This window comes from Rana temporaria, chromosome 3, assembly GCF_905171775.1.
Source record: "Rana temporaria chromosome 3, aRanTem1.1, whole genome shotgun sequence".
NCBI classification, from domain to species: domain Eukaryota; kingdom Metazoa; phylum Chordata; class Amphibia; order Anura; family Ranidae; genus Rana; species Rana temporaria.
The window spans coordinates 113,930,665-114,002,753 of NC_053491.1; the positions used below are offsets into that span (position 1 = coordinate 113,930,665).

General features: G+C 45.6%; 1 protein-coding gene across 1 annotated transcript; it reads left to right on the plus strand.

Annotated features, from left to right (window-relative positions):
• The first annotated feature begins 11,596 nt into the window (after positions 1 to 11,596).
• Positions 11,597 to 54,962, plus strand: ASB13 (ankyrin repeat and SOCS box containing 13). The gene is made up of 6 exons (XM_040343290.1): positions 11,597 to 11,761; positions 26,724 to 26,911; positions 33,793 to 33,943; positions 38,265 to 38,399; positions 50,340 to 50,531; positions 54,457 to 54,962. Exons 1-6 carry the CDS (start codon positions 11,695 to 11,697, stop codon positions 54,582 to 54,584), a joined length of 861 nt encoding a protein of 286 aa, XP_040199224.1. The 5' UTR covers positions 11,597 to 11,694; the 3' UTR covers positions 54,585 to 54,962.
• Positions 54,963 to 72,089: the final 17,127 nt, after the last annotated feature.

Below are 72,089 nucleotides of genomic sequence, written 5' to 3' on the forward strand. Positions count from 1 at the left end.
TCATTTTCCCGACGTGCATAGCGCAAAATTACGTTACGCCGAGCTTTGTGGATCGCGCCGGGTCAATAAAGTTGCGTCGGAAAAAAAAAAAGATATGGCGAAAAAAAAAAAATTTAAAACAAAAAAAAAAACGCGGCGCTGGACAGAAGGGTCTGCTTTTACAAGGTGTAAACAGTTTACACTTTGTAAAAGCAGCCCTAATTTTACGATTGCAAACTAAAACTTACGGAGAAAAAACAAAGCTGAAAAGCTTCGTGGATCTCCGTAAGTGCTAATTTGCATACCCGAGGCGGCATTTCGACGCAAAATGCCCCCAGCGGCAGATGCGGTACTGCATCCTAAGATCCGGCAGTGTAAGTCCCTTACACATGTCGGATCTTCTGTCTATCTCTTGGAAACTGATTCTGTGGATCAGTTCCAAAGATAGAAACAGGGATACGACGGCGTATCAGTAGATACGCCGGCGTATCCCTTTTGAGGATCTGGCCCAATGTTCACATCTATGGATATGCAAAGGGAAGCATATACATGCATCTTTTTTAGCGTCTTCATCTGGCTCCTTGGGCCAGATCCACGTACATTTAGATAGGCGCAGCGTATCAGAGATACGCTACGCCGCTGTAACTTACTTTTGAATTCTTTGAATCCACAAAGAATTTGCGCCGTAAGTTACGGCGGCGTAGTGTATCTCTCGGCGCGTAATTCAAATCGGCGGGTAGGGGGCGTGATTCATGAAATGAAGCGCGTCCCCGCGCCGAATGAACTGCGCATGCTCCGTTTTAAAATTTCCCGCCGTGCTTTGCGCGAAATGACGTCGCAACGACGTAACTTTTTAAACTTAGACGTGACTTACGTCCATCCCGATTCACGGACGACTTACGCAAAAAAAAAAAAATTCAAATTTCTACGCGGGAACGACGGCCATACTTAACATGGCAAATCTAACTATACGCCGCAAAATACCAGCTTTAACTATATGCCGGAAAAAGCCGGATAGAGACTCCGTAAAAAAATGCGCCGGCCGCTCGTACGTTCGTGGATCGTCGGAAAAAGCTAATTTGCATACCCAACACGGAAAACGACGCGAACTCCACCTAGCGGACGCCCAAGTATTGCATCTACGATCCAAAGGCGTACGAAGCTGTACGCCTGTCAGATCTAACCCAGATGCCATCGTATCTTGGTTTGAGGATTCAAACTAAAGATACGAAGCAGGAAATTTGAAAGTACGCCGGCGTATCATTAGATACGCCGGCGTACTCTCTCTCTGGATCTGGCCCCCTGTGTACACATTTGGAGACCACTAGGCCATATTCAGTAAATGCCAGTGTTTTTTTTTTTAAACTGCACAGAACTGGCACGTCTGTTTATTATAGGTTGTTATTACTTGGGTTTTTTCTTGTCATTGACCTGTTCATTTTTATATAGTAAGAGAGCATGGGGTGCCATGTATAGCCCTTTGGTATGCTCTCTTTAAGCTTCTTTTACTATATGCTCTTTCGTAGAGCCAGGCCTGTGAGGCCTCCTACACACGACCGGTTTCCTCGGCAGAATCCATCAAGAAACTTGGTAGGAGAGCTTTTTTGCCGAGGAAACTGTCGAGGATTTCGACGAGCAAAAAAGAGAGCAAGTTCTCTTTTTCCTCGACAGGAGTCTGAATTTGCTTGTCGTGTTCCTCGTCGGGCTGGTGTTCGACGAGAAACTCGAGCGTGTGTATGCTAAGAAACCAACGCTTGCTCAGAATAAAGTATGAGACGGGAGTAAAAGTAGCATTTGTAATGGAGATAACACATTTTTCAAGCTGTAACAGACTGAAAAGTGCAAATAGTCTCTTAACAAACTTTTACTTAACACGCAAACACATGAGATTAGCAAAGCCAGCCCCAAGAGTTGTGCCAGTGGAATCAAACTTCCCCTGCCGTTGTGTGTGTTGTATGTCACCACGTTTGAGAACGAGGAGATTTTGTCTTGGCAGTGTGTACGCAAAGCAAGCTTGTCGAGTTCCTCGACAAGCCTAACAAGGAACTCGACGAGGAAAACGATGTGTTTCGCCCGACGAGTTCCTCGGTCATGTGTACGAGGCCTAACTTCCTTATCTCTAGTTCAAACTAAGCCTCCTTAAGCCTAGGTTCACACTGCTGCGAATTCAAAATCACGGTAAAATGTGCGATTTTACCGAGATTTCGCGGCTGCGATTTTGCCGCGATTTCGGCCGCAATTTAATGTAAATCGCGGCCCGAAATCGCAAAAAGTAGTACAGGAACTACTTTTTGAAATCGCAGATGCGGCGTCGCACTGATTAGGACAGTGCCATAGCCGACAATTGCCGCTGATTTGAGATGCGATTTGACATGTCAAATCGCATCTCAAATCGTTCCAAATCGTACCCAGTGTGAACCAGGGCTAATACAGTTTTGTTTAATGTGCAAATACTGGTCTACCAGAATTTTATTATTTAGGTGTTTTGGGTGGGATCAGCATGAAGTAGAGTTTTCTGCTGTCTCTTTTCTAAAAAGTATCTACTGGTTGTAACATTCCTATCCTTCCTGATTAAAACATCAAGGAAGTATTGCTCGATATTACTATAATTTACTGCAAAGGACATTTATATCGATTCATACTAATGAAATCCCAGAACTCCATGAGAAGTGGACTACTACCGAACCTAAAAAATCGAAATGTCATCGATTTGCCTGTACCACCCCAGTATGTGGCACAGGTACATTGACACTTTTATAGCATATATGAGTAAGTTCTGCTGTTTCTGTTGTGAATATCTCTATGCAAATTTTTTATTCATTTTTTAAATATTAGAGTAAATTACAAAATTGCTCTCCACAGATTGCATTTTTTTTTGGGGGGGGGGGGGGGGGGCACATTGGGGGTGGACATCTGGTTCCTAACTTCAGGGCCCATTTTGGGGAGAAAAGATTGTGTGTTCCTTCCCCCCTTTATTTCTTACTCTTGCCTCACACAGTGGGTCTCTGTAATGTGCTAGACATTGTGGGATCTATTATCCCACTAGCATTTTTTCTGTAGCCACCTGGTTCCCCCTTTTTCAGTATGAGAGGAGATCCAGATATGCTGCAGGCACGGCAATTTCCCATGGATTTGATGCCACCCGGAAAAATCATCCCGCAACAACATGGACACCCCCGCCCATTCTGGGAAAAACTATCACCCCTAGCGCCAAAGTCAAAAGTCTCTGAGTCATTTTTGACACCAACATGACAATGGATGCACAAATAGGGTCAGTAGTCAGTGGATCGCACCATCTGCTGCGCCTACTACGCAGATTCACCCCCTTTATTCCGAAAGAAGACGTTGCAGTCGTGGTGGGAACAATTATCAATTCCAGACTGGACTATGCAAATGCCCTCTATCTCGGACTCCCCAAATACCAAATCGCTCGTCTGCAAGTCATTCAAAATACGGCCGCTCAACTAGTGACTGGCAAAAAAACATGGGAATCAATCTCACCTTCACTGAGATCCCTTCATTGGCTGCCAGTAAAAGATAGGATCACTTTCAAGGCACTCTGTCTAATGCATAAGTGCATTCATGGAAATGCCCCCCAATATCTATGCGAAAAAATAAAAGCTCATAACCCCAATCGTATTCTACGATCCACCAATCAAAACCTTGTCCAGATACCCAAAGCCAGATACAAGTCCAAAGGGGATGGAAGGTTTGCAATCCAGGGACCTCGACTGTGGAATGCTCTGCCTACCACCACTCGATTGGAGTCAGACCACTTGGCCTTCAGGAGAAAGATTAAAACCCATTTCTTCTAAGGTCAAGGGGTTGCACTCACAGAATGGATTCAGCGCCCAGAGGCGATTCAGTTCGCATGTGTTGCGCTACATACGTTTTTCACTCACTCACCCGGTCCTAGATCCGGCAGTGGGAAGATGGTGCTGGCGGCGTGCACTCCAGACTGGAGTGTGCTATGCGATGGCACAGGACTCCCACAGCTGGAGACAAGATGATGCGCCAGCGTGCGCTCCAGAAGGGAGCATACTGCAAGTAGGCCAAAGCCCACAATGTAGAAGGCCCCCCAAAAGGGCATCACAGTAGATAAACGGCACCAGTCATTTGAAATTTGACAAAATCCTGGGGTTGGTAATGTTGGTCATTAGGTCAAATAAACTCCTTGTCCACACATATGTATTGACAGCAACTGCAGTATGCTGATTTTACCATCCCTATCCTTCCTGATTAAAAAATCAATAAAGGGTAGTTCAATATTACTATGATTTACTATAAAACTATAAATTATATTTAATCCTATTAATGAAATCACAGAACTCCATGAGAAGTTGACTACTACTAGACCACAAAAATCTAAATGTCGTCAATGTACCTGTGACCCTTGTAGCATGTGGCAGAGATACATCGAGATTTATATGGCATATATGAAGAATAAGTTCTATTGTTTTTGCTATATACTGTATATCATATATTTATGTGATTTTGTAACATAATTTATCACTGCTGTTATGTTTTACTTTTGTGAATTTTTTTTTGTATGTTATTATTGCTTATTTCAAAGTTTCACATGTACATGTCCTCAGTGGGTTGTTTTGGCTTTTTTAGGGGCACATTTGGGTGGATCTCTGGTTCTCAACTCCGGGGCCTATTTATGAGGGCAGAGGGGAAGGAAGATTTTGTGTGGGGGGTTAGGGGAGGTTTTTCCGTTTCTTCCCCTTTTATCCCTTCTTCTTTGCCTCCCACGGTGGGTTCCTGTGATATACTTGGCACTGTGGGATCTATTGTCACCTGCATGGCATTTTCTCTGTCCCTTTTCTAGCGGATTAGGAGGTCCAGATATGCTGCAGGCTGGGAAATTCCCCACAGATGTGTCACCACCTGGTCCTGTCATACAGGTGTGTCATCGGTATGCCCCTCAAGCTGGAGCACACTATGTGATGGCGCAGGACTCTCACAGCCAGGAGGCAAGATTGTGCCTTAATGAGAGCTCCAGGGTGGAGGAGAGGGGAATGATGATTGTAAGTAGGGGGTGGCAGAGTTTTTTCTTTTCCTCTCCCCCCTTTCATTTCTTCCTATGTTGCCTCACACAGTGGGTCTCTATTATGTGCTAGGCACCGAGAGACCTATTATCGCCTGTCTGGAGTTTCTTCTGTGGCCATCTGGTCCCCCATTTTTCAGCAGGGTAGGAGCTCTAGATATGTTGAAGGCTAGGCAATTTCCCACAGATGTGATGCTACCCAGTCCCCAGATCCGGCAGTGAGATATGGCACCATATTGAAGCGCTCTATACCACAGTCAGAGGCAAGATGATGCCCAAGGGTGGAGTGCACTGCAAGTAGGCATTAGTGCACAATGTAGAAGGCCCCATAAGGGCATCACAGTAAATAAACAACACAGTTTGACAGCTGACGAAATCTAGAGGTTGGAATCTTGGTCATAAGGTAAAATAAAGTCGTTGTCCACAAATATGTATTGACAGTAAGCACAATAAAGTGGTTCAAATGCCCAAACTACTTTTACCTTAAAGTGACACTAAAGGTTCATGTTTTTTTTTTAAATAACAAACATGTCATACTTACCTAAACTGTGCAGTTAGTTTTGCACAGAGTGCCCCGATCCACCTGTTCTGGGGTCCCACAGTGACTCTCATGGCTCCTCCCCGCATTAGATAACCCCCTCTGGGAAGCTCTCTCCTGAGGGGGTTACCCTGGGGCGCGCTCCTGTGTCATACACTCGGCATCCATAGACGTTAATGCATAGGATGCATTAAGGTGAAAAAACAAGTTTTACATCTTGCTGTCTTCCCCCTCCTTCCTAAATATTTACCTGAGTCCTTAATAGATCCAGTGCTGTGAACAGCTGTATGTCTTCACTCCTCTTCACACAGGAGCTTGAACAGCAGCAGGAGCCATTGAATAAAATTGCACAATTCCATGAGAAATTGACTACTACCAGACCAATTTTTTTTTTTTTTATAAATGTCATCGATGTACCTGAGCCACCCCGGAATGTGGCACAGATACATAAAAGCTTGTATGGCATATATGAGGAGAAAGTTGTATTGCTTCTGCTGTAAATTTTATATCCCTATGCAATTTTATAAGCTATTTATTGCTGATGTTATATTTTATTTTGTAAATTGATCTTTTTGGATGTTATTATCGTTTATTTAAAAATTGCACATGCACAGGTTCTCTTCAAGTTGCTTTGGTTGTTTTTGGGGGGCACATGGTCCGCAACTCCAGTGACCATTTATGGGGTAAGAGGGGAGGGAAGATTGCGAATGGGGGCTTGAGGGAGGTTTTTTCTTTTCCTCCCCCCCTTAAATTTTTTCCTCTTTTGCCTCACAAAGGGCAAATATCTTTCTTTATGTATCACATTTACATGTACAGGGATATGATAGAGAATAGATGAAATGCATCAGCAGTGATGTCAGGCGCCGGAACCAGACGTTTTAAGTGTTGAATGTCGGTATACCTTCTTACATGTAAGCATATTGGTGGTGAATAGAGCTGTTTTATGGAATTTACTGCATTCTTTCTCCATGTCCTTTAACTATTGATCTGTGGGGTGGCTGAGTACTGAGAAGACTCAGAGAGAGGCTTAGATTACCATACCCTGTGCTTTAAAGGATCTATTTTGGTAAGGTGTTTAGCACATATGTGGCAGGAAGTGTAGGAATCATGGATTTGCACGTTATGACTGGTATTAATGTTGAACGCTGAGAAGATTGTAAGAGAGATCTAAGATTACCAGATTGTGTGCCCTAAATGACCTAACTCTGGTAAGGGGCTTAGTACACCATTAGCTGGCATGTGGTATGGGAATCACAGGTCTGCACTTTATTACTGATAAAAATGTGAGCATAATTAATTTATTCATATGGTTTGTAGTGTTAACCTTAATAGAATTACACTATTTTCTTTGCAGTTATACCTAGAGGAGGAGCACTAAGGGATGTTGAGCTGCTGACCTACCTTGAATGGAATGATATGCGGTTTTAATTTGATTATTTTGTAAGAGTGGCTTGCGGGCCACTTTATCACTGGGGGTTCACTAATGATGGTATATTCACAATCTAGATATGGAAAATTATAGGTTGCGCTAACTACATAAAGGTAGCACAAAAAGTGCATGAACCCAAAAGTGACAAATAATCAATTGTGAGTGAATGACCCATTAAATACATGAGATAAAAATAAATAAAATAAATTGAAAAATTGTTTTAAATAAAAGTGAAAAATGAATTCCACCTATTACCACATGAACCAAAAAATTCCAGTAGCAATAACAGATACAACTTCATTAAGATGCGTAATGGTGAAATAACTTTTAAAACACCCGTGCAAAAAAGTCCTCTAATTAGTTCTTCCAAATGGTAAGTATTCTTGTCATGAAGCAATCTTGTGAGATCTACCACCGAAAATGTAAGAAATGCCTGCTTACCAGATCTCCGTGACCCCCCACTACAGAGGATCAGGAGAAGCTTTGAACTGAATTGCCCGATCTGGTCCAGTCAAAACCGAGTATCGTTATCCAGGACAGCGCACATTAAGACACACTCAGTGCATCCCAGTTCCAGATGTCATGCCAAGAAAACATAATGGGCAAAATCCACAGACATGCAGCCTAACTTAACTTTTCAGAGTTAAGTTACACTGCCGCAATTTTCCGAAGTTAAGTACCGATCCTCAAAGCACTTACCCGGAAAATTGCGGCAGCGCAACTTAACTCCGTCCATCGTAAGGCGTTCCTAGTTTAAATGGGCGATTCCCATTTAAATTAGGTGCGCTCCCGCGCCGGACGTACTGCGCATGCGTGTGACGTAATTTTTCCCGACGTGCAGCGCGCGAACATAATTTACGCCGGGCTTTGTGGATTGCGACGGGACAATAAAGTTGCGATGGGTGAAAAAAAATTTACGCGCCGGGAAAAAAAATTCAAATTTAAAAATAAATCACGGCCATCGAAAAAAAGGTCTGGTTTTACATGGTGTACTAACTTTACACATTGTAAAACCAGCCCTAATTTTACGCGTGCAAATCGTAACTTACACAGAAAACACAAAGCTTAAAAGCTTTGTGGATCTTCTTAAGTACTCATTTGCATACGCTAGGCGGCATTTCGACTCGAAATGCCCCCAGCGGCGGATGCGGTACTGCATCTTAAGATCTGACAGTGTAAGTGTCTTACAGATGTCAGATCTTCTGCCTAACTTTGGAAAAATCCTTTTGAGGATCGTTTCCAAAGTTAGGCACAGAGATACGCAGGCTGAACAGCAGTTCCGCCTGCGTATCTCTTTTGTGGATTTGGCCCAATGCTCCCATAGTGTAAAACGGTAACAAATTTATTGGGAAGAAAGTAAAAAACACACTTACAATTGAAGCGGTATAAACAGCCTTAAAAATGTGGTGCAGGCCGGACACACACAAATAAACCCGTTCCTGTGCCCCTGGAAGATACAATTTTGTTGGGAAACTACCTAGGGCGGAACGGAACGGCGTCTGACGTCACCACGCACTATACTACCAGCAGGACTGGGTTTATTTGTGTGTGTCCGGCCGGCACCACATTTTTAAGGAAGACTACTACCAGACCAAGAATATCTAAATGTTGTTGATGTGCCTGTGCCAACCCAGCAGATAAATCAAAGCTTATATGGCATATACAGTATGAGGAGGAAGTTTTATTATTTATTTTGTAAATATTATATCCCTATGCAATTTTGTAAGTTATGTAATGCTGATGTTATGTTTTATATTAGTGAATTTATTTTTGTTGTATGTTATTATAATTTATTTAAAAATTACATATGCACAGGACCCCTTCAGGTTGCTTTGGTTGTTTTTGGGGCACATGGGGGGGGGGGGTGTACCTCTGGTCCCCAACTCCAGTGCTTATTTATGGGGGGAGAGGGGAGGGAAGACTGTGTGGGGGGAGTTGGGGGAGGGTTTTTTTTCCTTCCCTTTTTAAATCTTCCACTTTAACCTCCCACAATGGGTCCCTGTGATGACTGGGAACTGTGGGATCTATTGTTGCCTGCATGGAATTTTGTCTGTAGCACCCTAGTCTTCCCTCCCCATCAAAGCCACCAGCAGAGGACCTGTGCATGTACAGTTGTTAAATAAACAATAGTAACATAAAAATAAGTAATAATAACATCAGCAACAAATAGCTTACAAAATTCCACAAGGATATAATATTTACAACAGAAAGAATAAAATCAACAAGTATGCCAACATTGCCAACCCCAAGGCCAACCTGGAAGCCAGGTCATCACCATTTCCAAAGAATGGTTACATATCAAATAATTAAATAAAATATAAAAAAAATGAGTTAATCATTCAGACCCAGAGGGAAATGACCCCTGAGCAACATTGTCAGTCTTTTTTTGTTTATGGCGCAAAAAAATAAAAACCGCAGAGGTGATCAAATACCACCACAAAAAAAGCTCTATTAGTGGGAAAAAAAGGACGTTAATTTTGTTTGGGTACAGCATTGCACGACTGCGCAATTGTCAATTAAATAACGCAGTGCCGTATCGCAAAAATGGTCTGGTCATGAAGGGGGTAAAACCTTCAGGTCCTTAAGTGGTTAAAGCATGACATGTTAGGTATCTATTTACTTGGTGTGACATCATCTTTCACTTTATACACAAAAAGATTAGGCTAACTTTACTGATTTGTTTTTAATTCATGAAAGTGTATTTCGGCTAAAAAAAATTGCATCTGAAAAACTGCTGTGCAAATACAGTGTGACATAAAATATTGCAACAACCGCTATTTTATTCCCTAGGGTCTCTGCTTAATATATATATAAATATACTGTACTGTATATAAATATATATATATATATATATATATATATATATATATATACACACATATATAAATATAAATATATATATATATATATATATATATTTATATATGTGTATATATATATATATATATATATACAGTACAGACCAAAAGTTTGGACACACCTTCTCAATCAAAGAGTTTTCTATATTTTCATGACTATGAAAATTGTAGATTCACACTGAAGGCATCAAAACTATGAATTAACACATGTGGAATTATACATAACAAAAAAGTGTGAAACAACTGAAAATGTATTTCATATTCTAGGTTCTTCAAAGTAGCCACCTTTTGCAGCAGACACATCTCTAGAACTGGTAAGAGGAGACTGTGTGAATCAGGCCTTCATGGTAGAATATCTGCTAGGAAACCACTGCTAAAGAAAGGCAACAAGCAGAAGAGACTTGTTTGGGCTAAAGAACACAAGGAATGGACATTAGACCAGTGGAAATCTGTGTTTTGGTCTGATGAGTCCAAACTTGAGATCTTTGGTTCCAACCCCCGTGTCTTTGTGCGACGCAGAAAAGGTGAACGGATGGACTCTACATGCCTGGTTCCCACTGTGAAGCATGGAGGAGGAGGTGTGATGGTGTGGGGGTGCTTTGCTGGTGACACTGTTGGGGATTTATTAAAAATTGAAGGCATACTGAACCAGCATGGCTACCACAGCATCTTGCAGCCGCATGCTATTCCATCCGGTTTGCGTTTAGTTGGACCATCATTTATTTTTCAACAGGACAATACAATGACCCCCAAACACACCTCCAGGCTGTGTAAGGGCTATTTGACCAAGAAGGAGAGTGATGGGGTGCTGCGCCAGGTGACTACCTCTTGAAGCTCATCAAGAGAATGCCAAGAGTGTGCCAAGCAGTAATCAAAGCAAAAGGTGGCTACTTTGAAGAACCTAGAATATGAAATATATTTTCAGTTGTTTCACACTTTTTTGTTATGTATAATTCCACATGTGTTAATTCATAGTTTTCATGCCTTCAGTGTGAATCTACAATTTTCATAGTCATGAAAATAAAGAAAACTCTTTGAATGAGAAGGTGTGTCCAAACTTTTGGTCTGTACTGTATATATAAAATGTATGGGGGTTCTAAGTAATTGCCTAAACCATTTTCTAACACTTGTTGCTTAAAAGTTAAAATCAGTACTTTTTGCTACAAGATTACTTAGAACCCCCATAAATTTTATATGCAAGTGTTAGAAAATGGCTTAGGCATGAAGGGGTTAAAAACATATAGGTTTTCTTCAGCATGTAAAGCCCTGTGTTAAATACAGTATATATATATATATATATATATATATATATATATATATATATATATATATATATATATATATGTATGTGTGTATATATATATATATATATATATATATATATATATATGTATGTGTGTATATATATATATATATATATATATATATATATATACATATATATATATATATATATATATATATATATATATATATATATATATATATATATATATATATATGTTCCAAGTAATTTTCTAGCAAAAGGTACTGATTTTATTTTTTAAGCAACAAGTGTTAGTAAATGGCTTAGGCATGAAGGGTTAAAAAAACATATGGGTTTTCTTCAGCATGTAAAGCTCTGTGTTCTGTCATAACAACTGACTGTCCCTCTGTAGTGTTGATAGTCACGGATGCAGCACAGCCTCTTCCCGTGTGCCACGCGCACCACGTGGGAGAGACGTCACGTGACGCTGCAGGGACGACTAAACTACATTGTCCAGCAGCCTTTGCGCATTGATTTACGTCAGATGCAGATCAGGGGGCCGCGGGAGACAGATCCGTGTAAATCGATGTTGTCATGGAAACCGGCGCAGCGCCCTTCACCGCCCCGGCGTCTCTCAGAAGCCCTCTGATCGGAGACATCGGTAGGAGTTGTTTCCTTGTACGGTGACTGGATATGTGTGATCTGGAGGCCATCATGTTCCTAGTAGAGCATGCTGGATGTTTACCAGACCATCTGACACATGTCATCACCGGTGTTCTGGGGGCACTTCTCGATAGAACACCAGGATCATGTATAGGGGGGATCTACAGAATGCGACATTCATCTCCATGTTGTGCATTCTGTGTTGTCACATCTGAACATAATACTCATTTATTTGTGATGTTTTATTTACAGCGACACTGGTAGTCTTTATGGGAAAGCTAACAGCAAAACCTTTTTTTTTGGATGAGTAATGGTGGGCACACACACTTTGATTTTATTATCTGATCGATGTGTGACAAAACGATCGACTCTGCAAACATTTGAAGAACCACAACTTCCCTTCCGATCGACTTAGATCAGATTTGATCAAATTAAGTAGTTCAGCCAGGGTATAAAATAAGGCTGCTTTCACATTGGGCGGTGGAGCCGCGGTGACGGTATAGCCGCGCTATTTGTAGCGCCGCTATACCGTCGTATTTACCGCGATATTCGGGCGCTAGCGGTGAGGTTTTAACCCCCGCTAGCGGCCGAAAAAGGGTTAATACCGCGGTATTACCACGGTTTCCCATTGATTTCAATGGGAAGGCGCGGTATAGGAGCGGTAAACACCCCGCTCTTATACCGCTCCAAAGATGCGGCTAGCAGGACTTTTGGAGCGGTCCTGCTACCGCACCGCTTCAGTGTGAAAGCCTTCGGGCTTTCACATTGAAGCCTGCAGGGCATGATTTTTTCATGCGGTATAGCAGCGCTATTTTTAGCGCTGTACCGCATGAAAAACGCCTCAATGTGAAAGGGGTCTTATTGATTGATTTGCATTGATTGTCAGCACTGATTTATGAATTTGGTGGAAACACAGCTACCATCATACATTGCAACTGTACAACCATTGAAATCCTCTTCCCTGCGTGTGGCCAGTGATGGGCTCAGGTCTCATAAGTCAGTACCTGTATGAGCCATTTGGCCGGGAAGCTGTCATCGTTGACAGAGACCACTACTTTCTGATTCCGGACCGCTCACTGAAGAAGAGGATACCGGGGGTTATGGTAGCTAGCTGCTGCCTTAAAAATATCAAAGTGCCGACGTATATCGGTGTGATTTGGTCCGGAAGTGGTTAAAATCACTTTAAAGTGGTAGTAAACCTCTGACCACCCCCCCCAAAAAAAACCTGCAAGACAATGACATAATGTGCTAGTATGCATAACATACTAGCACATTATGAAATACTTACCTTAGAACTAAACCCCCACATTGGCGCGGGGTCACCACTGAGGGGGCTGACATGTTCCCACTGCATTTTTTTTAGGGTTCACAGGTTTCGGCACTGAGTGGCCAGAGCAGCGATGGCGTCACTCCTGCGCATTTGTGCACAAGAGCCCTCTGTGCCAGCAAGAAGCTCTGAAGTTCCAGCACGATACGCGTCAGCGACTGCATTCAGGGTGACTATCTCCTAAACCGTGTAGATTTAGGAGATATTAATTTTACCTACAGATAAGCCTTAATATAGACCTGTAGGTAAAATACCCAAGCAGGGTATACAAGCGCTTTAAGACATACAGTGCCTTGAAAAAGTATTCATACCCCTTGAAATGTTCCACGTTTTGTCATGTTACAACAAAAAACTTACGGTAAATGTATTTTATTGGGATTTTATGTGATAGACGAACACAAAGTGGCATGATTGTGAAGTGGATGGGAAAATTATAAATGGTTTTAAATTTTTTTTTTTTTTAAATATCTGAAAAGGGTGGTGTGCATTTGTATTCAGCCCACTTTACTCTGATACCCCTAACTGAAATCTAGTGGAACCAATTGCCATCAGCCATCAGAAGTCACCTAATTAGTAAATAGAGTCCACTTGTGTGTAATTTAATGTCAGTATAAATACAGCTGTTCTGTGAAGCTCCCAGGGGTTTGTTACAGAACCTTAGTAAACAAACAGCATCATGAATGCCAAGGAACACACCAGACAGGTCAGGGATAAGTTGTGGAGAAGTTTAAAGCGGGTTAGGTTATAAAAAATATCCCAAGCTTTGAACATCTCACAGAGCACTGTTCAATCCATCATCTGAAAATGGAAAGAGTGTGCCACAACTGCAAACCTACCAAGACATGCCCGTCCAATTAAACTGACAGGCCGGGCAAGGGGAGCATTAATCAGAGAAGCAGCCAAGAGGCCCATGGTAACTCTGGAGGAGCTGCAGAGATCCACAGCTCAGGTGAGAGAATCTGTCCACAGGACAACTATTAGACGTGCACTCCACAAATCTGGCCTTTATGGAAGAGTGGCAAGAAGAAAGCCATTGTTGAAAGAAAGCCATTGTTGAAAGAAAGCCATAAGGAGTCCCATTTGCAGTTTGCGAGAAGCCATGTGGGGGACACAGCAAACATGTGGAAGAAGGTGCTCTGGTCAGATGAGACCAAAATTGAACTTTTTGGCCTAAAAGCAAAACGCTATGTGTGGCGGAAAGCTAACACTGCACATCACCCTGAACATACCATTCCCCACTGTGAAGCATGGCGGGGGCAGAATCATGTTGTGGAGATGCTTTTCTTCAGCAGGGACAGGGAAGCTGGTCAGAGTTTATGGAAAGATGGATGGAGCCAAATACAGGGCAATCTTAGAAGAAAACCTGTTATGCCCTGTACACACGATCGGTTCATCCGATGAAAACGGACTGATGGATTTTTTCATCAGATATCCGATGAAGCTGACTTTCATCAGTCGTGCCTACACACCATCGGTTAAAAAAACGATCGTGTTAGAACGCGGTCATGTACACCATGTACGACGGCACTATAAAGGGGAAGTTCAAATCCAATGGCGCCACCCTTGGGGCTGCTTTTGCTGATTTCGTGTTACCGCGTGTTAGTAAAAGTTTGGTTAGAGCTGATTCAAGCTTTTCTGTCGCCGTGCTTTTCAGAACGTTTTCTGGTGTTCAGTTCGTGCTTGTGGGTTCGTATCTGTCTTTCAGTGCTTGCAGTCAGGTCGTATCTGTTTTGCAGTGCGTTCCTGTTCGCTAGTTTTCTGTTTTTCAGGTCGTTCTTTATAGGCCTTGCTGTTCCTAGGTGCGTTCTGTTTTAAGTGCGTTCTGACCAGTCGACCGGTTTGAAGCCATGTTGGAAGTGCGTTCTCATTCTCGAGTTCGTGCTGCGTATGGGCTGTCTTCTGCAGTTCGAAATGTTACTGGATCTGTGGCCATGAACAGGGCAAGGAGGAGTTCATGGGCCAAGAACTGGTTGCGCCAGCGTAACCAATAATCTCATATGCCTCTGCTTAGGGAAATCCAGGAGAATAACCCTGATGATTTGAGGAACTTTCTCTGTATGACGGACCCCGTTTTTCACCGTCTGTTGGATATTTTGTCCCCCTATATCACGAGGCAGGACACTGTGATGCGCCAAGCCATCACGGCCGAGCAGAGGCTCATTGCCACGTTGAGGTACCTGGCGACTGGGAGAAGCCTGCAGGACCTCAAGTTCTCAACAGGCATTGCCCCCAGGTGCTTGGGATCATCATCCCCGAGACATGTTCTGCCATCATTCAAGTAATGCAGAAGGACTATATTAAGGTACGTTTTCTCCTTTAACATCGCAATCTATGTCTTTATTGTATGCTAATGTCTTGTATTTCTTTCATCATTCCCAAATTACCATGATTGTAATATGCTGTGAATGTCCCCTTTGTCCCCATGCATGCTGTAAGCTTTTAATGCTCCTTTTTTGGCCTACATGCATATTTCCCTTCACTAACCTCTCCAGCATGCTATCCTAGGCCCAAACACACCTAGCCTAGTCTGTTTCAAACTTGTTTTCCTGGTGCCTCCATGGCAGCATACCTGTGACAAGCTCCGCCTTGGCTCCTCCCTCAGGATTAGTGAATATTATAAAAGAGTCGGTGAACACCGCCCCCACATTCTCCTTTTTTTCCTCAAACCTCATGGCAGTGAATTTACTGGAACAAATTGTCCTTACCTTCTGCATTCGGCAGCGTCCATCCGGGTTCAAGCCTCTCCCGGATGCGGTCCCTTCTCTTGGGCAGCTAAACGCGCTGATAAGGTTGGGAGTCCCTTCTGTAGGTTCTTTTGGGACAAGCAGACTTAGCCCTTAGATATGAATGCTATCTGCAACTTTGTGTTTGTTGCCTGTGTTTGTCAGGCATCTATCAGGCATTAGCTCTTCAGGGCTCAGAGGCAGCAGCTATCCTTACATCTCTTTCATCTCTCCTTTTTTTTTTTTTCTTTCCTTTCCCCCTCTCTTACTGTACACCCAGCATACTGGAGCCTTTTTTTATTTTTCCTCTCTCTCCCCCTCTTCCTCCTCGGGCCCCCCTCTACACTGATGGATGTCTGATCCATCTCCACACGATGTGCACCCCTTCCCCTGTAGTCTTCCCCCCTAGGGAGCGCGCGCGCCATCCCTATTTACTTATTACTTATTATTACTTATTTATTTACTTGCGGCGTCCTCCGCCGCGTTCTGCGCAGGCGCCGACGGCCGGGATCTCCGGGTCCTAGGGCCGCCGGTTCGCGCATGCGCGATAGGTCCGGAGGCCGCGGCGGCCATCTTGGTTAAGGGAAAGGTAACGTTTTCCTGCCAGTAACTCAATGAGTTCAGGGCGGAGGCATTCCCTGGACAGGTGGATCCTATTTTAACTCCCCGACGGCCTCAGAAGGGCTCTGAGGCTGTCGGAAGAGGGTCATCCACCAGGAGCTCCAGAACCTAATAACTTTTTTATTCCAGGTAACAAAAAGAAAAAAGGGGGACGAATTTTTCCCTTTTCTTCTCGGAACAATTCTTTGGGGTCGGGGGTCCAAAAAAAAAAAAAAAACCTGGCCTTAATATTTATATAAATAAGGAACCAATAGCACCCCCTGAGCCAGGATATGACTTAAAGTGTTAACCCTTTGCTTTCTCCCGGATCTTTTCCTTAGCTGCTGCCTCCGTTAAGCCGCCAAATATGAGCCATTCGCCGCCCATAAAAGAACCTACTCCACACCTAAGGTAAGGACCTACAGCCAGGTAGGTCTATGCTTTAAAAAAAAAAAAAAAAAAAAGAGTGCACTGAGGCTGGTACCTTTTATGTATTACAGCCCTGTACGCCAGAAGACGTCTAAGAAGACCTCCAGGCGACATGAAGATTCCGATTCTAGTCTCAGCAGAGGCAAGTCTCCAAAGCGTAATGACCATGGGAATGGCAAGAAGGCATCAGCCAAGAAGCGCCATCACTCACGCTCCCCGAGACAGAGGTCTCCAAAATGCCAGGCCTGTGGGGCTTCCCCACTTCCACATAAGCGGCTTTGCCGAACCTGCCTGAAGGACTATGCGACGGACAGAGAGTCCGAAAGCAGACAAGTGGCGGACCTCCTTAAAAAGGCAATAAAAGATTCTTTTGCGGAGTTGGTAGCCACAATGCCGCCACAGCAGCCGGCGTCTCCTCCTCAGGACCATCCGGCTGAGGAGGCCTTCCCAGGGCCCTCCACAAGTGGAATGCCGCGCCCAGCGCCTGCTTCCTCCTCTAAACCTCAAGAAGAGAATGACGTCTCAGGTGACTCCTGACGACATGGAAGCATCTGGCTTTGCCTTTGCCATGGTCCAACCCTATGTACAAGCCGTAAAACAAGCAATCGGCTGGGATGAGCCCGAGACAGAGATCAAAAAGTCTAAAGCCTTTTTTTCCCCATCTCAAGCGTCAGATTTCCGTTTTTCCTCTCATGGATGAAATTAAAGGCGTGATTGAGGAAGAGTGGAAGAGAACGGAGAAAAGATTTTCCCTCAATCGCCTGGGGAAACTATACCCCCTCTCAGAGGCAGACTCCGCAATGCTTGAAGGCCCTCCAACAGTTGATGCAGCAGTGGTAAGATTAGCAAAGAACGTTACACTACCGATGGAGGACTCGACATCATTCAAAGATCCTCTCGATAGGAGAATGGACCTAGACTTAAGGAAAGCTTACCAGATGGCGGGCAATGCCTGTAAACCCGCAATAGCCCTGACATCAGTATCCAATGCGCTACGTGTGTGGACGGATAACATAGAGGCGGCCATCCAGCAGGAGGTGCCGAAGGAGGACATTATTAAAGCCTTAGATGAACTTAAACTTTCTGCAGACTTTATTGGAGAAGCTGCCATCGATTCAATTCGATGCTCCGCAAGATCCATGCTCCACACAGTATTGGCCAAGCGGGCCCTGTGGCTGAAGCCTTGGTCGGCAGATGTTGCGTCGAAACAGAATTGGTGCAAGATACCATTTGATGGCAAAGCCCTCTTCGGGGAGAAATTAGATAAAGCCATCTCTCGCGTCACTGGTGGGAAATCGGGCCTGTTACCCCAAGACAGACGGCCCAGGCGCTCCAGGTCTTTTGTGCCTAGATTCCAGTACTCTAAGAATAAGGACTATCGTCAACCCAGGCAGGGAAAAGGCTTCAGACAAAACTGGAGAAGCACCCAGTCCACCTTCCTGAAAAACCGCAGACAGGCAACGGCCTCTACTCCACAGGATCCCACTAAGTCTTTTTGACGCCAAGCCGTCCCAAGCAGTCCCTGTGGGAGCCAGACTTCAACTCTTCTCAAAGATCTGGGAGCAAGAGTGCAAGGATCCGTGGGTAGTTTCCACGATCAAATACGGTCATTTCTGGACGTTTTTAGACAAACCCCCCAAAGATTTATTCTCTCCGACAGAGATGTCAAAGTCTCCTCAAAAAGCAGAAGCGCTGCAACAATATCTTCTCTCCTTGCAGGATCAGCAGGCGGTGGTTCCTGTACCTAGTAGACTTGAAAAGGCTAAATCGCTACATCTTCCTAGAAAAATTTCAAGATGGAATCATTACAAACGATCATTCGGGTAGTCCAACCGGGGGACTGGATGCTGTCCATAGACCTACAGGATGCCTACCTGCATTTACCTATACTCCCATCTTTCCAGAAGTATCTGAGGTTCGCAGTAGGCCAAGTGCATCTTCAATTTCGCAGTCTCCCCTTCAGCCTCTGCACATCTCCAAGAGTCTTCACGAAGACCCTGATCGCCTTCATAGCCCCTTTAAGGGAACAAGGGCTCTGAGTATACCACTATTTAGACGATCTTCTTCTCCTAGCGAAAGATTCAGCCCAGCTACTGGAACACAGAGAAGTTCTCTTGACAGCACTGACGAGATTCGGATGGAAGGTAAACCAGGAGAAGAGTCATCTTTCTCCAACCCAGGAAATGATCTATCTGGGAGCACTTTTCAACACAGAGAAGGGTACAGTGTCCCTTCCACCCCAGAAGGTGAAGTCTATCATCCGACAGATGAAGAATGTGAGTTCCAGACCATATCTGACTGCCTCGAACTGCCTGAGCCTGATAGGCAGGATGTCATCTTGCATCCCGATGGTCCCTTGGGCCCATTGGCATTTGAGATATTTTCAACTGGAGTTCTTGAGGCAGTGGAACAAACGATTTCTAGCTCAACACATATGCCTGACGACCCTGATGCTCAGAGGCCTCCATTGGTGGATGAAGAAACAAACTCTGATGAAGCCACGTGCGTTAGGGCATGTCAACTGGACCATAATTACCACCGACGCCAGCTTAGCAGGCTGGGGCGCACACTGCAATCAAATTTCAGTGCAAGGCAGATGGTCTTTTCAGGCGACAGGCCTGGTATCCAATATCCTGGAAATCCGGGCAGTCTACCGGGCATTTCTAGCCCTAGAGTTCGAGGTCTCAGGGAAACCAGTGCTCTTACGGATGGACAACAGGGCCGCCGTATCTTACATACATCGTCAAGGAGGGACACACAGCAGACCCCTGCTGAGGGAAGTGGAACCCATAATCCTGTGGGCAGAAAAAAATCTCGAGGACTTAAGGGCAGTTTACCTGCCAGGACGTCTCAACGTGCAAGCCGACCTCCTATCTCGCAAGTTCGTAGACGCCAACGAGTGGTCTCTTCACCCCAACATCTTCAATTGGATAACGGACCACTGGGGGCTCCCCGAGCTGGACCTATTCGCAACTGCCAGCAATTCCAAGCTTCCGAGGTTAATCTCAAGGCTACCGCATCCCCAAGCGGAAGCAGTGGACGCTCTCACAGCCCCTTGGACATGCGATCTGGCCTATGCATTCCCGCCACGGCCTCTGATACCAAAACTCCTGGCGAGGGTAATGATCGAATCCACAATAGTAATAGCAGTTCTACCATACTGGCCGAGACGTCCCTGGTTTCCTACGGCAATGTTCCTGAGTATGCAACCCCCAGTCAAGATTCCGCTGATTCCCTTCCTCCTGTCACAGGGGTGTCACACTCATCCAGATCCAGGCAGGCTGAACCTTCACATCTGGCGACTGAAAGGCAAAAGTTCGAATCTCTAGGTTGCTCCAGTGAAGTTATTGCTACCCTCTTAAGGGCTAGAAAGCCTTCCACAAACAGTATATACGGGAAAGTGTGGAACAAGTTCAGGTCCTTCATGTCTGACAAAAGCTGCGATCCGGAGCTTCCATCATCTTCTCAAATTCTTGATTTTTTGCAGGCAGGCCTAAACAAGGGTCTTGCCCTAAGTACATTAAAGGTACAGGTAGCAGCAATTTCATCGGCAACCAGGAAGAGGTGGGCCGAGGATCCACTAATAGTCCAATTCTTCAAGGCCGTCAGAAGGATCCGGCCACCAACTAGGCAGTCTTTTCCCACCTGGGACCTCGCTATCATCCTAGAATCCCTAGTCAATCCGCCTTTTGCCCCTTCGGGCTCAGCATCACTGTGGAATCTAACCTTGAAGCTTACATTTTTGATAGCCATAACATCGGGCAGACGGGTTTCAGAGCTCCAAGCTTTAGGAGCAGACGACAATCACATTGTGTTCTACCCCGACAGGGTGGAACTCAGGACAGTTCGTGGGTTTATCCCCAAAGTTGCATCATCCTCATCCATGTCGGAGCCCTGGGCACTCCCAACATTCCTAGAGCAGGACTCAGGCTCTTTTCACGAGCTAGACATTGCCTCCACACTGAAGCATTATCTCCAGGCCACAGCGTCTTTCAGAAACTCTTCCAAGTTGCTCATAATCCCTTGGGGGAAAAGAAAGGGTGAGGAGGCGTCAGCGAGAACAATCTCCTCATGGATTGTGAAGCTAATTCATAAAGCGTACAGGGCAAGAGGTCTGGATTCTCCGTTGACGGTTAAGGCGCACTCCACGAGGGCAGTCTCTGCCTCTTGGGCAGCAAGGGCGAACGTGCCGATCGAGACTATCTGTAGGGCAGCGACCTGGTCGTCCCAACACACGTTTATGAAACATTACCGGGTGGACCCAGGAGCTCTTTCTTCGTTAGAGTTTGGCAGACAGACGATCAAGTCAGCCGTCGCCTCCTCTATTTGTTAACCTTTGTTAATGATGTCCTTGTAATAAAACTTCTAAGCAGCATCCCACCCGTTTCAGCTAGTTATTTGTCACAGGTATGCTGCCATGGAGGCACCAGGAAAACGGAAAATTGTATCATACTTACCAGTAATTTTCCTTTCCTGGTGCCTATCCATGGCAGCATACGCTCCCACCCTCGGTTTTCTATATTACGGAGAATGTGGGGGCGGTGTTCACCGACTCTTTTATAATATTCACTAATCCTGAGGGAGGAGCCAAGGCGGAGCTTGTCACAGGTATGCTGCCATGGATAGGCACCAGGAAAGGAAAATTACTGGTAATTATGATACAATTTTCCGTTTTTTTTGTCTGCTCCATTGTAGTTCTGCCCCCCCCCCTTCAAATGTGTCCCAATGTCTTGTTTCTTATTCCATTTTGGCAGAGTGCTATATATTTTTATTTTCTGGGCCCAAACTCAGCCAGAACCCCCCCCCCCCCCCTTAAAATGTTTAATGGGCCATCAGAGGGGTGAGGAGTCTGATAAGTGGGCCTATTTTTTTTTTTGGCTTGAAATACTCACTCAAATAAATGTTATCCTGATGTTGGACAAGGATGTCTTTTTGTAATCTGATTGCAATGTTTATGTGCCAAAGTACAATTTTTTTTTTTTTTTAGTTTGACTCCACAGTTTCCTTCCACGCCACAGGAATGGCAGACCGTGGCATCCCATTTTGCCCAGTGGTGTGACTTCCCTAACTACGGAGGGGCAATTGATATAAAACACGTCCGCATAGTGCCGCCACTCCGGGGTCATACTATTTTAACTATAAAGGTTTTCATAGTATTGTGTTAATGGCGGTGGTGTCGGCACAGTACGAGTTTATGTATGTGGACGTGGGGAAGAACGGCCGGATGTCAGATGGTGGAGTATTCGCGCAAACGGAGTTTGCCCAACGTCTCCAGACTGGTGGCCTGGCATTGCAACCGGATGAAGATAATGTGGAGGGACTCCCTTTTGTGTTTGTCGCGGATGAAGCTTTCGGGCTTCAGCTGGAGTAGAACTACAGATCTCAACATGCCTTAACCAAAGAGAGCATAATGTGTGCCAGCAGGGAATGGGGGGACTGGGAAGTTCTGCTGCAGCTGTAGAGTTGCTGGTTGCATGTCACCCCCTGTAACAGGATATGTTTATCATCCAGCCAGTGCTTCTACTGAACAACTAGTAATTTAAAGTACACCTGTCATGCAACTTGAGTGTATTGAATATTAATGTATAGTTAGAATAGTGATACTGGAATTTAATTGCACAATGCTAGGACAGCTTCCAAAAAATGTAACTTTTGTCAAATGTGTTCTAGTTTTAGATCTTCTTGTACAAAACACTGACTACATAGTGAATACACAATGATTTCTGTTGTGTCCCATGTTCATCCCCAGACATCATATCCCACGCTCATCAAGTTCTGTATATGTTGGCACTTTGGAATGAATACGTTGCTTTTGCGTTGCAGTTTGGGCACTCGGGCTTAAAAAGGTTCACCATCACTGGTCTAGATTGTGATAAGATTAGGACAATTTAAGCTGACCTAGTGTTTATATGTTTTTTGTTTTATCTTCTAGAAATTATTATGGATAAATTGAGAGAGCCAGAGAACATGATGAGGTTCATCGATAAATACAGGAAAATGAGAAACCTCTGGGAGATAAAGAACAACCTGTATCACAACAGCAATGTAAGAAGGCAACAATTGAGCAATCAGCCATTTATTTGCAGACATGGATCCCAGAGGCAGATTCAACCATGATAAACAACAAAATAAATAACATGAGGAATTTGTTTAAAAAACTGTATAAATCGGTCCACGCTTCGCGGAGGTCAGGAGCAGCAGCAGATAAAGTTCATGTGCCCAAGCTGTGGTACTTCAAGCACCTCTGTTTTCTGGACGATCAGATAGAAGCCAGAGAATCACTTTCCAGCCTTCCTTCCACCCTTCCCTCCACCGTTCCTTCCACGTTCCCCCCCACCCCTGCAGAGGGTGCCGAGGAACAGGATGAGATCGAAGAGCCAGATCTGAACATCTTCAGTCAGGTACAGTAGTTTACAACATATTTCTTGGCCTTGAATTATTGTTGGTTTAACAAGATGTTTTTTTAACCAAAATGAAAGCTTGAAACAAAAAAAAAGTTGTGGCTAGAAATTAGTGTGACAGGGATGCCAACTGCAGGGGTCAGAATGAGAGTCTGTTAAATTTTGATAATAACATTCTAATTTCAACAGTCATGAACTTTAAAATGTGTGTGATTGATGAAGGAACAAATAAAACCATACACAGGAAGAGCTCAGCCAAGAGGAGGAGGAGGCTCCAGAATGTGGCAGCCAGGAGGAGGAAGGGGTGAGTGGCAGACAGGAGGAGGCTGGGCCAAGTGGCAGTCAGCAGGTGCCCAGGCCCAGTGGGAGCACTGAATCACAGGTGCCTCCCCTTCAGATGAGAGAAAAAAGACCAAAGCGTAGGAGTCTCTGCAGGTTATTAGGGAGGCAGCTGTGATCATGAAAGCCCCCCTTAACCCTGCTACTTCGCAGACCAACTGCAGAGAATGGAGGAGGGACAACGGGCACTGGCAGAAGATCTTTTTTCCACCGTGATTCAGAGGAGAAGAAGGGGCCTGCTGACTGAGACCACACACCTCAGTGACCTGGCCCATCCTTCTCCTCCTCCTTATGCTTCCACATTCTCACCACCAGCACCACAGCCTGCAAGGGGGCGTGGAGGGAGCCGTTTCCTGTTTACATCGTGATCAGCCGTGACTGGAAGGAATGCTGCAGGGAGCCGTGGAAGGAAGGCTACAAGGAAGACCAGAAAGTGATTCCCTGACTTCAAGCTGATCTGCCAGAAAACGGAGGTTGTTGTTGGAGTACCACAGCTTGGGGACATGTATGACATCTGCTGCTGCTCCTAATTTCTGTGATTTGGGGACCAGATTGTGATCCCAATTAGAGGGACTACTCATGTTATTTATTTTGTTGTTTATCATGGTGAAATCTGCCTTTGGGATCCAAAGTCTGCATATATTTGGCTGATTGTTCAATTGTTGCCCTTCATCCTAAATTTTTTTAACCAGAATAAATAGAGATTTAATTTAAGTTAAATACTTATCTATGTGTTTTTCTGGTGAATAGCCATAAAACATTTCAGAAATACAATGTGTAATTAATTTAACAAAGGACACAACCTCCTTGGGGGGGGGGGGGAGAATGTTGTTGTTATAACTTGATAAAAAAAAAAAAAAGATCAGACCGTTTTCATGAGACAAACCGATCGTGTGTACGTGGCATTAGAGTCTGCAAAAGACTTGAGACTGGGGCGGGAGGTTCACCTTCCAGCAGGACAACGACCCTAAACATACAGCCAGAGCTGCAATGGAATGGTTTCAATCAAAGCATATTAACCACTTCCCACCCGGCCTATAGCCGATTTACGTCCGGGAAGTGGTTTTGAAATCCTGACTGGACGTCCATGGACGTCCTGCAGGATTTCATGCCGCGCGCGCCCGTGGGGGCGCGCAGCGCGGCGATCAGTGATGCGGGGTGTCGGTCTGACACCCTGCATCTCCGATCTCGGTAAAGAGCCGGCGGAGGCTCTTTACCACGTGATCAGCCGTGTCCAGTCACGGCTGATCACGATGTAAACAGGAAGAGCCGTTGATGGCTCTTCCTCACTCGCGTCAGTGGGATAAAATGTCACTCTGTAGATGTGCAAAGCTGGTAGAGACATCCCCAAAAAGATTTGCAGCTGTAATTGTAGTGAAAGGTGGTTCTACAAAATATTGACTCAAATGCACGCCACACTTTTCACATAGTTTTCATAATGTGTTAAAAATTAATTGGGTTGTCCCGATACCGATACTAGTATCGGTATCGGGACCGATACCGAGCATTTGCCCGAGTACTTGTACTCGGTGCAAATGCTCCGATGCTTCACCCGATACCTGGACATTCAGGGTGATCAGTGCGGTGGGGGAGTTACAAGCACTGATCACTGCTGACTGTCCTTGTTTCCTCCTCCATTCCCCCTCCATTCTGCTGCTGTCCCCCTCCGTGCTGCCAACTTTTTCCATGCTCCCGCCGTGTCCCCCCTCCTTGCTGCCACCGTCATGCCCCCCTCCGTCCTGCTTTTGTATCCCCCCATGCTGCCGTCATGTCCCCCTCCGTGCTGCCGCCATGTGTGTCCCCCCTCCGTGCTGCCGCCATGTCCCCACTCCTTTCTGCCGCCGTCATGCCCCCCTCCATGCTGCCGCTGTGTCCCAACTCCTTTCTGCCGCCGTCATGCCCCCCTCCCTGCTGCCGCCATTTCCCAACTCCTTTCTGCTGCCGTCATGCCCCCCTCCTTGCTGCCCCCGTCATGTCCCCCTCCTTGCTGCCGCCGTGTCCCCCCTCGATCTGTCAGGATGGAGAGCGGCGGTAGGAGCCGGTAAATCCGGCTCCTACCTTTTGCGAATGTACAGAGTCAGTGATCACTGACTATGTCCATTCACATAACTGAAACATTGTAACCTCCTGTGATTACGATGTTTCAGTCTATGAATGGAGAGAAGCCGCTGGCTTCTCTCCTTTCATTTTCTGCGCAGCTGAGGCTGTAGAGAAAGGGACTGGGGAATTTGTGTCCCTGGTCCCTTTCCCTGTCTCAGAGGGGAGATGTCAGAGGTCTGTTAAGACCCCTGATATCTCACCAAAGACCCCTCCCCCCCAACAGGGCTGATAAAAAAAAAAAATTGCAATAAAAAAATGAATTGTAAAAAATAACAATTTAAATAAAAAACACACTGACAATGTACATTTCCCCCCACCCCCCTTAAAAAAATAAAATAGAGCCTTGTAAAAAATAAATAAATAAACAAATTGTAAAAAAAAAAAATGTAAAAAAAATAATAAAATACTGACACATGAGATTTAAAAAAAGTATCGGGTATCGGTGAGTACTTGATATAAAGTATCGGTACTTGTACTCGGTCCTAAAAAAGTGGTATCAGGACAACCCTAAAAATAAATATTTATAATTTTCCTTCTACTTCAAAATGATGTGCCACTTTGTGTTGGTCTATAAAATCCCAATTAAATACGTTTACCGTTTTGTTTTTTTGTAATTTTAACAGTAAACAGTAAATTTGCAAATATAGGCATTTTTTTAGGCATTTTTTATTTAGCCTTTTTTGCTGTAGCTAATAGAAACCAGTGTAAGGTGTGGAGTCATGCTAGAAAAGGGGAGGGTAGCTTCTGTTTGAGCTGAAAACGCCTTTTTCCATTGAAGCCTATGTGGACAAAAACGCTCAAATCTGCCTTAAAAGTAGCTTTTTTGAGTGACAGGCGTTTTGCTACAGGTGACAAAGCACTCAAATGTGAACAGGGGCCATTGCAATGAATGGGATTTTGCCTGTTGAGCGTCAAGCTTCGAACTAAAAAATGCCCACGTGTGAACAGGGTTTACAAACCAATTAGAAATGATTTAGCTGAAGTTTCTGGTGTGTTTTTGTCATTTTGTTTTATTGATATTAATATGGATTCCTCATTCAGGTAATTGGGCAGACAGGACACCAGTTCATGATGCTTCCAGAAATGGACAGGTACCCCAGCTGAAGCAATTGATTGACAGCGGTGTTTGTGTGAACTTGGTTACTGTGGACTCTATCACTCCTCTTCATGAAGCTTGTCTTCATGGCCACCTTCAGTGTGTCAATTTGCTGCTTACCGCTGGAGCACAGGTAAGAAATCCACTATGCTTCATCAACACAAAATATAACTATGGAATTAGTATAGTTCTGATTTCATAATAATTAGGGTTGTCCCGATACCGATACTAGTATCGGTATCGGGACCGATTCCGAGTTTTTTCGGCGGTACTCAGACGCCGATACCCCGCCCCGATACATAAATAGAATACTTGCCGCCGCCCGCCGCCGAACGCCGCCGAATGCCGCCCGCCGCCACGAAACGCCGTAATCCGCCGCCATTCGCCTCATCGCCGCTGCCGCCGACTCTGTAATACGGGCGGGAACATTACAGCTTTGAATAGCTGTAATGATTCGCACCACGCATAGACACTCCCCCTCGCTCGGGTGAACTGTCCAATCCCGAGCGAGGGGGAGTGTCTATACGCAAGGGCGGCGCCAATCATAACAGAGATTCAAAGTTGTAATGTTCCCGCCCGTATTACAGAGTCGGCGGCAGCGGGGATGCAGGTAAGCGTGACATGGCTGGATGGGGGGAGACGCTGGATGGGGGGAGACGCTGCCTGGATGGGGGGACGCTGGCTGGATGGGGGGACGCTGGCTGGATGGGGGGACGCTGGCTGGATGGGGGGACGCTGGCTGGATGGGGGGTGACGCTGGCTGGATGGGGGGACGCTGGCTGGATGGGGGGTGACGCTGGCTGGATGGGGGGGGACGCTGGCTGGATGGGGGGGGACGCTGGCTGGATGGGGGGACGCTGGCTGGATGGGGGGACGCTGGCTGCATGGGGGGTGACGCTGGCTGCATGGGGGGTGACGCTGGCTGCATGGGGGGTGACGCTGGCTGCATGGGGGGTGACGCTGGCTGCATGGGGGGTGACGCTGGCTGCATGGGGGGGTGACGCTGGCTGCATGGGGGGTGACGCTGGCTGCATGGGGGGGTGACAATGGCTGCATGGAGGGTGACAATGGCTGGGGGAATACATTGCTGGATGGGGGGTGACAATGGCTGCATGGGGGGTGACGCTGGCTGGATGGGGGGTGACGCTGGCTGCATGGGGGGTGACGCTGGCTGCATGGGGGGTGACGCTGGCTGCATGGGGGGTGACGCTGGCTGCATGGGGGGTGACGCTGGCTGCATGGGGGGTGACGCTGGCTGCATGGGGGTGACGCTGGCTGCATGGGGGGTGACGCTGGCTGCATGGGGGGTGACAATGGCTGGGGGAATACATTGCTGGATGGGGGGTGACGCTGGCTGGATGGGGGGTGACAATGGCTGCATGGGGGGTGACAATGGCTGGGGGAATACATTGCTGGATGGGGGGTGACAATGGCTGGATGGGGGGATACATTGCTGCATGGGGGGAGACAATGGCTGGATGGGGGGTGACGCTGGCTGGATGGGGGGTGACGCTGGCTGGATGGGGGGTGACGCTGGCTGCATGGGGGGTGACGCTGGCTGCATGGGGGGTGACGCTGGCTGCATGGGGGGTGACGCTGGCTGGATGGGGGGTGACGCTGGCTGGATGGGGGGTGACGCTGGCTGGATGGGGGGTGACGCTGGCTGGATGGGGGGATACATGGCTGCATCTGTGGGGGGACATCGCTGCATTTGGGGACACATTTTAAAAAAAGTATCGGTATTCGGTATCGGCGACTACTTGAAAAAAAGTATCGGTACTCGTACTCGGTCCTAAAAAAGTGGTATCGGGACAACCCTAATAATAATATCTTAATGTGCCTTTAAAAAGTTTATTTTTAGGGTGTGTAATGTGTATAGGTGTCCATTATATATGTTTATGGGGAAGTGATGTCACTCTCTCCACCTCATTGTATCAGAGAACATTTTGCATTCATTCATAAAATGCAGAACATTCTATGACTAGTGCCTATGCCAAGCTACCAACCTCCGGAGTTCACAATGCATCAGACCAACTGCTCAGCACAAGACACGGAAGCATCACTGGAGAAGTGGTGTCCACTGCAGTGATTTCCAGTTTCCAGGAACATTAGCCAGGTATGGAATATACAAGCTGGAACAATGCAACTATGGATAATATAGCCATACCTGGAATCCAACTTTTAACCAGTTCCAGATCGGCCTATAGCAGATTTACTGCTACAGGGCAGCCCTCCTGTGCAGCATCACGTACAGTTAGGTCCATATATATTTATACACAGGCACAATTTTAGTTTTTTTCAGGTATTTACCAAAACATGTTCAAGCTATAGTTATATAATGTACAGTGCTTTGCGAAAGTATTCGGCCCCCTTGAACTTTGCGACCTTTTGCCACATTTCAGGCTTCAAACATAAAGATATAAAACTGTAATTTTTTTTTAAGAATCAACAACAAATGGGACACAATCATGAAGTGGAACGAAATTTATTGGATATTTCAAACTTTTTTAACAAATGAAAAACTGAAAAATTGGGCGTGCAAAATTATTCAGCCCCTTTACTTTCAGTGCAGCAAATTCTCTCCAAAAGTTCAGTGAGGATCTCTGAATGATCAATGTTGACCTAAATGACTAATGATGATAAATAGAATCCACCTGTGTGTAATCAAGTCTCCGTATAAATGCACCTGCACTGTGATAGTCTCAGAGGTCCGTTTAAAGCGCAGAGAGCATCATGAAGAACAAGGAACACACCAGGCAGGTCCAAGATACTGTTGTGGAGAAGTTTAAAGCCGGATTTGGATACAAAAAGATTTCCCAAGCTTTAAACATCCCAAGGAGCACTGTGCAAGCGATAATATTGAAATGGAAGGAGTATCAGACCACTGCAAATCTACGAAGACCTGGCCGTCCCTCTAAACTTTCATCTCATACAAGGAGAAGACTGATCAGAGATGCAGCCAAGAGGCCCATGATCACTCTGGATGAACTGCAGAGATCTACAGCTGAGGTGGGAGACTCTGTCCATAGGACAACAATCAGTCGTATACTGCACAAATCTGGCCTTTATGGAAGAGTGGCAAGAAGAAAGCCATTTCTTAAAGATATCCATAAAAAGTGTCGTTTAAAGTTTGCCACCTGGGAGACACACCAAACATGTGGAAGAAGGTGCTCTGGTCAGATGAAACCAAAATCAAACTTTTTGGCAACAATGCAAAACGTTATGTTTGGCGTAAAAGCAACACAGCTCATCACCCTGAACACACCATCCCCACTGTCAAACATGGTGGTGGCAGCATCATGGTTTGGGCCTGTTTTTCTTCAGCAGGGACAAGGAAGATGGTTAAAATTGATGGGAAGATGGATGGAGCCAAATACAGGACCATTCTGGAAGAAAACCTGATGGAGTCTGCAAAAGACGTGAGACTGGGACGGAGATTTGTCTTCCAACAAGACAATGATCCAAAACATAAAGCAAAATCTACAATAGAATGGTTCACAAATAAACATATCCAAGTGTTAGAATGGCCAAGTCAAAGTCCAGACCTGAATCCAATCGAGAATCTGTGGAAAGAACTGAAAACTGCTGTTCACAAACGCTCTCCATCCAACCTCACTGAGCTCGAGCTGTTTTGCAAGGAGGAATGGGCAAAAATTTCAGTCTCTCGATGTGCAAAACTGATAGAGACATACCCCAAGTGACTTACAGCTGTAATCGCAGCAAAAGGTGGCGCTACAAAGTATTAACTAAAGGGGGCTGAATAATTGTGCACGCCCAATTTTTCAGTTTTTTTGTTTGTTAAAAAAGTTTGAAATATCCAATAAATTTCATTCCACTTCATGATTGTGTGCCACTTGTTGTTGATTCTTTAAAAAAAGTTACAGTTTTATATGTTTATGTTTGAAGCCTGAAATGTGGCAAAAGGTCGCAAAGTTCAAGGGGGCCGAATACTTTCGCAAGGCACTGTAGAAATTAAATAGTTTATTAAAGTCACGAAAATTCTCGTACGACAGAAAAAAAAAATCAGAAGTGATGTCATGTGTTGTAATGTATTTGTATTGTATTTTCGGACGACATCTGTACTGACTAAACGAAAATCGTACGATCTGGTACCGTACGTGAACATTTTTCGTGCTTGTCCGATAAAATAATTTTCGTACGGTATTCGGATCGTGTGTACGGGGCATTACATGCACTGTTAACTGTGGGACCTTATATAGACAGGTTTGGACCTTTCCAAATAATTTCCAATCAACTGAATTTACCAAGTTGTAGAAACATCTCAGGCCGGGTTCACACTAGTCCGACATATGCTCCGACATTGGGAGCTCATGTCGCATGACGTGTGAAAAGCAAGTTTCCCTATGGGAGCCGTCTTAACTGGTCCGACACATGTCGGTCCGACTTTGCAAACGCTCCCTGTACTACTTTGGTCCGACTTTGTTCCTACTTCACTCCATTGAACATCAGTGAAGTAGGATCAAAGTCGGAACGCAGTCTTGCACGCTCCGACTTTGGCATGCGACTTGTATTCTACTGATCTTGAGGGGGAACTCCATGCCAAATTTTAAGCAAAAAAACGGCATGGGTTCCCCTCCAAGAGTATACCAGGCCCATGGGTCTGGTGCGGATTTAAAGGGACCCCCTTTGCCGAAAAAACGGCGTGGGGGTGCCCCCAAAATCCATACCAGACCCGTATCCGAGCAGCAGCCCGGCCAGTCAGGAAAGGGGGTGGGGACGAGCGAGCGCCCCCCCTCCTTAACCATGCCAGGCCGCATGCCCTCAACATGGGGAGATAGGTTCTATGGAGCAGGGGGGTGCACTGCGGCCCCCCCACCCCACAGCACCCTGCCCCCATGTTGATGAGGACAGGGCCTCTTCCCGACAACCCTGGCCGTTAACCCTGCCCCATAGCACCTACCTCCCCATGTTGAGGGCATGCGGCCTGGCACGGTTAAGGAGGGGTGAGGCCGCTTGCTCGTCCCCACCCCCTTTCCTGACCGGCCGGGCTGCTCCTCGGATACGGGTCTGGTATGGATTTTGGGGGCACCCCAACGCCGTTTTTTCGGCGTAGGGGGTCCCTTTAAATCCGCACCAGACCCATGGGCCTGGTATGCTCTTGGAGGGGAACCCATGCCTGTTTTTTGCTTAAAATTTGGCTTGGAGTTCCCCAAAAGGTTCATATCAAACAGTGCCTGATATTGGCAGGGATCAAAGTCGGATCCCCACTCATTGAAAGTCGGACTTCAAGTCCAGGGCAAAGTCGGATCAAAGTAGTATCCTGTTCATTAAAGTCGGATGGATGTAGGACCAATGTAGGATAAATGTAGGACCAATGTCGCAGAGCAAAGTAGGATGAAAGTCGTGTAGTATAGTGTGAACCCAGCCTCAGGCTGGGTTCACACTACTACACTACTTTCATCCTACTTTGCTCTGTGTTCAATGTTTCCCTATGAGAGCGTCTTGTAGCGTCCTACACAAGTCGGTCCGACTTTGAAAATGCTCCCTGTACTACTTTTGGTCCTACATTGATCCTACTTCAGGCCCATTGAATATCATTGAAGTCGGACCAAAGTAGTATCCTGTTCATGAAAGTAGGATGGATGTAGGACCAATGTAGGATAAATGTAGGACCAATGTAGCAGAGGAAAGTAGGATGAAAGTAGTGTAGTAGTGTGAACCCAGCCTGAGGCTGGGTTCACACTATACTACACGACAGCAGTACGACTTTCATCCTACTTTGCTCTGCTACATCTGTCCTACATTGGTCCTACATTGATCCTACATTTGTCCTACATCCATCCGACTTTCATGAACAGGATACTACTTTGAACCGACTTTGTGATAGTCTGACTTGTTCTTTGACCAATCAAAACAATCCCAGAGTGAGATAAATTCCTTTTACTGCTGCTGTAATCACATGTCGGATGTCTGGTAAGGTCAAGGCTCCTACTTTGGTCCGACTTCAATGATATTCAATGGGCTGTAGTAGGATCAATGTCGAACCAAAGTAGTACAGGGAGCGTTTTCAAAGTCGGATCAACTTGTGTCGGACCAGTTAAGACGGCTCTCATAAGGAAACATTGATTTTCACACGTCATGCGACATGAGCTCCTAATGTCGGAGCGTTTGTCAGTCAAGTGTGAACCCGGCCTCAAGGATGATCCGTGGAAACAGGATGCAACTGAGCTTAGTTTTGAGTGTCATGGCAAAGGCTGTGAATACTTATGTACCCCTTTTTTTCTTTTTAATACATTTGAAAAGTTTTTCAACAAACTTTTTTCAGGGGGTATTGTATTGGGGTATTGTTTGTAGAATTTTGAGGAAAATAATGAGTTTAATCCATTTTGGAATAAGGCTGTAACACAGGGGTCGGCAACCTATGGCTCGCAAGCCTTTTGATGGCTGCATCTGGCTCTCGCCTCTCAATCTGCGGATCGCGTGGTGTGCCGATCCGCGGATTGAGCCCATAGGAAAGGCCGCGGCTTCGGCCTAGCTCCTGAGCAGAGGCCATCTTGGTACACCCGGCGGCGGCCTAGGTGAGCGGCGCGCTGACGTCATCATCACCCGCCTCAACTGCTCGTGGATCTGCCTGCTTGTGTAGTGGTAAGCAAGCAGACAATCGTATAAAGTGGGGGAGATGTGGATATTACAGTGGAGGAGATGTGGATATTACAGTGGGGGGGAGATGTGGATATTACAGTGGGGGGAGATGTGGATGTTACAGTGGGGGGGAGATGTGGATATTACAGTGGGGGGGGGGTAGGGATGTGGATATTACAGTGGGGGGGATGTGGATATTAAAGTTTTAAACATATTGTATGGCTCTCACAGAATTACATTTTAAAATATGTGGCATTCATGGCTCTCTCAGCCAAAAAGGTTCCGACCCCTGCTGTAACATAACAAAATGTGGAGAAAGTGGAGCGCTGTGAATGCTTTCCGGATACACTGTACAGTTTTTGTAGCTGCTGACAAATCTGTTACTAATAACATACTTTCTGTCTCCTCTAGGTTGATGCCAGGAATATTGATGGCAGTACACCCCTATGCGATGCCTCTGCTGCTGGCAGTTTAGAATGTATAAAGTTGCTCTTGGAGTACGGTGCTAAAGTGAATCCCCCACTTTTTACAGCATCGCCCCTTCATGAAGCATGTATGAGTGGTGAGTGTTCTGCAGCTGGTCTGCAACAAAAGTGCTTCTTCTTCTAGTGCCTCCTTTCTGCTACCCCTTAATAAAAACACTCTAGCCAAGCTCACATGAGAAGTCGTTTTGTGGCCGTGTCTGATATCTGATAGGGTGCAGGTGATGAGGGTGTTTTACTTTCTTTACCAGGCTCCTGTAATTTAGTAGGTGTGGCAGGAAACACGCTCAGAAAAATGTCATCCTGCTTATTGCAAAAGCAGACAACGTGAAAGTCATCTAATAAAAGCAATGAACCAGTTTGGCATTTAAACACTAAGCCATATAAAAAAAAAGTGTTTTGCCTCGAAAAAATGTGGTAGATAGAGAAAAATCTTTTCAAACTCAGTATAAACCCATAAGCAAGAAAATGAATGTATTGCAATGAGCCAACTTTACACCATTGCAGTCCTTTCATATGTGTTTAAAAAAAAGTACAGCCTGCTGCATTTTTTTTGAATATGAATGTATCTGAATGTGCATGAATGCAAAGATTGGGCCTTAAAGTGATTGTAAATCTCAGCCATGAAAAATGAACAAAGCATATCCCTCTATATAGCTAGATTCAGGATGGAGAGCGCATACTTGCGGCGGCGTAGCTTAAGGCATTTAAGCTACGCCGCCATAAGTTAGCGAGACAAGTACATGATTCACAATGTACTTGCCTGCTAAGTTACGGCGGCGTAGCCTAAAGCGGGCGGGCGTAAGGGCGCCTAATTCAAATTTGTCTGAGGGGGCGTGTTTTATGATAATTAGGCTTGACCCAACGTGATTGATGTTTTTTTGCAACTGCGCATGTGCTCTGCGCCTACATTTCCCGGTGTGCATTGCGGCTAAGTCCGCCGCATGGGCCTATTGATTTCGACGTGGAAGTAAACGACGTAAATCCCTATTCACGGATGACTTACGCAAACAACGTAAAATTTTTGAATTTCGAAAGCGGGAACGGCGGCCATACTTTAACATTACTATTCCATCTATAAGATGGAATAACTTTAGGCCTGATAAAGCGTTACTGCGTCGGCCGGGCGTACGTTCGTGAATAGGCGTATCTAGTGATTTACATATTCTACGCCGACCGCAATGGAAGCGCCACCTAGCGGCCAGCCTCAATATTGCATCCTAAGATAGGACGGCGCAAGCCGTCGTATCTTAGATAGGTTTAAGTGTATCTCTGTTTGAGAATACACTTAAACTTAGGTCGGCGCAGATTCAGAGTTAGGTCGGCGTATCTACTGATACGCCGGCCTAACTCTTACTGAATCTAGCTAATAGTGTGTACTTGTACTTAAAAGTATAATTTATGTCTGTTCGTTCCTCTGATATCCGCATAAATCACTTCTAACAAGTTTTTCTGACAACAAGAGAAAAAATGTGACGGGGAGGGATCTCCAGTTGATGAACAGCCTCAGCTCTGTTCCTGTGTGCTGTGTGAAGAGGGTGTGTTTCTTCCCTCCAATCAGCTCTCGGAGTTCCTCACTCAGATCTGCAGGGTGTACCATCAGATTTTTGCCGACTGCTTTCTCTACTCTCAGACAAACATTACAATTCAGCACTTTGAACTGATGTAGAGAAGAAAAGACTGCAGATAAGCAGGTACAACTTGTATAGGAGAACTTGTTTCATCTCTGTGTATCACCTGAGGCCAGTCACTTCACTTAGTATATGTGGGCGGTTTAAAATCACATTAACCACTTGCCCACCAGGCGAATTCTAGCACTCCTCTCCTACATGTAAAAACCATAATATATATATATATTTTAGCAGAGGTGCTGGGGAATAAAATGGCGGTCATTAAAACTTTTTTTGTCACACAGTATTTGCGCAGCAATTTTTGGAGCGCAATTTTTTTGGGGGGAAAAAAAACACTTTCATGAGTAAAAAAAAAAAAAACAGTAAAGATAGCCCAATTTTTTGGTATAATGTGAAAGATAAGGTTACGCTGACTAAATAGATACCTTACATGTCAGGCATTAAAATTGCACACACCTGTGGTATGGCGCCAAATTTCAGTACTTACATTTTTTTTACAGGTTACATGTTTAGAGTTACAGAGGAGGTCTAGTGCTAGAATTGTTGCTCTCGCTCTAACGTTCGCGGTGATATGTTTGAACGTTATTTACATATGTGGGCACGACCTACATATGCGTTCGCTTCTGCGTGCAAGCTTGCGGGGACGGGGGCGCTTTAATTTTTTTTTTTATCGTTTATTTTATATATTTTTTTTTTTTTACACCTTCCCTTTAAAAAAAAAAATTTGATCACTTTTGTTTCTATTACAAGGTAAAAGGTATGATGCGTGACAGGTCCTCTTTATGGAGAGATGTGGGGTCTACAACTCCTCTAGGCAGGAAAGGCTGAGATAAAAAGAAAATCACGATCCCAGTCTTTTCTGCCGAGTCCCCGACTTAGTTTACTTCCGCCAGCCTGGACGTGACGTCATAACGTCGCGCCCGGGCCTCCAAGAGTTGTAGAGATTGACTGGGGCCATCTGTCCTTTGGAAATCTCTATGGCTTACTTCCGCCGGTGGTGGATTCCTTCTCCGGCTTCCCGATTGTACTGGCGACCCGGGAGAGGCACAAGGACATGCTGGGTTGGCCATATTGGTGATTACTCGGTGCATGACAAATAGCAGATTGACCATATGGGCAAATAGAGAGATACAGATACAGTGTAGTGAAGTCTTCAATGGAAAAAAAAAATTGTAAAAAACATGGATTGATCTGATGGGCGGAAATATTACACAGCGGATGGTCTTATTTGGATTCTTGGGGCACATCACTATGAAATGCAAGCTCTTGTTCAGCCCATCTCGTTTTAGTTTTGTAGATTTTACCATGGATATATGCAATATTTTTAAACTCATCATGACTGTATATGATGTATCATGTCGTATATACAGGGGTCCTTCCAACTCTCTCATAAATTATAATATAATATTATGAACCTTGATATGATTCTTTAGTAGCTATCATTTTTATCTTTGACTTTATGCCACTCCATTCTATATAAGATGTAAGTTACTGCTCATCTTTGCAAGCTATGCTGTACATCATATACCCTAGACTGCTCTACTCTGTATGTTGTGGTGCACATTTTATAGTCGAGATGGCTTAATGGAATATGCCATGCTGTACGATACATACTCGGGACAGTCTATATCAGTGGTTCTCAACCTGGGGGTCAAATGATGATTTGCCAGGGGTCACTAAATCCTGGGCTGTTCCTGAACCCTGCACCACTCTCCCAGCCTTCTTGCGTCTGCTTAGCAGGGCTGTCTCTGGAGCCCATGGCCGCCCACTCGGCCTCTTCACAGCCGCCTATTTAGTTCACGGCATGGCTGGGGGGGTGGGCAGAGACTAGAGGTCCGCTGACTGGTGAGGATTGTGAGGTGGGAGGGGCTGGGGGAGACCCTATCTCCTGATTTTAGCCTAGGGGTCACTGCTACGAGACACCACAAAGTTGGAGACACATTGGGTAACACTACCTGTGATTAGAGTTGCCATTAAAAGTCCCCACTACAGTTCTCAGATCAGCAGTTGACCATGATCAAGAGCACCTAAGTTGGCTGATCAGAACTCCCCCCAGCATTGCCACTCATCCCATTCCCCCACAACCAAGGAGTAAGAGAAGGAATACAAATAGAGAATTCATGGAAGGGAGAGGAAAAAAGGGGGAGGAAGAAAGAAAAAGGGAGAGAAAGAATAAGAGAAAAAAACAAGAAAGACGGCTAGAGAGAGGGATGGGGGGATAAAAAGAAATTAGGATAGTGAGAGATAAAAGGTAAAGAAAGGAGAACAAAGAGAAAGAGTGATATATCCTAAAATCTACCATATGAGGTTTTAATACTGTACGAGTGGAGAGGACTCAGGGAGCGTAACATTTCCGTGGGTTAGGGGCGCAAATTACTTGTCTTGCCTTGGGTGCTGACAACACACGCTCCGAAAATTATTTTACTGTTAAAATTTCCCAAGTTTGGGGGACCCCTATCAAGGGGTCACGGCACTAAAAGTTTGAGAACCACTGGTCTATATACTGTGCTTTGTGTTACATACTCTGTAACAGACCACTCCACTCTGTATGCCGTAGTGTACATTACACACTCTGAACTACTTTGCTTTGAACATTATTCTGTATATTACATACTGCAGGCCACTGGTATCTGTAATATCACAGTCAACTTTATTCAAGTTTATTCACTGAAAAGGGACGGATAAAGTAGGTAAGAATATCTGTGAATCTGTTTTTGTAATATCTGAATCCTATATCTTTGTAATACGGAGATGTGAATATATTTTCCAGGCAGTGCTGACTGTGTGAAGCTTTTAATTAAAATGGGAGCAAATCTGGAAGCCCATGATTGTCACTTTGGAACCCCTTTACATGTGGCTTGTGCAAGGGAGCACTTGGATTGTGCCAAAGGCTTACTTCTTGCAGGTATGTGCAGGAATCTTTTTGTTTGTGTTAATACTAAAAAGACCCGGTTACCAACATATAATATTGGATGTTGCTGCACAGAAAATTACATATTTGAAATGCTTACTGCGTTTTTTACCTTTCAATACATTTTTTTTTTTATTCATTTGTAAAGTGCTAGACAAATTGACTATTTCTAGCAGTCTCTTCTTTTGGGAGTGTCTGATCACTGCCTGTGCTGGCCCAGCATCTTGCTCCTCCCCCTCTTCCCCCTCCTCGCTTTCCTCCCCCTCACCTCTCTGCATGCGGCTGCTGGGCGAGGAGCGAAAGGTAACACCTCTTGACTGACAGCTCTGAGTTTGCTGGGGCTGCTGAAATCACATTCAGGATGGCAATGCTAGGCAGTCTCATGACTTTTTGTTGTTTACACAAGTGAGGTTTTTCCAGGTAAATAAAAGGCATAAAATCTGGTGCACATGTAATATTAAGGAGCGATTTTTGTTGAAAAAAGTGGTCTCGTGACAGGGTCTTTTTAAAAAATAACGTTTTAAAAAAATAAATAAACATGTTAGACTTATCTGCTCTGTGCAATGGTTTTGCACAGAGCGGCCCCGAACCTCCTCTTATGGGGTCCCCCGCCTGTTTTCTTGGCTCCTCCTCTTTTCTGTGTGCACCCATAGCAAGCTACTTGCTATGGGGGGACATGTGGGCTTGCTCCTGAGCCGGGCTGTGTGCGTCCGTAGACACACATAGCAAGGCTCAGCCCCACCCCTGCTCCTTCCTCACATAATTTGACTGACAGCAGCAGGAGCTAATGGCTCTCATTGCTCTCAGCCGAAATTGTAAGAGCATGGAGAGGGGAGAGAAGAACTGAAGCCGGGCACAGTGCTGGATCGATATAGTACTTGGGTAAGTGTTTAAGAGAAGGGCTGGGGGGCACAAGGTTTTTTACCTTAACTGCTTAGCAACTGCCCCATGTACTGTGGCACGGCGGCTGCTGTGTGCTGTATTATGTATCTGGTACAATCAGCTCTTCCAGGTAAGGCAATCTGTTACAGCACAACTCGATCAGCAGGTCCTGGGCAATGATTGATTGCTGGGACCTGCTGATCAGCTCGGTCAGTCACAGAAGAGAGCTCTGTGTTGTAAACAACATAGAGCTCTGTACACTGACAGGTGCTCTTTTTATTGTTTATTCCCTGCGGAAAAAAACAACCAAGATCGCTTAGTAAAATCAGCACATATTACACACTTTACACATTGCTAGGCATACAGTTAACCCCTTGATTGCCCCTAGATGTTAAAGGAAAAATCAAGCCTGAGCTTGTTTGGCTGGGCTTCCCCTATGGGTCACAGGAGTGGAATTTTTTTTCACTCCTGTGACCTGTCATCACTATTAGTCCAGACACCGTGTCATCCCAACTCTGGGAGTCTGGATTCGCCAGGTGCCTGGACTGATAGCCTAACTTAATGATTCTTGTGTAGCTTTCACAATAAAAAGCTATTTGTTCTATGTGTTTAGCGATTTACTACTGAATTTAATAGTGACAGGTGTAGTAAAATGTGCTAGCCTTTGTCACCCTAAATATGATAATTTCCCCAAATAAATTGAGGCAGTAAGTGATAACCTATAGATGTTTGAAGAAAGGAATTAATTCCAACAAACTACAGCTGTGCTAAAATCAGAAATCTCACTGAATTTACCTTTAGTCTCTCTTCTCCATAATCCTTAGCATTCACAGCAAACACAGATCACCTCGAATGGTCAGTAGGACAGAAGTCTTCAGGTTTGAAAGAGGCAGATAGAATAGTGTTCCAGCATCACAAGCAGATGTGTTCCAAGATCCCCAGATTATTGGCAATAAGGAGTATGATGGACCGGTGCAGTACAGTAATGCCTGGATAAAAAATTATGTGCGGAGCAGCTAGGCTGTGTTTCCTGCATGTATGGCAAGGCTTCATTTCAGTTTTGGTTGGGGCGTGCCTTTGTATTTGATTGGGCACCAGAAAGTTGAAGCATGCACCTGTGTAAGACGCAAACTTTAACATCTCTACACTGGGGTTGTCTGCATCAAATGACCCCTTTTGGGTGCTGCTATCCAATCTGGTTACAGGCCAAGCAAGGAAGTCAGACCTACGAGTGAATTTTCCGTCAAGCTCCACTCAAGCCTCTTCCTCAAAAAGCACCATAAATGTGTAGTTTTCTACCCCCATAGTAGGTTGCATATAGAATTCCATTTTGGAATGAAGTAGGCTCTTTCTTATACAAGATTGAATAATCGACTTATTTCTTATTCTATGATAGTGAATTTTAGAGATCCGTGTGAGGACCACTTAGTGTATTAAGCAAATATTTAGAATTATTTATCGCAGTGTTTAAAGCAAAAAAAAAATCTGTGAGTAGTACACCCCCCCCCCCCTACACAAAACACTAAGGGCCATATTCTCAAAGAATTTATGCCGGCGTAAGTCCGATTCTAAGGCCGTCCTATGTTTAAGTGTATTCTCAAACTGAGATACACTTAAACATGCCTAAGATACGACGGCCTGCGCTGTTGTATCTTAGGCTGCAATATCTACGCTGACCGCTATGTGGCGTTTCCTTTGCGGTCAGCGTAGAATATGCAAATGACTAGTCACGCCGATTCTCTAATGTACGCTTGCCCGTCGTAGTGATTTTACGTCGTTTCCGTAAGCGATACGCGGCGTAAAGATAAACATGCCCCCTAGGTGGCGTACTCAATGTTAAGTATGGCCGTCGTTCCTGCGTCGAAATTTGAAAATTTAACGTCGTTTGCGTAAGTCCTCCGTGAATGGCGATGGACGCCATTTACGTTACCGTCAAAACAAATGACGTCCGTGAGACGTCATTTAGCGCAATGCACGTCGGGTAATTTACCCGACGGAGCATGCGCATTACGATCGGCGCGCCTAATTTAAATGATCCACGCCCCCTACCAGGATCATTTGAATTAGGAGTGCTTGCACGGGTGGACTTTACGCTACGCCGCCGCAAGTTTACAGGTAAGTGGTTTGGGAATCAGGCACTTGCCAGTTAAACTTGCGGCGGAGTAACGTAAAGGACATACGTTACCCCGCCGGAGATCTATAAGAATATGGCCCTAAATAGTTAATACGTTTGTGAAATTCCTTACCATTGAAGAGAAAATTCTAATTGAATTTTCAGGAAGTCATCTCTGTAATTCAAAAAATGCATCATGTATTCTGCCAAGGAGGAGGTGTAAATGCAGGGAGACGTCACATCCTCCAGTCTCACTCTAAACTCAGTAGATCACTGTAACGGCTACCCACTGGTGTGAGGGTCTCAGCCGTTTGAGACGTCCTTTTCCCTGGCAAGCTGCGATATGCAGGTACCGCCGGTATATCCCATCGAACGCCCTTCCAAGAAACGAGACGTGCTACGTTTGAAGGGTCAAGCAGACTAACTTTATTTGGCATATTTCACCTGCTTATATCTGCTTACAACTGTCACAAGAACAATGACATCTCCTTGAATTAATCACTTGGCCAGTTTCTAGCCGCTTCGGCACCTCACCCCACTTAACATTTCCTGGCCAGGCACATAGAATTCAATTAACCTTTAAAACAATTATCACTCACACATAATCCCCATCAGCATACACCTCACAGGGGGGCTGTTTACCTGCACACAAAAGAGGGTTCATTAGCTATGCGAAGGGTACATTAGCATTCAACAATGAAAAGAAACTTGTCCAATTAACCCTTTGAGCTCAGAATACACTGTGGTACATCCACTTGTGACAAGCCATGCAGTTCCTTGTAGTCCCCCTGCACGAAGATTATAACTGTCTCTGCAGCATGCATGTGTCCGTTACACTACTCCCCCTTTGTGGAACACTCCGGCAGACCCGGATTGATCCTTTTCGGATCAACTTGGGGATGTCCGGTCTGCTGTTAGGGTAAAAGTTCCGTTTGCCTGGACAGTCCGTCGGGCCTTCCCATTGGCTTACCAGGTCGGTAGCTGATGGTGACGGTGAATAATAGAATTCAGTTCTGGAACAGTCACTTGCTTTGCTCTCTCAATGGCTCCCAAAACCTGTTGCTGATGCTCTTGGGACAGATACGGCACCACCTGGATGCAAATCCCATTTAATCTTTTGACAATTTCCGCCTGTTTGTGCATTTCAATGTTCAAGCCACGGGACATCTCATAATACATGACATAGTGTCGTTGCATCTCTGATTTCTCACTGGCCAACTTGTCACATTCCCATTTTAGACTGTGATATTGTGCCGGATCTACAGTACATGTCGGGGAAGGTAGTCTTACCCGGTTCTCAGCAGCAAGCGGGTTGATTCCAGCAACGCGGGTGGTCACGGGACAAGCAGCAGCAGGTGTAGGTAAATAAGCCGAAGTCAGAGGGCCAATGTCGTTGCCCAGCACCACCTCGGCAGGTAGGTTGTCCATGATACCAACTGTGGTCTTTCCTGACCCGGCTCCCCAGTCTAAGTGCACCCGGGTGGTGAGTACGCGAAATACAGCACCCCCTGCGACCCGGACGGCAACTGTGCGAGTGGACACATTCTCTGGCTTTACCAGATGTTTTTGAATCAGAGTGATAGTAGTCCCGGAATCTCTTAAGCCTTGTGCTACTTGTCCATTCACCCGTACCTCCTGACAGTGATGCTGACGGTTATCCGGAGAGGCCGCTTGTATTGGGTCCGCCTCATACCAAATTCCCAGACATTCCTCCGGGCCCCCCTCGGTCTCCAGGCAGTGGGCCGCAGAGGGACGTGATGGAGTGACCTCTGTGTTGGGTGTTGTGCGTCTCCAATTGTTATTTGTAGCTCTCAAAGGGCAATAACGAGCAATATGTCCCGTGTCGCTGCAGTGATGGCACGTCACCCTAGGCGAATCCCGGGGGTAGTTGCTAGGCCCCTGAGGATGTGGTGGAACTGGAGCCGGAAACTCTGGGCGTGGGGTGACGGTTGGAGTACGCGGTTCTACCTTATGAGCCAGCCGTGTAGTACCCTGGCTTACTTTCCTTGTTTCCGCGTACTCATCTGCTAGCCGAGCCGCCTCGTTTAAGTTAGCGGGACGGCGATCTCGTACCCAGTCTTGTATGTTTGCGGCCAGGTCTTGGAAGAAATGTTCCATTAGGAACAGCTGCAATACTTCCTCCCCGGTGTTGGCCTTGCACCCTTGGACCCAAAGGGATGCCATCCTTTGTAACTGGTTGGCCCATTCCATGTGGGAGTCCACAGCCATCTTCTTGGACTCCCGGAAGCGCCGGCGGTAGGCTTCTGGCGTTACGGCATATCGGGTTAGCAACGCCTTTTTAACTTGCTGATATTGTAAAATATCCTCTGGAGCGAGAGCCCGAAAGGCTTCATTGGCTTTGCCCGACAATTTCCCCGACAAAATAGTGACCCATTGGTCTGGTGGTACCTGGTGTAGTGAGCACTGCCTCTCAAAGTCCGCCAAATATCCATCGATTTCCTCCTCACTTTCTACAAAAGCTTTAAATGCAGTGAACGGTATTTTCTTTCCTGTAGCAGCAGGTGGGGGGGGTAGGAACTGCAGGTGTAATGGGCTGTCTCGCTCTTACCAGTTCCAGTTCTTGTCCCCTCTTCGTTTGTATTTCTTCCCTTGCTTCCCGGAACAGCTGGTTGATTAGTTCCGCAGACGTTTCTGGATACAAGGATAATCTCCGCTGTACAATCCCAGTAATTACATCTTCTTTGCTGACAGGTGCAAGGGGCTCTGTTCCTTCCATAGATCCATCCATTTCGTCCAGCTCCAGCAGGTCAGCTATCAGCTCCCTCCGTGGTCTGTTGCTGGCGCTCCTACCACGACTCTCTAATAAATCTTTCAGTGTGGATCTTTTCAGCCTGGCGTACTGCGACTCCATTCAGCACTTGCTCTTTGGATAAAAGGATCATCCCACCGCTGCCAACCAATGTAACGGCTACCCACTGGTGTGAGGGTCTCAGCCGTTTGAGACGTCCTTTTCCCTGGCAAGCTGCGATATGCAGGTATCGCCGGTATATCCCATCGAACGCCCTTCCAAGAAACGAGACGTGCTACGTTTGAAGGGTCAAGCAGACTGACTTTATTTGGCATATTTCACCTGCTTATATCTGCTTACAACTGTCACAAGAACAATGACATCTCCTTGAATTAATCACTTGGCCAGTTTCTAGCCGCTTCGGCACCTCACCCCACTTAACATTTCCTGGCCAGGCACATAGAATTCAATTAACCTTTAAAACAATTATCACTCACACATAATCCCCATCAGCATACACCTCACAGGGGGGCTGTTTACCTGCACACAAAAGAGGGTTCATTAGCTATGCGAAGGGTACATTAGCATTCAACAATGAAAAGAAACTTGTCCAATTAACCCTTTGAGCTCAGAATACACTGTGGTACATCCACTTGTGACAAGCCATGCAGTTCCTTGTAGTCCCCCTGCACGAAGATTATAACTGTCTCTGCAGCATGCATGTGTCCGTTACAATCACATCATGCAACAGAGTGAATGTGGGCACACTAAGCCCACAAGTGTTGCCTGTGTACTTGTACAGAAAATTACACCCCCACATTCTCCAGCCTCAAGGGCTAGATAAATAAAACGAGTTTTCCTCCTCCAAGTATTCAGGTTTTAGAACACCTCCAGGTGCCGGTTTACTCACCGGTGACTCATGACTCATCCCTGGCTGCAACCAAATAGGAAAAAAAGTGCCACGGACAAAAGAAAAGGGCACACAGGCTCCTAGTACAGCAACCTTTCATTGTGTGGTAAAACAATTAAAAGCTACACTCACAAAAGGTCCACTTGGGACAGTCACATTAACCACTGCCTGTGTATATCGCCGTCATGGAGCTCCTCTGTATGCGGCCGTAGAGATGCCACTTCATCCTCCAATTGCATCCTCTAGCTCTCCTAGCACACACACATTCCAGGCTGACAGGTATCCAGGCCTGCAGTGGGGGCAGACTCTCTTTGCTGTCAGTAGAGCTGGCTTCATGCACCACACTATATAGGAGGATAGGACAGCGGCAGGTAGTCTCTGCTAGGAGAGCGTGCAAGGAGCTACAATTGGAGCCTGAAAGTGATTGTAAAGTCTCTCTTTTTTTTTTTTTTTATTAAAATAATAGCCATGTTATACTTACCTGCTCTGTGCAGTGGATTTAAACAGAGCAACCTGGATCCTCCTCTTCTCGGGTCCCTCTTCTGTGCTCCTGGCCCCTCCCTCCTGTTGAGTGCCCCCACAGCAGGCAGCTTGCTATCGGGAAACCCGAGATGAGCTGCAGCTTCATGTGTCCATTCAAACATTGCGTTGGCGTTTGGCCCCGCCCCTCTCTCTCCTGGTTGGCTTACTGAGTTTGACAATGGCACCGCTGCTGGGTCTCAGCCAATCAGGAGAGAGAGTCCCGGACGGTCGAGGCATTCATGGACATCGCTGGATAGAAAGGGGGCTTTTAATCTTATTGCATTTACAACCCCTTGAAGTGCCACCGCTCTATATAGGGCATTTGCAGAGTCCGCCTTTATCCGGTTGAAGAGCAAAGTTAAATGCATGCGGGCATGGAGTTTGAAGGACTCCCAGACCGTCGCCACAGTGGCAGATCGGTCATTCTCCCTGAAGTATATTTGCCACTCAGTGAGGAGGTCATCGTTCTCAGGTAACAGGGAGAGCCAGAATGGGTTCAACCGCCATGCTCGCAGTGGTTCTTCTAGGGGTACACTTATGGTGATCCACTATGGACTATGATCTGACAGCAGCCTAGGGGAGAAAGCGGCTTCCCCCAGCCATGGCATAAGACTCTGTGAGAGAAGGATAAGGTCAATTCTAGACATGGAGTTTTGGGCAGAAGAAAATTTTGTACTGGGGTATTTGTGGTGCCAGGTGTCTGCCATGTGGAAAGAAGCAATCAATCGGGAAAATTTTGTGTCCCCAGCCGTTCCTGTAGAAGTGTTTGTGTGTTGGAGCCTGTCTAGGGAAGGGTTTAGTGTGGTGTTGAAATCCCCCATCCAAACCACTTGGACAGAGGGATGTCTCGCCATAAATGCAATCCCCTCTAGGATTACGGACATGGAGAATGGGGGAGGGACATACAAGGCCAGGAGAAGGAATTGTTTCCCGTACAATTTGGCAGATAAGAAAATATAACGGCCCTGTGGGTCCGTGGAAGCCTTGCAGAATTTAAAGTGGACAGATTTAGCGATCAGTATGGAGACTCTGCGCACGTGGGTCGAATGAAATGCCCACCCCACCCATGGACGTCGGAGGGCCATCTGCAGCCTCCCCTCTACATAAGTTTCAACCAGTAGCATTACATCGGCTCATTGCTTCTTAAAGTGAAACACTTGGCAGCTTTTGCATACCTTCTCACGGAGACCCCTGACATTCCAGGTTAGGAATTTTAAAGACGCCATGGGTCTGTGCGAGAGAGATAGTATGACTCAGTCAGACCTGTAAGTCTAGCCTCATCAGCCAGGCCCCAAGGAATAACATGGAGCATAAGAAACAAAAATTATAGCAGGCCAAGCATGTTACATGGGACCTGTGACAGTATGAATGTATGCTGTATTACCTGTTTCTGTATTATGTCATGCACAGATTTACTCAACAGAGAAACATCCTCTCCCCCTCCCCCCACCCCCCCTGCACCCCCCCAACTTGTGCGGGCATCATCCCTGAACAATTTGAACAGTACAAATATCAGAATAAAATAACACTGTTACTTGGTAGAAACACAAAAAAAACTATCAAATGGAGCCACCCAGTTGAACAGGAGAGATATAGCAAGTCCCACAATGCGTTAGCATCGCAATGATCTGATCTACGGTAGCTCCACACGACATGGCAGTAATCCCTAGTGCTGAGTGGGGGAAAGTCTTGCTGCACTTTGCATGCGGGAGGTAGGACTACTGCAGAACCTGAGGCTCTGGCCTCCGTTATAACATGTTGGTCACGGAAGACCCAGGAGGGTGCAAAAAGAGAAAACCAACTAAAAAGGAAAGGAAAAAGGGGATATGAAGGGGGGAAAAAAAAAAAAATGGTTTCCAGTTAAAGTTCTAGCTTGACTCACGAAGCAGTATAAACAAACTCAAATTTCACACAGGTCTATATCCATAAGGAGTTCCATAAGGCAGTGGGCTAAGGTGCATTGTACTGTAGAACAGTCAATTGTAACGATAGTAGAAAAAAAAAAACAGTAAATGCGTGGTTCGGCGCCCAAACATGGCGTAGGGCCCTAATCAACCTAGTTTGTGGGATGAAATTCAGCTCACTGCCAACAGTATGAGGAATGGGTCAGGGAGTGTACTCACGATGACTTTAGTCGGCGTTCTCTGGAGCAACCCGGTGTTCTAGCCAGTTGATCACCTCTTCAGGATCTTAAAAAAAGAGTGCATGACCATCTTGTTCCACCCTGAGGCGGGCAGGGAATAGCATGGCATATTTAAGGTGTTGTATGCGTAGTCTGCTGCACTTAGCCTCCATGAACCCCTGCCGATGGCGCTGAACATCCGCCGAGAAGTCTGGAAAGATGGCGACTTTAACGTTACCCACCGGAATATTGCCTTTCTCTCTGGCCAGTCTGAGAGCTGCGTGCCGATCCTTGTAGTTAAGGAGTTTGGCTATGAAAGTGCAGGGGAGCTCCCTGCGGGGGTGGTTTTGCAGGCATGCAGTGAGCTCTCTCCACTGTCAGCATAGGGGAAAAGGCCTCTCTGCCATAAGTAGTGACAAGTAGTTGCTCAAGGAACATGGTGGGGTCCTTACCCTCCGCGCTCTCTTGCAGGCCAATGAACCGCAGGTTGCATCTCCTTAGCCTGTTCTCCATATCGTTCTGCTTGGAGAACAACTGGTGAATCTGGCGGTGCATGCAGTCTTGTACTATCTTGCAGGGGGGGGACAGCATCCTCCATAGTGCTCAGTCTGGTCTCAGTAACTTTAACCCGATCCTGGAATTTACGCAGGTCTTGCCTAATTAAAGAGATGTCTACTTTGACCTCCTAAATCTGTGCTGTAAGTAAGGTACGGCACCGGGTGATTGCCTCCAGCAGCCTGTCTGTGTCTCCTGCCCTCTGCTCTCCCCCCACCTTCGCTGTGGCGCCATCTTCATCCGTCTCCTCTCTGTCCTGTCGGCGATATTGATCAAGCTTTTCCACGGCCGCAGACTTCTGGCATTTCGGCAGAGACATGTCACTAGTAGTCCCAGGGTGTGTGTGAGACAAAACAGGAGTAATGGGGTCTTCAAATGATTGCAGGATTACGATGTAGAAGGAGTAATGGACGGAGCTTCACTCAGATGCGTCCTACTCCATGCAGTGTCAGGTCACACCCCTGCCATAGCAGTTTTTTTTTACAAACCATTAAATACAACATTCACAAGAAAACAAGTTCAATGCATATAATACAGTTGATGCATAACAAATTAACCCATTCATGCTACAATACAAAGGGGTTAAATAACACTGATACTGGCCACTAATACAGCACAAGTCGCTTCGACTAAGAAAAAGGTTTCTGTACCTTTTGGGGGCAACTTCATAGCGACTTGAATTAACTTCAATTACAGAAGTTGTTTTCAAGCACCGCTGAAGTCGCACTGTACGGGGCGGCTTCAGAGTTGGGCGACTTTGAAGCCGCCCCAGTATGAACCGCCACTTAACCACTTAATGGACACCTGTTGATACAAGTTTTTGGTTTATGAGAACTAGCTACATTCACATATTTTGTTATTTATATTGTGCTTTTTTGAAGTGATTTATCACAAGGCACAGTTGGGAATACATTTTCTGTCATGTTTTTTACTTGATTTCAGAACCAATGAACTTTCCAAAACATAAATGGCATACACTGTACGTATTCATTCACGAAAAAAATATATATTTTCATCCTGATTTGCATTTTCTTGTCACTGCAGTTGAAAATGAACACTAATGATTAGAAAACCGATCAAATTTTCCTAAATTTTCTTAAAATGAATTTTCTTAGAGCCACCAATCAGATTTAAACCTACCTTGGAATTTTACATTTGGTGATAAACCAAGCAGAGAGAAAGTCAAACTGCACAGAATACAGAATTGTACCCATCCACCCTACATGTGAGCAGCTGTGTAAATTTAGACTGCAGTGAACTAGACTAAGTGTTGTTTCTGACTTTTACCAATTTGCATTGTTCACTGGATAACAGCAGTTAAAACAGAGTTCCACCCACTCCCCTGCGTTCGTAATCACATTTAAATTATTAATCTAAATGAGCCTTTTTTATCCCTAAAATTTGTTTACCTTTTTTGGCAAACATAAACTTCCTCTTCCGCCTTACCTTGCTGTGGCGAGGTACGTCATTTATGCTCGCCCATTGGTTACCGGGATATGAGTGTCATCAATCCCAGGAGTTAATGGGCATCCTTCACTTGTAGCATTGCAGCATTTTCAAACCGGAAATTACACAATGTCAGGCAACCTGCAACACAATGAGTGTGCCCTGCTTAGTAAGATATGTGCATGGGCGAGATCAGGAGCTGCATGCTGGGTAGCCAGCAGCACTGCATCCCGGAAAGGAACAACGTGTGGCTTTCAGATGCCCATACTGAAGATGGGAGAACAGGAGAGCAGAGTGAGTTTAAAAAATAGAAAATTAATTAGAAAACCTACTAGTATTAACTATTTCATAATGTATTACCTATGAACATCGCAAAAAAAATATCTGGAACTCTGCTTTAAGTGAATGGTTCATTTAATCCCTGGAATTGCTCCTTGACAAAATTGTTTTCATTTTGATGGATCACAAAACTGTTTAATAACACAAATTTTTTGTTTGACCTTTTTTTTTTATTTTTTTATTATTATAGTAAAGAAAGAATCTAAACCCCGTTTTTTTTATTTTCCATTAGCATTTAATAAAGTGTTTTTTTTATTAACATTTGTTTCTGTTGTCTGTTTTTTTTTAAATTTAAGGAGCAAAGGTAAATGCAGCAAAGCTTCACGAGACAGCACTGCATCATGCTGCAAAGGTGAAAAACAAGGATCTCATTGAGATGCTGGTTGAGTTTGGAGGAAATGTTTATGCAAGGGACAATCGTGGAAAGAAGCCTTCAGATTACAGCTGGTCAAACAGCCCTACAGCTAAATGCTTTGAATACTATGAAAGTAAGTTGATATAGCTTGGAGTAACGGTATGTGTTACAGGTCATAAAACACTTCAGATCATGGAATACATCAAAATTTTACATGGTGAGCACTAATGAAAGTTGTAAACCATATTCCCTAGTTTGCATGCATAGGATGTAGCACTGTCAATTTTTTTAGCAGTCATCTGAATATAAAGTCACTATTTGGTACTTGGCAAGCTACATATTTATATCCTCTATTCAAATTCACATTTAGAGGATTTAAAGGCTGTGTGGGCCCTGTGTACAGTATGTGGTTCTAGACTGCTTACCCTGTGCACTGTGTGGTCTCAGACTGCACATATCCTGTGTGCTTTACAGTTGTGCTCATAAGGTTACATACCCTGTCAGAATTTATGATTTCTTGGTAATTTTTCATAGAATATGAATGATAACAAAAAATGTTTCTTTCACTCAAGGTTAGTGTTTGGCTGAAGCCATTTATTATCAATTAACTGTGTGTACTATTTTTAAATCATAATGGCAACAGAAACTACCCAAATGACCCTGATCAAAAGTTACCCTGGTGATTTTGGCCTGATAACATGCACACAAGTTGACACAAAGGGGTTTGAATGGCTATTAAAGGTAACCATCCTCACCTGTGATCTGTTTGCTTGTAATTCGTGTCTGTGTATAAAAGGTCAATGAGTTTCTGGACTCCTGACAGACCCTTGCATCTTTCATCCAGTGCTGCACTGATGTTTCTGGATTCTGAGTCATGGGGAAAGCAAAATAATTGTCAAAGGATCTGCAGGAGAGGTAGTTGAACTGTATAAAACAGGAAAGGGATATAAAAACATATCCAAGAAATTGAGAATGCCAATCAGCAGTGTTCAAACTCTAATCAAGAAGTGGAAAATGAGGGGTTCTGTTGAAATCAAACCACAGTCAGGTAGACCAACTTAAATTTTAGCCACAACTGCCAGGAAAATTGTTCAGGATGCAAAAAAATCCCCATAAATAACTTCAGGTGAATTATAGGACTCTCTGAAAAAAGAGGATGGTTGTGGCTGTTTCAAGATGCATAAAAAGGAGGCACTTGAAGAAAGATAGGCTGCATGGTCGAGTCGCAACAAGAAAGCCATTACTAAGCAAATGCCAAAAAGTATTCCGCTTACAATACGCCAAACAGCACAGAGACAAGCCTCAAACCTTCTGGCACAAAGTCATTTGGAGTGATGAGACCAAAATTTTGCTTTTTGGCCACAACCATAAACACTACATTTGGCGGGGAGTCAGCAAGGGATATGCGAGCTACAAAGGCAAAGGAAATTTGGTCAAAATTGTTGGCAAGATGAATGCAGTATGTTATCAAAAAATACTAGAGGAACGTTTGCATTCATCAGCCAGGAAGCTGCGCATGGGACGTACTTGGACATTCCAACATGACAATGATCCAATACACAAGGCCAAGTTGACCTGTCATTGGCTACAGCAGAATAAAGTGAAGGTTCTGGAGTGTCCATCTCAGTCTCCTGACCTCAATATCATTGAGCCACTCTGGGGAAATCTCAAACGTGCAGTTCATGCAAGACTGCCCAAGGATTTACAGGAACTGGAGGCTTTTTGCCAAGAGGAATGGACAGCTTTACCATCTGAGAAGATAAAAAGCCCCATCCACAAATGCCACAAAAGACTTCAAGCTGTCATTGATGTTAAAGGGGGCAATACACGGTATTAAGAACTGGGGTATGTAAACTTTTGATCAGGGTCATTTGGGTAGTTTCTGTTGTGATTATGATTTAAATAGAGTAAACCCAGTTGATTGATAATAAATAGGTTTCAGCCAAACGCTAACCATGTGAGAAAGGAAAAGTTTTTGTTATCATTCATATTCTCCGAAAATTGGCCAAGAAATCATAAACTTTGCCAAGGTATGTAAACTTATGAGCACAACTGTATGTGTTCTGTTTGTACCTTGTGTGTAGCCTCAGGCTGTGTGTGCGCTACGTGTGGTCTTAAGCTGGCTATACATGACATGCGTTCAGCCAGCGTGCTGAACAAAAAGAAACTATCCGGTTCCTCAATTTATACAACCAAGGTTGATGGAGTAATTTCCAGCCCTTCATCTGACCAGGACATTGTATTCTGGTAGCTGTTCTTGCTGCAGCCGCTGGTTGAAAAAAGTTTTTCATCTTGTCCGTTCAACAGAATTCAGTCAATCAACTTCTGTCAAACAGGGATGGCCACATGCTGATCGAAATTCGAACTCTGAATTTTGATTAGTCTATGCCTAGCATTAGACTGTGCATTCTTCGTATGTGTGTTCTCAGGCTGTGCGTGTTTTGTGTGTTGTGGCATTCCGTATGCACTGTGTGAGGTCTTAGGCTGTGCATTTCCACTTTAACATTTGTGATCTCAGATAGCGCCAAACTCTCTCTTCTGGCTTTGCATGCCCTGGATGAGTACTCAGTCTGTTCTTAGGATGTGTGCCCCCTGTGTTTAGCATGTGTCCATAGGCCCTGCATATTCTGTATGTTCTGTTTGCGTGCTCTTTTACTGCATGTGCTCTGTCTGCATGTTCTCTGTGTCTACCAAGTGTGCTCATGCTCCATCTGTTAAGTTTGCACTGGCTGAACCCTAATGCCATGTACACACGATCGGTTCATCCGATGAAAACGGACCGATGGATTTTTTCATCAGATATCCGATGAAGCTGACTTTCATCATCAGTCTTGCCTACACACCATCAGTTAAAAATCTGTTAGTGTCAGAACGCGGTGACGTAAAACACTACGACGTGCTGAGAAAAATGAAGTTCAATGCTTCCGAGCATGCGTCGATTTGATTGTGAGCATGCGTGGATTTTTAACCGATGGACTTGCCCACAGACGATCGTTTTTTTCTATCGTTTTTTTAACCATCAGATCATTTTAAAACAGGTTCTACGTTTTTTCACCGATGGGGGAAAAAAAACGATGGGGCCCACACACGATCGGTTCGTCCGATGAAAACGGACCGTTTTCATCAGACGAACCGATCGTGTGTACGCGGCATTAGGCTAGGTTCACCCCTTTGCAGGTTGCAGTTTTTCTGGTGCATTTTGCAGTTTTTTTACACACATTTTGTAATGTGTTTTTGATGCTTTTTTGGGAGGTGTCTTTTGCCATGCGGGAGAAATCAGCAAGCACTGTTTTTGATGCTTTTCTGCTGCATTTCCATTCAGGTCTATAGAATCAAAAACAACCTGCTGCGGGAAGAAACGTCCCTTACCCTTTCCAAAAAACGCACTGGTTGCAAATGCACAGATGTGAACGTGACCCATAGGAAATCATGTTAAATGGACTTTAATGCATGCTCTGACTTCCGTTGCACAGTGTCTTTTTTCTAAATGCATGTGCAGTGTCTGTGCTCTATCTATACCTGCACTGTCTGTGCTCTGACTGTTGTTGCAGTGTTTGTACTTTAATGCCTTGTACACACGGCCGGACCTTCCGAGGAAAAAAAAGACAGTCGGAAGTCCGACGGACCTTAGATAGAGAACCTGTTCTCTATCTTTCTGACGGACTCACGGCGGACTTTTGCATGGTCAAAAGTCTGACCGTGTGTACGAGGCATTAGTGCGCCTGCAGTGTCTATGCTTTCAGTGCGCGTGCATTGCCTGTGTTATGACTAGGTGTAGTGTCTGTACTCTAACTACAGCTGCATTGTCTGTGCTCTGACTGCACGTGCAGTGTCTGTGCCTTAAATGCACCTGCAGTGTCTGTGCCTTAAATGCACGTGCAGTGTCTGCGCTCTGTGTATGTTTTTCTGTGCTCGGACTGTTTGTCTATGCTTTTTGAAGCTGTAAAGGCAGAAGCCCCCAATACTGATGACAAAACAAAAAGTGTTTTTTATATTATATATAGTTAGTACTAAATTGCCTTTTTTTAACTAATTCTTATCTTTCTGTTCAATTACAGAGATGCCCAGAAGTTTATCTCAGTTGTGCAGACTCAAACTCAGAGAAGTCCTTGGCCAGGGAGTAGTAGAAAAAGTGTATAAATTAAATATACCCCAAAGACTTATGGAATATCTTGCTTATAACTGAATCCCTCTGTGCTTGAAAGGACCGTGTGCAAATTCACGTAAGAACTTAATGGGCTCATTTGCGAAGGCATCATATTAAATCCATAACTGATTCTTCACGTGGAACAGAAGCAGTAGTCTACGTATTTATTGCATGGTATAGGTGCTCATCAATAAATCCATGTCATCTTGTTTGCACATATATTTTTTATCTTAAATTAATTTTTATGATCTCATTTTATTTTTGTAAAACAGATTTGTGAAATAGTTATAGGCATAGGAAGCAGAGTAAATAAATTACAGGAAACGCATTTTTAAATCTTCAGGTAGATGTACAGGCACAGTTTTCTCCAGTTGTTCATTCCTTTTAAAGCGGGGGTTCACCCTAAAAAAAAAAAATTTTTTTTCTACCATGCCATCTTGCATACTAGCGCGAGCTACAGTATGCCTTTATTTTATTTTTTTGCGCCGTACTCACAGTTTAATCCCTTAGTTAAGTTTCAGACTCCCCACGGGGAGTAGGCATTCCTATGCAGAGGAAAACATGATTGACGGCCGGCTATGGCGCGTCACGCTTCCCGAAAATAGCCGAGATAGGACTTGGCTCTTCACGGCGCCTGCGCAGTCAGCTTCTAGTCTGCGCGCAGGCGCCGGATAGCGCCGTGAAGAGCCGAGATCTACTCCGGCTATTTTCGGGAAGCATGACGCGCCATAGCCGGCCGTCAATCATGTTCCCCTCTGCATAGGAACGCCTACTCCCCGCGGGGAGTCTGAAACTTAACTAAGGGATTAAACTGTGAGTACGGCGCAAAAATAAATAAATAAAGGCATACTGTAGCTCACGCTAGTATGCTGAATGGCATGGTAGAAACTTGTTTTTTAGGTTGAACCTCCGCTTTAAAATGATTGAATGTATTTTACATACAACTGGTATATTTATCTGAATCTTCATCTGAGCCTCCTGTCATCCCCTGCACAGCAGCACTCAGGCTCTAGAGGGAGAAGCAGCACTGAGTCACTAATCAGACACTGTTTCGTGTACATGTTCTGCATGTTAAAATGCTAACAGGCATAGTTGTGTGCACAAGGTGTGCCGGAGGTGCCTGGGCACACCCTAATCACCTTGTGTGCATTAGCATTATCACTGTGTGCAGGCGGGGAGATTGTAAAGATCTCCCTCTTATTGGCTTTTTTCTTACGCACTTCTCTTTTACTGTGCCGGTAGGGGGATCAATGTTCCGGGATCATATATATGTAGACACACACACATGCATGCGTGTTTGAGTTTTGGGGTGCACACCTTACTGCAATAGACTGCACACACCTATGCTGACAGAATAAGGGAGCCAATGACATACCAGTGTGCTGCTGCTTTTTCATTGTCCAATCAGCAGGTGGGGAGGTTGGCTTACTGTATTTTATAACTCTAACAGGGGGTGTGGTGACACTCTTGGCTGTTATGTCTAATAGAGGTACTATACTGTATATGAATCAGAGAGGTACTTGGCAGTATAACAGACATTTTTGCAGATTACAGTTCACATATGCATCTTTCTTCTATGTAATGTTGTAGCTGTTTGTCTGCTTTTTTTACTTGAAGGGCTCATGAAAACACAAAATGATGTGCTAACCAAAAGTACATACCACTTGCTTATCTCCAGGGCTTGACTGGTATTTGCATCCTTTTGGTAATTTTGGTATACCTTCTCCATAAATGCAATGAAGCCTCGTACACACGACCGAGGAACTCGACGGGCGAAACACATAATTTTCCTCGTCGAGTTCCTTGTTAGGCTGTCGAGGAACTTGACAAGCCAAGTTTCTCCATTCCCGTCGAGGAAATAGAGAACTTGCTCTCTTTTTGGCTCGTCGAGTTTCTCGACAGTTTCCTCGACGAAAATGTACACACGACCGGTTTCCTCTGCAAAAAAATATCTCCCAGCAAGTTTCTTGCTGGTTTTTGCCGAGAAACTCGGTCGTGTGTACGAGGCCTAAGGCTGTTGTGGTAACTTTTTTATATGGAGAATATGTTTAGTATGATTGAGTGCTGTGTTTATCCAAAAGGAGAAACAGGAGTTTTCATGACTCAACAATCTTGCTTCATGAGCCCTTTGAGGAAAGAAAGCAGTATGTACTTTGTCAAAGTCGCTTGGACCCACCACTGAATTTTTAGTACTAAGTAACATAACTTATATATGCATGTTTTTTTATTAATGTGTATTAAAGATTAAAAACGCCAAATCATGTCAAGTGCACTGTTGTCAATATGTACAGTAAAGATGAAAATACATTATGATGACTTTCCATTGTCTAGTATAATTTAAATTAAAATATTTGGGAATAAAAGGACCCATCAGAAAAGCTCTTGTTCAGTAGTTCTTTGAGGACAAAACCTTTATATACATTTGGAATTGGTTACAACCAGAATGAAAGATTAAACATTGAGACGTGGTACTTGGCAATCGTTTGGGGGCAAGCTGTAGGTAGCTTCATTACTTGGGTCTGCAAACAGGGTTTGCCTGAAATTCACTTCTACAAAGTATTCTCATGTTGGTAAGATTTAGAGGATGTGGTCAATTATCGGTTACGGGGGGGGGATTAAGGAAGTTTGGTTTTAGTTCCAACGATGTGTACTCATTAGTTGCAGGAGAGCTCTGGGTGGTTAGGTGGTGGCAATTTAGGGGTTCCTGGCATTCAGTCCTGGGTAGGGGTGTCTGCGTGTATGGTCATTGCTTAATTCAGACCACTAAAACACAAGCACCCTAGTGAGTGTTTGGGATTACAGGGCATGAGTAATTTTCTTAGAAAAAGATTACTTCGTCTCTTTTAGTACACCTGACCATCAGAGCTACGCTTAAGAGTATTTACTCTAAATTTAATCTTCCGGACATCTTGCCACACCCATCCCCCATGTTCCAATAAGCACCTTGACCATCTTTTGGTTGTTGGAAAATTCCATCTTCTACATCTGGCCCTGTATTCTCATTGTCCTCCCTTGGTGCACATTCAACATTTACTATATCTGCCCATGGGCAGCTGGCCGGCCTATCAGATTTATCACTTCTTGAAATTCAGCATTGCCAAATATGGTGTCTTGTGCAACCCTACTCTGTTTGAAGACTTGTGTTTGGACATCTCTTATGTTTCCCATCTCTTATCATAGTTGTATAAACTGTTAGTAGGCCCCCAGGTAAGGTTGTGTTCTATCAAATATATGTAAGTGGCAGGAAGACCTGCAGTTGACTTTCTCCCCAGCCAAAGTGGAATGTGCTATCTTGTTTGCACACAAGCCTTCCATGGCTAAGAAATTTCAGGACCAGGGCTACAAGATTCTGTGCCCCTGGTATAGGGTCCCAACGACTCTGTACAAGTCTAGTTTCTGCTGGAGATGTGACCAGGAAGAAGGCTCCTATTTGCAAATCTTTTGGAACTGCCCCAAAATCCACCCTTTTTGGGACTGAGTACGCTAGTAAGTGTTCAAGCTTACATCAGTGTATTTGGGCACACACCCTAGGAGTTACTTGCTTCATCCTGCTAGTCTCCCGCTTTCTTGGCACAAATCATGTCTCACGATACATTTGTTGAATACAACAGGGCTTGCGTCCGGGCTCTTTGGAAACAACACGTCGCTCCACCCAACTCTTTGTGGTTGTCTAAAGTCAATGATATTAAACGCATGGAATATCTTACAGAGGGAAGTTTTGTGACACGTAACCATGGTCGACCTTTTCCCATATCCTAACCAACAGAGTTTGATTTGGAACATTTTAACTCGGCCTATAATTGATGATTTAAGTATACTCCGGTGGCCTCAGTTCCCTTCCTTCTTGGTGCACCCCCCCTTTTTTGTGTTCATTGTCACCCCTGATTGTATTTTTTATGTATAAAAAACTTAAAATGTTTTTGTGGATAGGCATAAAGATCCAACTCTGTGCCCCTCTTCAGTTATTCTCTCTCCTCTCTCAGAGGCTTGGCCGAGAACAGCAGGAGCCATTGGCTCCTGCTGCTGTCGGCCTAATCATGTGAGCGGGGCTGAGCCATGCATGTCAATGGACACACACAGTCCAGCTCGGAAGCAAGCCTGCACATGTACCACCATAGGAAGCGGCTTGTTATGGTGTCACACAGAAAATCAGAGGAGCCAAGAGCACCGGCAAGGGATCCCAGAGGAAGAGGTTTGGGGCTGCTCTGTGGAATACCCTTGCACAGAGCAGGTAAGTTTAAAATGCTTTTTTAGTTTAGTAAAAAAAAAACATTTTTAACCTTACAACCACTATAAACACCATCAGCAAATATGGTGTCTTCTATGTTTCCATACCCTCTACATGGAAAAATCCACCATACTGGAAACAGGGGGTGGATTACATTGATACTTTGAGTACAGGCAATTTCTCTCTTTAATACAGTTGACCACCTGCTTCTCCTCAAACAAACTACCTCCTTGGCCTCCATGACTGCTTATTCCTTGTTCTCCTCCTACCTATCTAAGCGTTCTTTCAGTGTAACCTACAACTCTATTGCCTCCTCTTTTTTTTGGGGGGGGGGGGGGGGGGTCCTATTCTATAAGGCTCTGTCCTTGAACCTCTTCTATTCTGTATCTACACCACCTCCCTAGATCAGTTGATCGCCTTGAATTGCTTCCAATACCATCTCAATGCTGATGACAACCAAATCTATCTATTTATGCAGTAGCAGCCAACAGCCTTCGCTGGTTTTATTCAGTAGGCTCCTGCCTTGAAAGTGAAAGTGATGTGGCCACGAGCCCCCCTGAATGGTTCCCAGGCTCTCCCACTCCTACCAAAAACCCAGGACCCCACTGCAGTAGCAGTTATAGGGGGTTATTAACCCCTTGGGATTGCAATAAAGTATTACAATTTGTTATCCCTGTTGTTCACCTGCAAATGCAAATGTACACACAGGAAAACTGGTCATGTGTACGAGGCATCAATCTACCTAATGAGGACAAGTAGTATGAAATATATCGTTATGTGATCTTCCCATAATACCCTGTACACCAAAACACTGGCTGACAAGTTCCGAAAAGGCAGCCAGACATTATGCTGTAAATCTAACATTTTGTAGTCATTGAGAGCTTCATCACTGCAGCATCGTTGTTGCTTAGTTCTGTAATATGCAGGCTGGAGAGGTGGCCAAGCTGCTGTGAGGTCATTCGCATATCTATGCTGTGTAACTGATCAGGGTTACAGTGCTGGCAGGTGAATAATTTATGTGTAGCAGGAGTTCAGCTTTAAAGAATAAGTGTACTTTTCCTCTCCTCGAGAACAGTTATAACAGTTTTTTAATTTTTTTTAACATATGCAATATGTGGCCTGCCCTGCCCAGCCACTGTCTGAAATTCAGAGAGCAGTAACCGGCATTACTTCAATGGACATGCTTTGGCGCATGTGTGGGTACCATTCTGAAGATTTTCGGTAGTGGCACCAGTCAGGTCATACTGTATAGTGAAGATCTCAGAAGAGTAGGGTCAGCTTGAACATTTATTGCAATATACTGTATATCTCTAGAAGACCTAGGCAGCTTTTTATAAATCTCTCCTCAGCTATTCTAAAGTAGCACTGTGACAGAATAGAACCTGTCCTGACCACTTATTGATTCTGGGTCTGTTTTGAGTAAAAAATCTATCTCCGTAGAAATGTATCTTATCTCCAATGGTAAATGTGTTTCAAACCTGTCTTAGCTTGCTGCCCAGTACTATAGATGTAGACATTAAAAATAAACACAAATCTGTCACATAGGGGTTGATTTATTAAAACTGCATGGTGCAAAATCTGGTTTTATTGTCAAAGCTTGTTTGAACAAGCTGAAGTTAGAGGCTGATTGGCTACCATGCGCACATACACCAGATTCTGAGTGCTCCAGTTTTAGTAAATCTCCATCATAGACTTTGCTAAATGAGAAGCAGCTTGAGTTTCTTCTTTATTTGTCACAAACGTTCTTGATAAATTAATGCTACCATACCATCTGTCTCTATTTCCCAGGAACAGCCCCCATTGTGAGAGGTCTGACCATAGGAAAGAGCTGACACCATAAACTTCACAATGCATGGGCTCCAACTCATTACATTGTTTATGGCTTAGTTCACAAATTGCTCTGCGCATGTGTGGTCGTTCATCCTTTGGTGCACGTTTAGACTGCTCCAGTTGTGCTGTTTTGCACTGATGCTTGCACAGTTTGATAAGTTAGAACCTGTGCATGGCAAAGTTCACACTCTACCTGTCTCCCCAGACTGATGCCAGGCTCTGGGGAAGACGGACACAAGCCACTATCTGTGAATAATTTAATGATCCCCGAACTCTTATTCCTGACCCCAAACTCTGTGTGTTACTACCATGTACACGGGACACTGCTAAACGGACGTTCAGAGGTAGTTGGACACTTTTTTCGGCTGCCTCTGAACTCATTCAATGTTATCCTATGTGACCATGTACACAGTCTCGTTTATTGATGTTTTAAGGCAGTTGCGTTTAACAGCGTTTCTTTGAAGGCCAGTTCACACCAGATGCAGTTCCGTTCAGTTTCATGCGCTTTTTTTCTGCACTAAAAATGCATGCACAGTGTTTTCCATGTATTCCAATGGCTCTAGTTCACACCATGCAGTCAGTTTCCAGTGCAGAAAAAAATCACATGGAACTGAACGGAACTGAGTCTGGTGTGAACTAGCCCTGATAGCAAAAAAAATCTGTTGCCGATTTTTTTGAAACGCTTCTAAATGCAAATGCGGCAAAACGCCGCTAAACGTGGCATGTAAATGTGGCAAAACGGACGTTTTAAACATGGGTTACTATCTGTCAAGTTTAATCATTTAGGAGCAGTTAGAAAAACATCCCGTGTACATGGAGCCTAAATCCTAACCCAAACTTTTATTGTGAAAAAAAATACCTAACCCATGAACTCTCTGTGTTACTTATTCCTGACCCCTGAACTCTGTCCGTTATTTACACCTGACCCCTAACTTCCCTGTTACCTACACCTGAACTCCGTGCATGACTTTATCTTGACACTTGAACTTTGTTATTTACTCCTAACCCCTGAACTCTCTGTGGTACTTACTCCTGACCTCTGAACTCTGTACATTACTTAATCCTTAATTAATATATTAGGCCAATTATGGGGGATTATTTGTGATGGCTGTGGGAATGGTTTACTCCAGCCTATGTCAACCCTTTTACCCTAGAGCAGGGGTGTCAAACTCAATTTCATTGTGGGCCGCATCAGCATTATGATTGTTCTCAAAAGGGCCGGTTGTATTTGTAAAACTAGATGTCCAGCGCATCCACTCCTCTTACATTAGATGTCAAGAGCCACCCCACAATCAGAAGTTGTGTCCCCCACTCTCCCTTACATCACAGTGCACTCATGCTGCTGATGGACAGAATCTGGATGCATTGCTTGAAAGCAGAAAGTAGGGGTCTGGAGCTCTCCTGCAGCTGCAGGAGAGGTGCGAGGGCCACATAAAATGACCTGGAGGGCCGGTTTTGTGTTTGACACCTGGAACCTTTAAAACAATTTTCATGTTGGGGTACCCCTACTAAAACCAGTTCATTGAAAGAAAGTCAGTGGGAAAAATGCTCCTTGCATTGGTCATCGTTAGGAAGAATGTCTTCCTTACAGATAGCTATAAAGACCATTGATGTTATGATTCTAATTCTAATGATGTTATGGACCGTTTTCATGGGACCAAACCGATCGTGTGTGGGCCCCATCGGTTAATTATCCATAGGTTAAAAAAAAGCAATCTTGTTTTAAATTTAACTGATGGATACCTAACCGATAGAAAAAAAAAACGATTGTTTGTAGGCACGTCCATCGGTAAAAATCCACGCATGCTCTGAATCAAGTCCATATGCTTGGAAGCATTAAACTTCTTTTTTTTTAATACGTCGTTGTGTTTTACATCACCGCGTTCTGACACTATCAGTTTTTTAACCGATGGTGTGTAGGCACGACTGACCATCAGTCAGCTTCATCGGTTAACCGGTGAAAATGGTCCATCAGACCGTTCTCATCGGATGGACTGATCGTGTGTACAGGGCTTTACTCTGCAAAGCGCAATGGATGTGGAACTATGAAGGGCTCCATCACAATGGTCAATCATCTACAGCTCAAGGAACCCATAGAAAACTCTGGAGGGACCCTGGTTGAGAATGGCTGGTTTAGACACTTGCACAGCAATTTTTTTTTATAAATGGCCCCCTAATGTTTGTCAGAAGGATAATTGTGTTTGTGAATTTTGGATTTGACGTGGCCTCCTGTGTTCAGTGTTCAGGTTTAAAAGCAACATTTTAAAACAATAGTCCAGTATGCGTGGAGCACAATTTAGCAGGCTCAAACACCCTCAGTTTGAATGTAAGTGTGGTCTTTACAGTTTTAACTGACCAGTTTAGTCTTTTTGTCTCCAAAACATTTATTACTATGTTGTTATTAATTTTTCTCAATGCAAAGTTAAGAAAGCCCCATAGTAAAGGGAACCCAGGCGGAGGGGCCACATGACTGGGGGAACACTGTGCGGTGCACACACAGGATAGGGAAGTGAGGTCTTAGGGGTGGGGTTACCTAGCACGAGGAGGGTTTGTTAAAAGTAGTGGGTGGGCGGGGCTGGTCATTCCGGCCCTATTCACGGTAGAGGTAAAACACAGACTGTTTTTTGCTGTGCTGCTACCTCATCCATGGATCACCCTGGCGGCCTGTTGAAGCGTCTGTATTCGGCGGCGATTGAGTAGGGGCCCCAGTGGTACACTTAGCGGCTGGTGGTGATGTTGCTTGTATCGGGGGAAGGTAGGCGATTTCGCGACCCCCCCCCCGCGATTCACGGCCCCCCCCACCCCACGATTCGCGCCGCCTGCGATTTGCCTTCCCCCTGCGATTTGCGGCCCCCTGCCCGCGATTCGCGGCCCCCCACCCGCGATCCACGGCCCCCCCCCCGTGATCAGCGGCACACCCCCCCCCCGCTCAACTAAAATGTCCCGCTGGGAAATTTTAAAGTGTTGGAAGGTATGCGGACACTCCGGGTCCCGGGAAGTGTACCGGCTGCCGCTTCAACTGGGGACACAGGGGGGAATCCTAGGCCGCGGCGCAACACTGCACTGTAAGCGGCATCTCCGTCGCCTGCTAGGCCTGATCTGGGTGGTGATGATGGAGCAGTTGCGTGGTACTCGACGCGGGAGAACGGTGGGCACGGCTGGGGGCCCCTCATTCAGGGCGGCCATGGCTGGAGCGGGAGGAAGCAGAGTTCCTGTTTAGGGTGGCGTCGGAAGTGGCACGGCCTGATCCCAGGGCCCCTACAGTTTTTTCAGCAGCGGGCATCCGGCCTTGTGACGGGCTCAGCGTCCCCTGCTGGGCGTGGGGACCAACGGTCGGAAGGAGAGAGCTCAGACGTGGACTCCGAAGGTCCAGGCGTAGTGGCGGGCCCGTCGGGGCTTCAGCGGGGACCCGGAGTGGCGGCTGGTCGGATGGTTTCCTCTGGGCAGACGGGTAAGTCATCTTCTAGTTCTGCTACAGTTGTTTCTCCTGCTTTACTCTCCCTCCACCCCTCCTTCCCCCCCCTTTTTCTCATGTGCCTGTTGTTCCGTGTGCTGGGTCCCCGGTGGGGGGGGGGTCCGGGTTGGGGTGGGTACGGTTGCGGGGGGGGGTACTCCTGACGTAGACCTGCAGCAGTTGTTGTCCTTGTTGCAATGATTTTGGGCCATGGCAGGTGGGGGGCCAAACGGGCCCCCTCCTGCCATCACGGTGCCTCCCACTGCCGCGTGGTTGGTTCCTCCCGTGACTGGGCCGGTTAATGTAGGGGCATTTCATGTGACGCATACAGGTTGGGGGGGAACTTCCCGGGGGAGCGGGGATGGTGGTGTGTTGGTAACCCCTCCGTTCCGTCAGTGAGGTCGGGAGTGTGGCTAAGTCCCAGGTGAGTTCGAGTGGAGTGGGGGTACCTCCTCTGCCGGGGGCATCAACGGTCGCAGGGACCACTGTGGGTGACTTTCCTTCCGTGGTGTCGGGGGTGGCACAGGTAAGTACAGTTCCAGGGGGTAGCGTCAGGTGTGACGGCGGATGGCGTATGGTGGGCTGATGCGGCCCGGTGTGAGGTATTTATTTGTTTCGATGGGCCCTTTGGGTCTCATTTGAAGGCAGAGGAAAGAGCGGATTTAGAAGGGGGAGTTTGCGGTAGTATTCTCGTTGCTTCCGCTTGAGAAGTTTAACTTGGATAAGGTCCGACATGATGTGGGTAAGAAGGAGGAGGAAGAGAAGCGGCGTTTTTTCGCATTATTCCTTGGTCGTTTGCGAATCGGGCACAGGCGTGTGATACTTTGGCAAGGGTAATTGGGGAATGGCGCCGCAGAATTGCAGGGGCTTGTTTTGCTATATTGTTGTCATTCAGTGAGGCAGAGAGGGTGTACAGGCAAAAGGTTCTCGCCTTGTGTATGGGGCTTATGACTCAGGCCAGGGCGGGGCCGCAGCCCTTTCGGGAAGGGGTCGGGGGAGCTCAGGCCTTCTCGCCGTCGGTCGCTTAACGCAAGGGGTTCTGCTAGCAATTTAACGAGGGCTCCTGGAAATTCGGGGGTATCTTGTTGTTTCCGCCACGAGTGTTCTGGTGGTGGGGGAGCCCACCCCTCGTCAAAGTGCCGCAACAAAGGAAAGAAGCTAAGTGACGCTGGAAAAAGGGAGGACCAGTAAAAGTGGAGGAGATCGCGCCGTATCTACGTAGGTACCCGAATAGGATAGCTGCGTGGGCATTGTGGTTTTTTTTTTTTAAGGGTTTCCCAATTCCCAGTGATTGGTAAGAAATCCCTCTTTTGGCGTCTAACCTAAAGTCATCTTACGACTACCCGGAGGTGGTTACTGAAAAGCTCCGGAAGGAGGTGGGATTGAGCAGGATGGCGGGGTCGTTTGCGGCCCCGCCCATTGGGGAGGTGGGTGTTTCTCCACTGGGGTAGTGCCGAAGCGTGAGCCGAATCAGTTTTGGCTCATCCATCCTCTCTCACCCCAAAAAATGGGGTCGGTGAATGATGCATTACCCTGCCCTGTGTAAGGTGTCGGATGCGTCTTTCGTTGAGGCGGGGTGCTGGGCCCAGTGTTTTGGGGGGGGCCTTGTTGGCCATGACCGACATTGAATCGGCATTTCGGCTGCTGCCGGTTCACCAGGATGGTGTGCGTTTTGTGGGGGTGTTGTTGGGGGGGAGTATTTTGTTGACCGGTGTTTGCCTTTGGGCTGCGCCATTTCTTGTTCATGTTTTGAGATGTTCAGTTCAATTTTGGAACGGGTGGTTCGGGTTCTGACTGGCTTGGCGTTTGTGTTGCATTATCTCGATGATTTCTTGGGGGGCAGTCCGTCGACTGACCGGACCTGCCTTATTTTACTTACCACCATTCAGCAGGTGTTCAAGGTGTTTGGGGTCCCGCTGGCTCAGGACAAATCAAAAGGGATGGTGATCGAGTTGAAACAATTTGGGGCATTATCATTGATTTGGTTAGGATGGAATGCTGGCTTTCAGAAGATAAGCTGGGGAATTGCGTGAGTCAGTCGCGGTGGAGGCTCGTTGTGCGAAAGTGAAGTTACGGATTTGCGGTCTTTATTGGGAAAGCTCAACTTCGAGCACAGGGAGGATGAGAAGGTGCGGGTCTCATTTTTGGAGCAATACAATGGAAAATCATGGTGGTTGGCTCCGGTGGTCCCAGCGTGTGAATTGGAGCTTTTTACTGATGAGGCTGGGTTAGTAGGTTTGTTGCGGCCTACTTTGAGGGTACGTGGTGCGCTGGTCGGTGGCCAGAGCAACTGGCCGGTTCGCATTGATCAGTAATTTGAGGCTGCTGCAGTTGTTCCTGATAGTGTTGGCGGTTGAGCTGTGGGGGGTGGTGTTAGGAACCAGAAGGTTCGCTTTCATCGTGATAGTGTGGGGGTAGTACAGGCCATTTCTCCCCTGGCAGCTTCGTCTTTGCCTGTAATTTGTTACTGCGTGTATTGGTTTTAAACTGTTTGGCGCTGAATATGGTTGTGGGTGCAGTGCATGTCTCATTTACAGTGGGACTGGTTCTGGCAGCTGGCGCCGGAGGCAGAGTAGGAGGGGGTTCCGTCCCCAGTGGCTTGTGGGACCTTGTGTTGGAACAGTGATGGCTCTAGTTCGGAGGTCAGTGGCTGACTCCACTTGGGGGTTGTATGAGCGTGTTGGGCAGGAGTGGCATGGCCTGGTGAGTGATCTCGAGGTTGGTTCCTCGGCTGAGGACCGGTTGCACGTATTTTTTACTTGGCGTCACTAAACAAAATAATGGCTGAATTGGCATTCCTTTTCAACTGAATGGGGTGTGAGATGTTACCAAGGCGTTCGTGGTTCGCAAGGCGTTGCGGGGTTATAGTAAAGGTCGGGTCAGGCCGGATTCCAGGAGGCCGGTTCCTTGGCATATGTTGGAGGTTTTTTGTGGGTGTTTTGCCTCAGGTGTGCTTTTCAAACTTTGAGGTTCAGTTGTTTCGGACGTCGTTTTTGTTGGCAATTTTTGGGGCTTTAAGGGTTGGGGAATTGGTCAGCCCTGCTAAGGCGGATGCAGGGGGATGCACATATCTGATGTGACGGTGCTCGCTGATTCGGTCACGTTGTTCATGCGGAGGTCAATAAACCGATCAATTGGGCAAGGGTACCAAGGTGGTTCTGGAAAAAGTGTCGGGGGCTGGGGGTGTGCCCGATGGAATTGGTTCGGGAATGGTTAGGTTCACGGCCTCCAGGGACGGGGTCTGCTCATTGTCTCGGGAATGGGCTGCCTTTGTCCAGGTATCAATTTGGGGCAGTTTTTAAACGATGTTTGGGGGCGGGAGGTTTTCAATGTGCTGGACTACTCCCCTCATTCTTTTAGGATTGGGGCGGCAACGGGAGGCTCGTGTTGGGGCTTGAGCGTTGAGACCCTGCAGCGGATAGGTCGTGGGGAGTCCCGCCGGATCAGGTTTTATGTCTGACCGCAACTGTTATAAGGGGGAGGGGCAGGGGGTTAGGCATTCCTTACCCTGTTCTCAAGTCTTGGGTGTTGTGTCAGTACGTCAATGCTTGTTCTGGGTGTGTGGTTTGTTCTGTGTGGTTGTGTGAATCTTATATGTTTAATTCTCTGTTTCTGGTATTTCCCCGTTCTGTTTCTTTCAGGCCTGGTATGCTTGATATATATCTTGGGCCACTCCTATGTTCAGTGGGGGGCCGAGAGGGCGATGGTTAGGGGAGAAGGCAGACAGATGGCTTCTTCTAGGGAAGAAGCCAGGGTGAGTTGTATCGGGATTCCCTGCATGCTCTGGTTCAGGGTTATGCCGGAAGTTCGGGATTATGCGAGATTGGACAGGCCCCCGGATGTGCTGTTGGCTCATGTCGGGGGCAATGACCTTTGCCTTATGGCGTCTCGTGATTTGATACAGGATATTACATGATACTTCATGTGCTTACGCAGTGTGCTTTTTGATACTTTAGTCCTGTGGTCAGAAATGGAGCCTGGAGGGGTGCCCAGTCGGTAGACAGGATTAACAAAGCCAGAATTAAGGTCAATAAGGCGGTCTCCAAGTTCGTCATCCTTTTTGTTCGCCATTGCGAACTGAAAGTGGTTTTGGTCTTTACCTTCGGGGTGATGGAGTACATTTAATCCTGGGGGGGTATTGATATGTGGGTCCTGGGGGCTCCAGGATGGGTTACAACGTGCCTTAGGGCTGTGGCGGGCCGCCCACGCGTGAGGTGTGCATCTGTGGCATTGGTCTGGGGTTCCTGAGGGTTGGGTGGTGGTTGGTATATATATATGGGATGTATATACCTGAGATGGTTGGTAGGAGTTGGGGCTTGTCATCAGAGGTGTATTTAGGTTTTGTGCTGCCCTAGGCCTGACTAAATTCATGCACCCCCTAATTTAAATACGAACCCACACTTCCTGTCAAAGCCACACCCCTTCCAATTTAAGACCCGCCCTATCATATGTAAACCACACCCCTTCCAGACCCCCGCCCCCTCCATCTCCCCTAGCAGCAAAAATACCCCCTTTTCAGAACAAATCCTCACACTCATATAACCCCTCCTAGTGAATATCATTCTTCCCAGCACAAATTACATCTCTCGGCACAAATCCTCCCCATCTTCCCCTTCCAGCATAAATCCTCACGTTCAGAAAAAAAATCCCCCCTCATCTCAAACCTGTGCCTCCTTCTCTCCCCTCCCAGTACAACCCCCCCCCCCCGCTCCTTCTCCTGTTCTGTAAGAGCAGCCTGCTCTGCTGGGACTTGTAGTGCCCTCTGGGGGGCTGAAATATGGCAGCCTCCTATGCTGGGACTTGTAGTGCACTCTGGGGGGCTGAAATATGGCAGCCTCCTACGCTGGGACTTGTAGTGCACTCTGGGGGGGCTGAGATATGGCAGCCGCCTATGCTGGGACTTGTAGTGCACTCTGGGGGGGCTGAGATATGGCAACCTCCTACGCTGGGACTTGTAGTGCACTCTGGGGGTGCTGAGATATGGCAGCCGCCTATGCTGGGACTTGTAGTGCACTCGGGGGGGGGGGCTGAGATATGGCAGCCTCCTATGCTGGGACTTGTAGTGCACTGTGGGGGGGCTGAAATATGGCAGCCTCCTATGCTGGGACTTGTAGTGCACTCTGGGAGGGCTGAGATATGGCAGCCTCCTATGTTGGAACTTGTAGTGCCCTAGACTACAGGGGATGGAAGAATGTCAGCCCACTCTGCTGGGACTTGTAGTGCCCTCAGTGGCAGAATGAGGATTCCTCAGTCCCCCCACAGTCTAAGGCAATACAAGCAGCCCCCACAGTGCACTACAAGTCCCAGCAAAAACGGAGCTGCCATATTTCAGCCCCCACACAGTGCACTACAAGTCCCAGCAAAACGGAGCTGCCATATTTCAGCCCCCACACAGTGCACTAGCCTGTATGTATTCACATGTAAAAAGCTAGACATGTAAAATAATAATAATAAGGGGGGGCGGTTAGGCAGCAGACAGACATCATGCTGATAATAAGTGGGGGGGGGGGGGGGGTTAGACATCAGGCAGTCACAGCTCTGAGCACTCGTCAATTTGTACCTGTTAAATTAAGCTTTGAGTGCTGCTTGGTCATATCGTCCACATTCTTCTCCTCTCTCTCTCTCGTGCTCCTCCTCCTCCCGTCCCGACCAGATGCTAGGATGCCGTGCGGAGGCTGGGAGGCGGGAGCATCCACCAACTACACAACGTGCACGCCGTGCACCAGATCAATGGGGGGCGGCACTGGCAGTCGCTCCCCACAGTATGCGGCGGTGACAATGACACATACAGAACGGCAGCCACCCGCGGGAGGCGGCAGGCGGCAGCTCCGCAGCAAGCAATCTCTGCGGGTGGCTGCCTCTGTATTCGGGAAGACATTTGGGGATTGTTTTGTGCGGGGGGGCCGCGAAACGCGGCCGCCCCCCGCAAAGTGCCGCCCTAGGCCTAGGCCGAGATACATCTCTGCCTGTCATGGGATGGGCACCTTCCCTATCTGGTTAGGTGGGGGCTATTGGTCAATCGTGCTGAAGAGTGAAATGAAGGAGGAAGTCATTGTCTCGTGATCTGATTGGAGCACGGCTAGAGGCCAGGATGCTTCCTGATGGAGTACAGCCGATTATCTAGAACTTTTTCTTTCCCTTCTCTCAGGAACCCCTCGTTTACAGCAGTTTTGTATAATTGTTGTGTTTGGGTTAATTTATTCTATTTTTGGTAAATATATATATATATGAAGTTTTATAAAGATATATATATTTATAAATGGTATTTTATTAAAGTTATTTTAATATTTACCTTTTGGTATTAAATAAAGGGGCCTTTAGTGGCCATTTAATCCAGAAGGTGTTGCGTGGTTTATATAGGGGGTTAAGAGGTTTTGGGGTTTGTTATTGGTTTAAGTAGCAAAGACACTAGTAGTACACCAGTCATGTCATTTCCAATTATAAATACGTTTACAGGGCCACATTAGACTGGATTATATTAGAGAGCTATCTATTCCTGCTGTATGAATTTCAGCAGAGCACATTCTGTCCCCATGACATTCCTGACTCATGTTATTCCCAGATTATGTGTAAGCATGCCATATCTTGCAACACATGAATGAACTAAACATAAGTATATTGCAACACAACTACTTCTCCCACTTGGTTATTTACCTGTGAAAAAAATGGGTACTGACCATATCTTATGTCAAACAGTAAACACATTTAATGGGAATCACACAGGAACGGGCAGAAATTACACAGCGCTACTTTTGGAAACTCACTGCAAAAAGATCGCATGGTACTTCTATACCATGCAATCCAGTGTGGGCAAACAAAATGCGTTTGCAATTTGAGTTTGGGGTGTTGATTCATTATTGGCACCCGCTGCAGATCGCAACTGCAGCGTGCTTTGAACGTGGTGCAGGAAACACACATGGAACGTGGGTTTCCTGCACTGCGTTCTGGTGTGAATGGGTCCTTAGGGTTCTCTTATCAGCACAATGTCCTAAAAATTCTCTAGAACATTAACAATAACAAGGGCAAAGTACATATCTGGCATAGTACTTTTGCTCAGCTAATTTTATCATTACTTTTCATATGTTTTACACATACTGTGCTACACTTGAAATAAAACGAGGCACAGTAGTTATTGGTTTTAAAACAAGGGTGGCTTGTGGCCCTCTGAGACCTCTGATGTGGCCCTCAACTTCAAACCAGAGAAGCGCATGCCCGGGGTCGGCAACCCGTTGATCGTGATTTGAGCTTGTCCACTTGCCATCCCAGAGCATCAGAGTGCATTAATCCAGCAGCAGGCAGCCACAAAGGGAACAGGAGCCACATATGCTGATGCTTTCTCTGTAGAGCTGGCTGCAGGATACCTATCTTCTCCAAAGAAAAAAATATTAAAGACTCATGTAACTTGGTGTGTAAATTGCCATCATCCCTATGTATATAAAAATTCTGAATATCTCGGGGTAGAATTTTTAAGTCAATTTGAAAATGAAAAAATCGAAAAGATTCCCAAATAGGAAACCAAGACAGAAAAACACATGTACATGTATCATAATATTGCACAATGATTATGCCAAAAGTGGTATCGCCCCACTACACATAGGTGTATACCATCCATATGAATTACAGATGATGATGAGTAGTGGGAATAGCCAACGCGTTTCAAAATGTGTATAAATTATATTCTTCTTCAGGGAATGATACCACTTCTGAAAGTATAGATTATAGATACATTTTAGAATCCAAATGAATAAATATCATATAAAACATAGAAAAAATCCAAATGACCAAACTTACATATCAGTTATATTATTGGAGAGAGCATTCCCTCAACACCGATGGCCATCATAGAGGTCTGCAGAGACAAGCCTTTCATCACATAGAGGGACCACTGAATGAAATCCCATAAGGGCACCAAAAACAGGGATGGGGGAGACCCAAAATTTACAATTGAAAAAAAGAAAAAAGAAACGTGTCTATAAAAATGCATTAAATTCTAAGTTTAAGGTATGTAAATATACCTCACAGGGAAAACACC

Excerpts from the sequence above, each read along its gene's own strand:
- ASB13 (XM_040343290.1), top strand. The coding sequence starts at position 11,695 with ATGGAAACCGGCGCAGCGCCCTTCACCGCCCCGGCGTCTCTCAGAAGC. Across the intron at positions 11,762-26,723 it reads CCCTCTGATCGGAGACATCG|GTAATTGGGCAGACAGGACA; the intron begins GTAGGAGTTGTT and ends TTCCTCATTCAG. Across the intron at positions 33,944-38,264 it reads TCATGAAGCATGTATGAGTG|GCAGTGCTGACTGTGTGAAG; the intron begins GTGAGTGTTCTG and ends TATATTTTCCAG.